Source organism: Mesocricetus auratus, unplaced genomic scaffold, assembly GCF_017639785.1.
Source record: "Mesocricetus auratus isolate SY011 unplaced genomic scaffold, BCM_Maur_2.0 Super-Scaffold_6730, whole genome shotgun sequence".
Classification (NCBI taxonomy): domain Eukaryota; kingdom Metazoa; phylum Chordata; class Mammalia; order Rodentia; family Cricetidae; genus Mesocricetus; species Mesocricetus auratus.
The window spans coordinates 96,684,784-96,756,872 of NW_024429184.1; positions in this window are offsets into that span (position 1 = coordinate 96,684,784).

A 72,089-nucleotide genomic window follows, 5' to 3' on the forward strand; every position below is an offset into this window, starting at 1 on the left:
TCCATATATTTTTTTCAATTGGTAGAGGAACCCAAAGAAGAACACATTGAAATTTTCTCTCTTGTTTTCCTATAATTATAAGTTTATAAACACTATCTAAGGCTTAAGGTCCTTAAGGATCAGCTAACATGTAATAAAATATCATTGAATTATCTAGAGTGGTAATGTACTGTGTTCACATATTGAAAATTCAACATTGATTAGACAATGTCAGATTCTGTCAAACTTCCCTATAGATGCAACAACATCCCAAATGAGAAAGCACAGCAAGACTTTTTGAAGATATTAACAATTTGATAATGTAAGTCATATAAATAGCATGTGGCTTGATTAACTGGAGTAACCAAAACAAATCTGAAAAAGATTTTTGATTCTTATCAAAATAATCTATAGATCAAAATAGATAATCATCTATTTATCTGTGCATTTATTTACTTTACATAGATAGATGTGCGTGTGTGACATCATTATATTTCAGTATATATCATAAACAATCAAGATGATATTATAAAATGACTGTAACAGAAAGGTGTACAGACATAAACCTCCTTTGGATTTAGACAATCAATCTGTGACTAAGGACAAAGCTAGTTCAACAGGAAAAAAACATTTTAACAGATTGTATTGGGAATTAAGCATTCACTTGTGGAAATAAACTTTTTCCCATGGATCACTGATGTACATTTCTCAATTGAAGTAAAAATTATTTTATGGATGTAATATACTCTTTTAAAAACAGTTTGTAAAATGACCATTCAAGCAACAGAATGTAAGAAGATGTTTTAAAATCATGTAATTGAAAACAAAGTAAACATAGAAGCATAAATGCAAACAATTATCAAATTCTCAGTAAGCAACTAACTGAAATTTAGGCAAGCTATGTGAACAGACAAAATAAGGGTGAAAAATAAGCTCTAGCAAGGAAGATGTGTAACATTAAACACTAAGGGAATACATACTAAATTCAGTGATGCACTCCGCTGTGCCGAAATTAGACTAAGTATGATATAACTAGCATAATATATTCCAAAATAAGCCAATTTGTGTAACTAGAATTGTCCAGCATCACTAATGTGATGGCAAATGGAGAGCAGCTTGACAACCTGCAAATTAGATATATATTCAACTCTCTATCCATGCCTCCAAGCATGTATTCATGTGAAAGGAAATTTATATTCACAGAAAAATATATGAGTTGGCTTATTCATAGCTATGGAAATTTGGAAATAATGCAAATGTCCTTTGGTTAATGGATTAATGAGCTAACTGGTTCCTCAACAATGGAAATATACCAACCACTGATTGGTGAAAGCATGTTCTGTTGAGAAAAGCTGAGTTCCGTATAACTCCTTTTTATACGTCATTCTAAGGACTTGAGGATCAAGGGAAAGTTTGGTTCCACAAAGGCACTGTTTTTGTAATTTAACAGACCTCAGCACATACACAGATGAAGTCACATATAATAGCATTTCAAGCAATAGCTAATGTCAGTTAAAGAGTCATCACTTGGCTTTGCTATAGACTTATTAAAAGGAATATATGACTATACCATCCAGCATGCATGAACCTGATCTCATCTGATATCAGAAAAATTGTTACATTGAAACCCATAATTATCATATTATGGGCTAGACTTCTATCTCTAAAGTAGCATTTTCAATAAAGAGACATAAAAATACATGAGAAGAATTGTTCTTAATTTTAAGTGATTTATCATTGTTTGTAAACAAAATACTTGAAATTAGTAAGGAATAATCAACATTAAAAAGGAGGGAGGAAACTGGGAAGAGGAACAGGAGACAATATTATCTGTTTTGAGAAAGCACCAGCATACACATTTTGTTTCTCCATACAGAGGAAATAGTCATGTTGTTGAAGTTATACCAAAGTACACTTGATTCTTTATTTAGCAATTCTAAAGATTATGGAACTATTAAAAGAGGTGGTAAACAACTATATTGGAAAATATGTGTGCAAACTTAGGTACACTTCTAAAAGGATTATTTAGTATAGATTCTCTTGATGAGCAATTTAACTAAGTTCCTCCTCTTACTGTACCAGGAACACTCATGTGTCCATGACCAGACTATTGAGCACACATATAAACCAGGAATTGTATGAGATGCTGAAGACAGGAGTATATGTATCATTCTCTCTCCTCTGTGGATACTGTCTGAATCTAATGAAGGGGCATGAGCATAAGTTGCATTATGGTACTGTAACTACATATGCATTCATGTTCAGAGAACCCAGGACACTGAGAAAGTGAGATTGACTAACACTCTCCACTATTCTTTCTCAGGGAAAGAACATTTCATATCAGAGGACATATGAGCTAACCCTGTGGAGGAAGAATGGATATTTGCAAGATGAGGGCGAAGTGAATGGCTCCTAAAGCAGCAGGGAAAACAGCTTGTGTTTTTATACAGCCACAAAAAACAGATGGGCATCCTAAAATCCTCCAGCACTGTACTGGAGGTAGAACAGTGACTGAGAATCTGTTGTGTGGATTTCCTGCAGAGTATTTGTGCTTTGAGAGTATATGCACAGATGATAACCATCAATGGGTTTTTATCTTAATCTTCATATTTAAATTATACTTGTCTTCAGACCTGAAAGTGGGCAGAAAGTTGGGCTTTTCTCACCTTTGATGGGGTTATCTCAATTCCAGTATAAGGTGTAGTTGGGGAGATTGAATGGTAGCAATTTTCATGGGAAGACCTTACCATCTATCTTCAGATTTTCTGAATATTCATTACTTGTTGGGGAGTAATTAGTAAGACATATTAAAGGCAGGTGAGCTTTGCTTTTTTTCCTGGTGACATAGCCAGGACTTGGTTCCATATCTTTTTCATGTATCTTAAAATGAGATTTTCAAGACTTGTAAAACACCCATCCTCTGAGAGGCAGGCTTTCTCTTCAGTGTCAGTGTGCTTGCTCTCTGTTACTAAGATAAACATCAGCACCCAAAGCAAGCTGGGGAACAAGGGCTTATTTCATCTTACCTATTACAGTCATCAGTGAGGGCAGATAGGGGAAGAACATGAGGCAGAAATCATGGAGAAATGTTGATCACCAGCTTGCTCCCAGGCTTCTTTCAGCTACCATTCCTAGATAGTCAGGTCCCCCTACCTGTGGCTGGTATTGCCCATAGTGGACTGAGCTCTTCTGAACTAATTTGCAATTAAGAAAATGGGACACAGAAACCTCCATAGACCAATCCATGCGAGAAATTCTTCAATTGAAGCTTCCTCTTAGCAGTAAACTAACAAACAAGAGTAGGTGTCATATTTGCTATGAGAAAACAATTGTAAAAGCTGTGGATGTTGATACCTTGACATTTTTGAATTACATAAAGCCTAAAGTTACTGATTCTGCTTTTGGAGTTGAGTGTAGAGAAGTGAGAGAGGAGAAGAATGCTAAACCAAAAAGAAGGGAAGTGAAAACTATATGGAAATCTTCTAACCTGTATACAGTGGTTGGAATAAGAAAGCTTTCTATAGACTCATATGTGTATTTTGAGTTTCTAGATTCATGTCACCACCAAGAAGCACTCCACCAGCTACTCGTAAGCATCATTTAATTTTTTTTGGTAGCAGGGCCCCTTAAAAGAGCCATGCAGCTTTTTGCTACTAATGCTGAGTCAGGAAGCCTCTCTTACAGGAGCAGAGAGCCTCTGCTTGACTCTAGCAAACAGAGCCCACTGGCTGCTGGACCAGGTGGGAAATAAACTCCATCTTCACGTATGTTTGCAAGCTTAGTCTCCAGTTGGTAAACTGATTAAGAAGGGTTAGGACTTGTGGCCTTACTGGAATTGGTGTAGCCTAATTGGAGATGTGTCACTAGAGGTGGTCTTTGAGGTTTCAAAAGCCCCATGCCAGGCCTGCTCTCTCTTGCCTGCTGCCTGTGAATCTAGATGAAGCTATTAGCTCCTTCTCCAGCACCGTGCACACCAGCCTGCCACCAGGGTCCCTACCATGATGATAATGGACTAGCCCTCTTAAGCTATATGCAGTCTCCCAATTAAATGCTTTCTTCTGTTTGTTGCCTTTGCCATGGTGTCTATTCAAAGCAATAGCACAATAGCTTAGACATCAAGGGGAAAAATCTAGTTAAAGTTGATAGTAAAACACAGAGTAAGTAAAGAGAAAAGGGCGAGTTTGTTATTAAAGGATTAAGTGGGCATGGTGAGATTAGAGGTGGAGTGTAGATTAACAAAACTAGGAATATATGAGTAGATTTTATGGAAGTTCACTAGCTTTTAAGCCATTTTAAAAACAGAATTATTATTAAGTTGTGGAGGGTATCCAGTAGCATCAGCAATATCCTGTAATTTTCAGGGTATGGGTTTGTCTTTCTGGGTCAGGTTACCTCACTCATGATGATTGTTTCCAGTTACAGAGGCATTTTCTAATTGATGTTCCCTCCTTTCCAGTAATGCTAGCTTGTGTCAAGTTGACATAAAACTAACCAGCACAGATGGCAATACCCTATTGCTGAAACTACTTCTTATTTTGAATACAAACCATAGAGAAATAAATCTCAACCTGAAAACTGTCTCCCTGCTGCCTAGCTTTCATAGAGCCAGAAGAGCAATACAAGCTGCTGGAGGATAAAAGACATCAAGTGTCTTATTCAGCACTAGACTCTGCATGCCACTATAATGACCTACTGACAAGAGGTAGTCCCTGGCTCAGGAGTGGCATAATGGTTATACGGTAACCAACTGCATTCTAATTGGAGATGAGGCCTGCTACACAGGAGGGATTTCATAACTGGTACTATAAATATGGACAAACGCCCATGACTAGGGAGACAATAGGCCCTGTGGGGAACCTACTGTTGTTAATTTACTAAATGATCATGCTGTCAAATTGCCTTCTAAATATTCATGTTTACTCCCAGAGTTAATGCTGTTCTAAACCTTGGTCAGAGAAGCTCCCTTTTATAGTGTGAAGTGGTTAATGCAGAGAATCGTGTGTGGTCAAAGTACCAAGCAGAAGTCACTGTGAGTTCCCCATCAATTGTCAAAGCTCCTCTGCTGTAGGTGGAACTGCTGAGGGATGGGGTCATTTTCTTTGAAGACTTAGCCTCTGGTAAGTCACCTGTGCCCCACTGGATGGTCATACATCTATGCACATATGAGAGCACTAATTGGGCTTAAGGGGTTATTAATACTTGCTTTAAAAGTATACCTGAAGTTGGAAGGATAATGGGGGTAGGGACAATATAATGAGGTTGAGGGATGCAATGATGGATGAATATATTCAACATAAACTGTATAAAGGATAAATACTGAAATTATAATTTGAAGAAGAAAGTCCCTCTACCCTTAGTTCTTATGAAACAATATTATAGTTTCAAGGAAAACTGTATCAAGTAGGCTAGTTAACAATTGAATTTTTTTTCAAATTTATCCAGATTCACTAAAGGAATGGTTTTATTGTAAGGTTGCCAAGAGATGTATTTGTAGTTGTAAATAGATCCATTCTCGTTTTTCATTCAAATAAATTTTGTAGTCGGGCTGTGGTGGCGCACACCTTTAATCCCAGCACTCGGGAGGCAGAGGCAGGTGGATCTCTGTGAGTTCGAGGCCAGGCTGGACCGACAGCCTCCAAAACAATACAGAGGAACCCTGTCTCGTAAAACCAAAAAAAATTGTATCCACAGTGACATGTTAAGGATTTCTTGCCTATTTGCCTGTTCAAATCATTTGTACATGAGATGTAGCTTAGCTTTATTTAAATAGTATGAGTTTTACTTTAAGTTATACTCATGTTAAGGAGAGTAAGGGGGCACCTGAACTTCATGAATAAAGGGGGGTGCCCTCAGGGAAAGGATCCATTCAGCTAAGTTTCCAACTTGTGAAAGGAAAAGACCTAAGACATTTTATTCTCCCAGAAAGGATCAAACAGAAGTTGCTGCAAATGAGATTCAATAGAACCAGATTATACACCAAGCAGGCAGTCACACTTGGCACTGTCATCAAGTGGTTCTGACTGTGGAGTCATATAGTATATGTGAGTTAAGAGGTTGTGGGTCGTCCTTCATGGTAGAGGAGAGCTACTGAGGCCATGAATGTGGCAGGGGAGTCCCTGAGAGACCATTGGGTGACACTGTGAAACCTGGCTTATTTTGAAGATCTCAAGATTTTGGAGATGCCTGCGAGGTGAAATAATTGCCAAGGGAAGCTGAACACAGGGAGTGGACAAAGCCGAAGAAAGGGATATATCTTTCAGACCACAAAGCAGTAAGGATGGTGCCAACTCAGCCCTTTGTTGTCAGGCATGGAGATAGGGGATTTGGTGCTTGCCCTGCTCAGTTTCAGTCTTGCTTTGGTCCAGCATTTCCTCATTATACTCTGGTTCATCCAGTATGATAAGTTAATATATATTCTATGCCACTGTATAATTAAAGTATTCAATTTCTTTCTCATATCACAGAGATTATGATTAAAAGATTGCCCTGAGATTCAGAAGACACTAGAGTTTTAAACATTGTTGAGACTATGAATGACTGGATAATTTTGAAACCGAACCAAATGTTATCTGCATTGTGATATGACTTCAAGACTACAGGTAACAGATAGTAAAATGTGGTGGATTGAAGGAGATGCCTCCCATAAATCTCAGGCATTTCAACGCTTGGTACTTAATTGGTGGTTTGGGGAAGGATTAGGAAGTACAGAATTGCTGGAGGGAGTATGTCACTGGGGCAGGCTTTGATGTTTCAAAGGACTTAACCATTTCAAGGTAGCTCTCTGCCTCCTGCCTGTGTTTGAGATGTGAGCTCTCTGCTGCTGCACCTACCAACTACAACCTCCTCTTACTCCACTGTCATAAATTCTAACTCCCCGGAACTGTATGTCCCAAATAAAGTTTTTCTTTTAGAAATTGACTTTGTCATGGTGTTTCTACAGCAGTAGAAAAGCAACCAATACAGATTCCTTCTATTTCTTTTATAGAAGCTTACTAAACAGGATTGTTATTAAATTTTGTTAATTGTTTAGAGGAATACAAGCAAAAAGCCCTTAAGTGCCCAGACTTTCATTATAAATACTGGCTTATCATTTTTATTTATTATTGGTCTGTTCAGATTTTCTACTTCATTATGATTCTGTGATTCTGTCTCGGAAGGTTTTGGAAGGTTTCATGTGTCAACAATTTCTCTGGTTTTTCTAAGTTACCTAATATGTTGGTATGTTGTTGTCTGTAGCACTCTTTTATGCTATGCTAGGCTTCAATATTAGCAAGTGTACTGTCGCCTCTGTCATTTCTGAATTGATGTGAGTCTTCTCTCTGGTGTACTTAGCTAAGCTGGCTTACATTTTGTTCATCTTAGTTTCATTGCTCTATCCTGTTGTTCTGAGAGGTTATGCTCTGATCTTTATCAATAGTTCGTTTCTGCTATTTCCTGTCTTCTACTGTTAACAGATGTCACTCTCGCTGAATATTTAATACTCATAGCTGTAATGTTAGCTCAAGTCCAAGTAAATACTCTCTAAAACTATTGGTCAGATCACATTGAAAAATATGATCTTCAAAGTTTGGACGTACTTCCGTTGGAAGCAGACAAAACAATATGAAGTCTCCTTGGTCATACAGTGTGACAAAGAGGAGGAGGGTTGTAAGAACACTTATCTGGATATATGCTAAGAAACAGAACTATAAAGGGTAATGATGACAGAAACCTGAACACAAAACGGTAAATTCCAAATGACTGCTGTGGGTTTGAGCATTTTAGGAAAACCAAAACAAAAATATTACCATCATGTACTCATTTGAGTAACCAAAGAAAAGGACTGTGCCATTGTTTTATTTACTGGGTTTAGCAAGAAGGAAGTCATTGGTGATATTTTTCATTATTATTTTCTTATTTTATGTGCATGTGTGGTTTATTTGTCCTCATGTTTTCATAATGCATTCATGCAGTACCTATGTAGGCCAGGACAGGGTATCAGATCGCTGAGGCTGGAGTCACAGATGCTTGTGAGCTGATATGTGGGTGTTGGAATTGAACCTAGGCCCTCTGAAAGAGCAGCCAGTGCTTTTAAAAGCTGAGTCATCTCTGCAGCCCAGTCACTGGTGAGATTTAATTGCATTAAGTCTATCTTAAATCACTAAAAACAATTATAACTGTTGTCTTAAAGGACAGAATTAACATCTGTGTCTCAAGACCCAGAGAATTTAGCTTAATAGAAGCTGAATTAGGATTAATTTTTTGAAAGTAGTATAAATGTTTATTTTACTTGAAGTCCCTGTGACTTAAAATATTGATATAGCCCAAATAATTCGTGCAAATTTCCCTATTGTGTGCATGCTTTTACTAATCCTTAGTTAGAATTCTCAAATACAGTCTTCTATCTTTAGAGCACAGACACTGGGTGCTTCCAGCACTTAGAAGCAGAGAGTCCTGATTCATCATTGTAATGGTAGAAATGACTCCATAGTTTAGTTGGGGGAACTTCAGCAAGCAAGGCTTTCCTGTTTTACCTTACCTATTAATTTACCTAATTACTTACACTAACAAGAACTTGTCAATATTTATTTCATATTAGAAGCTATGTTATTTATTTTGTTATTTTACTAAACTGTTTCAGCTTTGGCTCTTAGGAGCTCTTGTGGCTGGTTCCTAAGTCACTGTTACAAACCCTGAGATTTGGAGGACCTTTTATTTTTTATTAACAGTTCCTGGCATGATCAGATGCACCAAGATAATTTTTTTAAATTTCTTTTCACAAATAAGATGTAACAAGTGACTGTCCAGGTACAGGGTGGAAGGCTCCTCCAAGTTTGTGGAATTTGCAGACGTATGTGCTGTGACTGTTCCACCGTGGTCATTTTCCAGTTCTTAACATGATGCCACTAGATGCAGATTTGGAGGTAGTCACACAGACGCTCTATAGTACAGGGAATTGCTACTTCATGCCTGTGATTCTTGCAAGCAATCTCAAGCTCAGATACTATAAAACATCCCAAGATCATTAGACAATGCTTCTTAGTACCTATTACACTTGTAGTTTATATAATTTATGAGTTTTTACATTTTAAGGTTTCATTATGGATTTGCTTAACAACTCTCCCACAACATTCTTAGAAATGTCACAAGTGTTTCTTGAAAGCCAGCTGTGCCACACCACTGAATAAGCTCTACAACAAATGAGGAGAATTCGTTATAGTTCTGATGGTCATAAAAAAGGAAGGGGAAAGGAGGAAGAAGCTATGTATACTGATGTGTTTAACTATAGCACTATCGAGGCTTAGGCAGGAGCATTGGGAATTTAAGGCCAGCCTGTGCTACACAGGAAAACTCTGATATGGGACAAAGAAAGATAAAGAATGTGTGTGGGGGGGGGTCTGTTCTTGATAGACTTGATAAATAGTGTATCATTTTGTTTATAAATCAGATATAATTTCTTTGGGTAAGTAATGGAAAATTGGGGACTATAAAATTCAAATAGTTAGTGGCATAAATTGTAAAAAAAATTGTAATAATCTGGAAGTCAGATGTGTTGTTTTTCTTTAAAATGACTAACCTGTCATGGGGTTAAATATTTTATATCCTCTTCAATAGTGGGAATATTATCTCTACATACATGTCTTTTAAAGTTTAAATCCTTACAAGCACAGGTTATTGGTTGCCAAGTAAACAAGGAGGACAAGGATATAGAACACCTGGCAGTTGGAGGTGACTGTGATGCAGTGATGACAGTCAATGCGATTCAGTTCTACTTGGTTCCAACCGGTCACACAGATCACACCACAGGCGTCTTTAATAACTTAGGATACACAATTCTCTGGAGCACTTCTCAAGCTTTCAGAGTTTGTTACAGCTGGTGTTTTGGATAGGGAAGGTTAATGAATGTTATATAACAGAAAGGATAAACTACGGATGGTGAAGCCATCTGGAGTTTCTGTATTAGAGGAAGATGTCTGTAACATTACTGACACATGGATTGTCAGATTGTTGATCTCCACATAAAAAAATTGAGAACAAATTTATTGCTTAATATTTGACATGCAATGCCTAATACTGTTCACTGCGGGTGAACAAAAAATGCCAGTTTGGAAGATATCCAAGTCATTGGTCTGTAAATGTTGAAAAGCCACTGGTGACATGAATGTGATGATAAGACTGTCTTGGCTACTCTTCGTGGGCAGGTTCTGGAGACAAAAATGAAATAAACACCACAAAATCCCTCAGGCTTCTGCCTTTGCATAGCCCAAAGACAATGGTTGTTAGGTGAACTGGATGATTCAGACTGCTGTGGTCATTGGCATGTGTAAACTGGACACATAAAGGCACTAGGCATCCAGTGATGATAAACACCTAGGAAGACAGAACATTATAAAGTGTATATAAAGCACTGTGAACACCTACCATATTCCAGGCACTGTTCTATACATGTAAAAAATACCATGTTTTCTTAAGAAGAGGAAATTCAATATCAGAAAGTGATACAGGCTCAAAGACACTCCTGGGATGTATATCTATGGATACATTAAGAAGCAACCCATCTTCAAACACTTTTAAAGTATGCAATCTAAATTTTTAAACTTTATAACCTATGACAAACAAGATAGTAAAGACTGTTGATTTTTTAAATTTCTTTTGCATTTTATCAACTATGAGAGTTTAGAGATAATTTACAAATCAAATATCACCTGTTTTCTTTATTTCAGTGATTAAGGTAACTGGAAGTTTCCATTAAAATTTCTTTGTAACCTAGCCAATTAGATAAGAAGGCAGATAGCTTTTTGTTTATCTTATTCCATAATACAATAAAAATAGTGTACAAAAGTGTACTTATGTCTTAACAATCACATTCTAGTAAAGCAAAATTGTAGTTCAACGAAAGATATGGAAACCAGATAATGCCTTGTATAGCAGATCAAAAAGTATAAAGGCATAGTTCAATTCCTGGAGTTGGAGTTATCCTTCTAATATCTTCTATAGTGCTGGGTTTCTGGATAGATATTGATTAAATTTGACTTTGTAATGAAATGTCTCATTTTCTCCATCTATGGTAAGTGACAGTTGGTGGGTATAGTAGTCTATGCTGGCATCCATGGTCTCTTAGAGTCTACAAGATATCTGTCAGTCCCAGTCCTTCTGGATTTTAGGGTCTCTGTTGAGAAGTATGGTATGATTCTGTTAGGTCTGCCTTTATATGTTACTTGGCCTTTTTCCCTTGCTATTTTTAAAACTATTTTTTTGTTTTGTATGCTTAGTGTTTTGATAATTATGTGGCGAGGAGATATTATTTTCTCATCCAGTCTATTTGGTGTTCTGTAAGCTTCTTGTGCCTTTATAGGCATGTCCTTATTTAGGTTCAGATTTTTTTTCTTCTGTGAGTTTGTTAAATATATTCTCTGGGTCTTTGAGCTGGATGTCTTCTCCTTCTTCTATCCCTAATATTCTATGTTTGGTCTTTTCATAGTGTCTCATATTTCTTTGATGGTTTGTGTTAGGGATTTTTTAGATTTAGTAACATTTTCTTTAACTGATGAATCTATTTCCTCTATCATGTTTTCAGTGCCTGAGATTCTCTCTTCCATCTCTTGCATTGTGTTGGTGATGCTTACACTTGTAGTTCCTATTTGCTTTCCCAGATTTTCCTTTTCCAGGATTCCCTCTATTTGTGTTTCCTTTATTGCTTCTATTTCCGTTCTTGGCTCTTGAACAATTTCCTTTATCTGCTTGTTTGTTTTGTCTTAGCTTTCTTTTAGGGATTTGTTAATTTCTTCCTTTTTTGTTTCTCTTTCCCCTAATTTCTTTAAGGGATTTGTTCATATCCTCTTTAAGGGCCTCTATCATCTTCAAAAACTATTTTAATGTCATTTTCTTGCTGCTTCAGCTGTGTTGTATTGTTCAGGTCTTGCTTCTATAGGATAGCTTGGCTCTGATGATGATGTGTTGCTGTTTCTGATGCTGACTGTGTTCTTACACCAGTGTTTAGGCATCTGGATTTGGGGTGATTACAGGACTAGGTATTGATTCCTGTGTTTGTCTTTGTTAGATGGTTGTTTTGTTGCTTGGTTTCTCTTTCCTCTCTGATCTTCTGGCCTAAATGGCCAATGTGTCTGGTGACTAGCATGTTTTTAGGTCCAATAAGGTGTCCCTTCTAGGGTTTTGGGGCTAGGGGTCACGAATAAAGCTGAAGTCTGCATTTGTGAACCTGAGATCCTAAATCCAGCCTAGCCTCTGGTAAAACTGAAGTCTTCTGAATTTGTAGACCAGGATTTGAAACTGGGGGGTTGAGTAGGCTTTAAATGTGTTTTGTGGGCTGTAGGCAGTGTCTTTCCTGGGGCCCTAGGACAACTCTGGCCTCCAGTACAGCTGCCTGGGTTGTGGGCCCTAATGTGGAGTCCCAAGACAGGGTCACTTAAAATTAATTTTTGTTAACAGTATATGAAAATGTCCTCAACACAGAAATGAAAGACAAATATATGATGGCCATGACAATTAGTTTGATTACAATGACCACTTTAAAATTTTTATATGTATCAAAGTATCACATTTGCATACTTTTACTGTATACAGTTATATTTTTTAACAATTATCTCAGAAAAACTCCGAAAATCTAGAAATTTAATTTTAAAAGGATATCAGTCTTTTTTCAATTGTCAATGAGACCCCATCCTGTGAGAAGATAAAACAATTTAATTTTCTTTTAAATGGAAAAGGGCATTTTCTTGCAGACCACTAATATAATTCAGGCAATTTTTCTTTCACTGTGACAAAGAGGTGAAAATAGATTGTGGGAATGTCAATAAATTCTCATTAGTGTTTAAGGTTTCAGGCTGATGCTAGTCAATTCCTTCCTGATGGAATGAAGATTAAGCCTTTTATCTTATAAAACATGTACTATCAGAAGTTTTTAAAATTTTAGGAAGATACTCGTCACCCAATCAAATTGTCTAATTGAAATCTGGCTGGAATAGAATGAAAGTAGGGTTCTTCATGGCCATGCTGATCAGTGGCTACTAAAATAAACACCAGTGGGAAGCGTATTTGTTTGGATACCATTAGAATTTCTCTGAATCTGGTGAAAATTTCTCTGAATCTGGTGAAAAATCACAATCTTCTTTAGGCAAAGCATTTTAAAATACGTAATTTTTAGACTACCCCTTGTAAGGTCCAAGTTCTGATGCCAGGAACAGAGAAGGGTCAAGTGTGCTCAGTATGTTGGGATAATTTTCAGAGTAATAAAGAGATAAATACTTTATTTACCATCACATGAGCTGCTAAGCAGTCAGATCCTGGCAAGCACATGGCACATGCTGGTATACATGGGCTGCATTCAATCAGGCACAGACACACAGGCTGCACACAGGCACACACTGACATGCACAGGCTCCCGGACAAAGGTAAGAGGCTAAGGCAAGGAATTTACTTCCAATCCAAGGATTCATCCAAAATCACACAAAGAAGCATTCTTCCAGGAATAGGTTTATAGCAGATTAGATTACTGTTTACTTTTAGGCTCCCTGATCATCTCATGTCAGCCATCTTGTGTTGACTCATAGCCTGTCTGATGCCCAGCATCAGCCATTTGGCCTAGGCTTGGTCTTCATGTCAGAGCCATGATGTCTTGACAAACTTATCCAGACAGCCTTTGTTTTTCTTCAGTATTCCTCTTAAAAATATTTTAAAGCTCATGAATGTCTAACATTATAAGTAATTGTATATGTACATATACAATTGTATATAGCACTCTAGATATGCTGCATGCAATATCTCACTTAATGTTCAGTTAGAGTTCAGGACAGGGGGACTATTGCTCTATGCAGTTTCCCAGTGAGAAGGCTGGGATATGAGAGGTAACATGGGTACAGGTTTATAGATGCCAGACTCATCCTTCCAAAACAAACACTCCTGAGCCTAGCTTGTGATCCAAACTCCTTACTATAAACAATCTTTCCTGGAGACCTGCTGATTCCCAGACTCCTGCCCAAGAAAATCGTCTCAGAGTCCTGGCATGCAACTTAGGAACAAGTCTTTTTAACAAATGTGGTAAAAGTTTTGTTTGTTTTGTGTTTTGTTCTTAATGTTGTTTTCACTTAAAAATGGGTCAATTCACCTTTTGAACGGCTGTAAGCATCTAGACTCAAAGCATTTACTTTATGAGTCCTATATACAAGTTTTAATCATCCCAAAAGGAGGCCTGTGTCCTGGACTGTATCATCATTCAAAATAGCCAGTCTATAAAGAGCCTACAGAATTCAAATACCCTTGCCATGTGTAGCCTCTCCCATAAGCCACTGCTCTTTGTTCAGAGTCAACCCCCATGGGTCCTGCCTAGAGGCCTCCTCTGGGTTGTAGTGTCATTGCATTGTAGTCCTCCACAGAAAGAGTATTTAATATTTATAAGACAATTGGCATTGCATGCAGGATGGTTGTCAGTCTGCTGACTGAGACAGTGTCTCAATATTTCCAAATCTTCCTCTAGAGACCTAACCTTGAACTCCAAGTGTCTGCCAGCAGAGCCTATGTCTGGAAGAATCCATTGCTACAGTTGCCTCCCCTTTAAGACCCTGAATGAAATGATAGACTCTAGATATCCCCTATGTGGAAGGAATTGGCAATAGGGTGGGAGGGTGGAGGGGATGATGGGGGGGTGCAGAGGGGGGGAGGGAGAAGGAACTGGGATTGATATGTAAAACAAGCTATTTAAAATTAAAATAAGAAAAAAAGATGGTGTTTTTTGTAAGTTAAAACAAAACCCTGATCTTTCTGTATTTTTTTTTCAGGTTTCTACTTCTTTTTTTTTTCCTATGGATTTTTTTTTATTTTATTTTCCAGTTTAAATTTAGATAAGAATCAAGGTTGCTTCACAAGTCAGTTCCAGGTCCCTCTCCCATTCCCTCCCTTCCTCCCGTGCCCTCCCCCCCGTTATCCCCTCATTTCTCCAGGGAGGGTGAGGCCCTCCATGGGGGTGTCCATAGTGTGTCATTTCATATAGGGCAGGGCCTAGACCCTTTCCCAAGAGTTCAGGGTGAGAGTGCACCTCACATTGTTCTATTGGAGTCCAAAGTCCATGTGTATACTTGGGATGGGTACTGATCTGCTGCCCAAGGCTCAATAGAATCCCTAGGCCTCTTCACTGACACCCAGATTCAGGGGGTCTTGATCAGTCCCATACTGGATTCCCAGGCTAATGCCTGGGATTCAAGAGTTAACCTTTGTCTGGTCAGCTGTTTCTGGGGGTTAGACCAGCCCAGTCTTAATCCCTTTGATCATCAGTCCTCCCTCTCTGTTACTGGCTTTCTTGAGTTCAGCTCAGTACTTAACCAAGGGAGTCTGCCTCTTCTTCGATCAGCCACTAAATAAAGTTTCTGTTTCCCAGATTCTCTGGCCATAGGATTGTAGGCTGGCACTCCCCAGATCTATGTCTAAAATCCATATATGAGAGAGTACATGCCATGTTTCTCTTTTTGTGACTGGGTTACCTCACTCAGGATGGTTTCTTCTAGTGTCATCCATTTGCCTGCGAATCTCATGATTCCATTATTTTTTTCTGCTGAATAGTACTCCATTGTGTAGATGTACCACATTTTCTCTATCCACTCTTCAGGTGAGGGACATCTAGGTTGCTTCCACGTTCTGGCGATTACAAATAAAGCTGCTATGAACATAGTGGAACAGACCTCTTTGTTGTATGAATGGGCATCTTTTGGATATATGCCTAAGAGTGGAGTTGCTGGGTCTTGTGGTAGGTTTATTCCCATTTTTCTGAGGAATCTGCACACTGATTTCCAAAGTGGCTGAACCAGTTGGCACTCCCACCAGCAATGGAGGAGTGTCCCCCTTTCACCACATCCTCTCCAGCATAAATTGTCATTGGTGTTTTTGATTTTAGCCATTCTGACAGGGGTGAGATGGTATCTCAGAGTTGCTTTGATTTGCATTTCCCGGATGGCTAAGGATGTTGAGCACTTTCTCAAGTGCCTCTCAGCCATTTTAGACTCCTCTATTGAAAACTCTCTATTTAGTTCTGCAGCCCACTTTTTAATAGGGTCCTTTGGTGTTTTGGAGACTTGCTTCTTGAGTTCTTTGTAAATTTTGGAGATCAACCCTCTGTCAGATGTGGGATTAGTGAATATTTTTTCCCATTCTGTGGGCTGCCTTTTTGTCTTGCTGACTGTGTCCTTTGCCTTACAGAAGCTTCTCCGTTTCAGTAGGTCCCATTTATTAATTGTTGATCTTACTGCCTGTGCTACTGGTGTTATGTTCAGGAAGCTGTCTCCTGTACCAATTCGTTCAAGGGTACCACCCACTTTCTCTTCTAAGAGGTTCAGTGTGGCTGGATTTATGTTGAGGTCTTTGATCCATTTGGACTTAAGTTTTGTGCATGGCGATAGACATGGATCGATCTGCATTCTTCTACATGCCAGTCTCCAATTATGCCAGCACCATTGATTTCCCCATAGAGAAGTAGCTCCTAGGAGGGTCACCTTGCTACTCAGATTAATCAATGCCACTCCTTACCTTACTGACATGTAAAGGGGCTGTCTCAATTAGGGTTTCGATTGCTGTGAAGAGACACCATGACCATGGCAACTCTTATGAAGGAAAACATTGAATTGGGGTGGCCTACAGTTCAGAGGTTTAGTCCATTATCATCTTAGTGGAATGGGGAAGCACACAGGCAGGCATGGTGCTAGAGAAGGAACTGGGAGGTCTGCACAACTTGATATACAGGCAACAGGAAGTGAACTCTTTCACTGGGTGACCCTTAAGCACATGAGACTTCAAAGCCCATCCCTACAGTGACATAACTTCCTTCAACAAGGCTACATCTCCCATTAGCGCCACTCCTTTTGGGAGCCATTCTCTTTCAAATCACCACATTTAATCCACCAGGACATGGAGCTTTCCATACAATCCACCCCAAATATTTTCTATCACTCTCTTAAATACAGAACTTTAGTCCTAGGAGTGGACTGGAAAGTCTTAGAATTGTAGCCTTCTACCAATAAGGCAGGACTCTCTCTCACCCTTCAGAGCCTGTCGTTTTCCTGTGACCACCAAGCATATCTGTACTATGAATATCAGACAGATTGAAAAATTAAGAAATACATAAACAAACATCCATCTCTATATTTCTATCACATTTATAATTATGACTATGAACAGTTAAGGTACATAATTTGACCCAACTAAAAATACAGAATCATCCCCCACCCAAATTATTTAACAAAAAAATGATTAGCTTCTGTCCCTGTACAATATATATTCTATTAGATTATTTTTGACATTTTCACACATGTATATAATAGATGTAATAAATTTAGGACATTTCACTTCTATTGTCCTCTCTCACCATCTCACCTCTCCTGCTAAAACCATCCCTTTCCTATTGTCCTACTGCCCTCCTTTTTTCTTATGACCACTGACGTTAATTAGATTTGATTGTGTGAACATGGGAGAGGGACTGATTATACATTGAAGTAGTAACTTATCAGTTGCTACACAACTGAAATAAATGTCATACGCCCCACCCCCACAATCATTAGTCTCTCAGAAAGGGGCAGTGCCTCATGAACCTCTCCCCAATTCATGATGAAACATTGGCTACACCAATCTGTGCAGGTCTTGCACAACACACTTTCGTAAATTTTATATTTTCAAAGAATCATAGTATCAGAGAGATATTCTTGTCTTTATGTATTACCTGTTGGTGTGATAAAATACTATGATAAAAACAAGTTAGATGTCCCTCAACTGAAGAGTGGATAGAGAAAATGTGGTACATTTACACAATGGAGTACTAATCAGCAGATAAAAAAATGGAATATTGAAATTTGCAGGCAAACGGATGGCACTAGAAGAAACCATACTGGGTGAGGTAACCCAGTCACAAAAAGACAAGTATGGTATGTACTCATTCATACATGGATTTTAGACATGGAGCAGGGCACTGTCAGCCCACAATCCCACTGCCAGAGAGTCTGGGGTGCAGGGAAGGCCCTAAGAGAGATATGTATGGTACCGCAGAGAAGGGTTATGGGATGAGATCTCCTAATTGGATTGGGTGGGGGAGAAGGGGAGGGCAGAAGGAGATGGGAGAAAGAGAAGAAGAAAAGAGGAGAGAAGAGGAGGACATTCGAGAGCAGGAAGGTTGAGCCAGGGTAAGAATAGAGGAGAAAAGGATGGGAGATACCATAAAAGAGGGAAACATTATAAGTCAGAGGAGAGATCTGGCACTAGTGAGAGCTTCGCAGTTCTACAAGAATGGCACTAACTAGCATTAAGGCTACCTTAAATGCCCTCCCATGATAATTAGAAAGATGACTACCTTATATGCCATCCTAGAACTCTCATCCAGTGGCTGATGGGGGCAGAGGCAGACACCCACATCTATGAACCGAATTGAACTCCTGGAACCCAGTTGCAAAGAGGAGTGATGACCAAAGGAATCAAGATCAGGCTGGCGAAACCCAAAGAAGCAGCTGACCTAAACAAGGGGCAATGCATGAACCCCTGACTGAAGACTGAAGGGCCAGCATGGGACTGATCCAGACATCCCTCCCATTGAACCTGGGGGACAGAGAGGAGGCCTTGGCAATCTGTGGGACCTTGGAGAGTAGAGCAGCAATTATTCCTGGCATATAGATGGACGCTGGGAACCTGTACCACATGGAGGGATGCTCTCTCACCCTGGACACATGGTGAAGAACCTAGGCCCTTCCCAGGATGATGGGGCAGACTTTGAAAATCCCTCATGGAAGCCCTTGCCCTCCCTGGGGAGCAGAGGGGGGATGGAGTGGGGGTGAGGGGTTGGGAGGATGGGAGGGTGGGGAAGGAGTGGAGGGAGAGGGAACTGAGAGTGACATGTGTAAAAAGTTAAATTTTAAAAAAATATGAAAAAAAGCAAGTTAGGGGAAAGAAGATTTACTTTCCAAGTTCATAGTTTCAGGTTATAGACTGTCATTGCAAAGTAATCACATTGGCAGGAGCAATTAAGAAACAGAGAAACAAAGGCATGAATGACTGTTCTCAGCTCATTTTCAAATTTAAAAAAGCAGTCTGAAGCCCAGATCAAAGGAATGGAGGAGTCCATTTTTAGTTTATCTATGTCAACTAACATAATCAAGAAAACCCCTCAATGACATGCCCATAGGCCAACCTGACAATCCCCCATTGAGGAATATTTTTCAGGTGACTCTAGATTTTTTTCAAGTTGACTATTTAATTAATCACATAGTTCCTGATTCATTAAAGGGCAAACTTAATATTGAATGTCACTAAAACTACTATTCCCACCTAATCTACAAGCACTAAGTACTTTGCTATTATAGATTCCATTAACTTAGTGGGCATAAAGTGGTTGTGCACACAGATAGCCACTGGAGAAGCCAGGAAAGATAAACTTACAGGCATTCTTCAAAGGAAAGAGATGTTTATCCCGTCCTCCTGCTGGAATGCTGGGAATAGTTGCAGTTTACAACTTAGTTTTCCTTTACTGTCTGTTGAGTGAGACTCCCCTCATATCTTCCAGAATTTACTTATCCCAGACCCTCTTTCCCTAAAATCTTGAGCATTATATTAGATCATAAAACTTATCCTTGTGAGAAATGTCATTTTTACTTTATAACATCCTAAGAAACTTCTATGTTATCTGAGGCCCAGGCATTATGCTTACCTTATCTTGAACATTGTTTCTAAATCAATAAGAACCTATCTTATGGAAGAAGTCATATGTCCTTTGCAAAGTGCATCAATGTAAGCATGCCTTCAGATTTGTTTTACTCACAGTGTTGAGTTAGTTGTTATCTAAATATTTTTCCCAAAACATTGTTATGCTTACGTATGACAAATAGATATAGATACAGATACAGAAACAGAAACAGATACAGATAACGACACAGATATATAAATGTAGATAGATATAGATATAGATATAAATGTAGATATAGATGAGCTGATGTCAGATTCCACGTAGTCCTGGCCCCAGCACTGGTTACCTAAATTAGGCTGATCTGATTCTTACATCATCCTGATCATTGTCCTTGTTGAATGTAAAACCTTTGGGGACAAGGCACAGGTTAATATGTTGTCTTCAACTCTGAAGGGACACACACTCATCTATGTAGATACCTTACACCTCAGCACGTTTGACCCCACACAATATATTTACATAGTCTTGGTGCATCTACCCTACTCTGAGAATGTAGACATGTTTGGAGATTTGAATGAGAATATTACTCAAAGGCTCATATCTTTGAATGCGTGGTCCCCAGTTGGTAGAAAATTTGGAAAAGGGTGGGAGGTGTGAACTTTTTGAGGAGGTGGGGCTTGAGGTTTAAAAGGCCCACATTAGGCCCAATCTCTTTAGCTCTCTGCCTCATTCTTGTGGGTCAGATATAAGCTCTCAGCTACTGCTCCAGCACCATGTCTGCCTTCTTGCTGCCTTGCTCCCTGCCATGATACTCATGGACTTGCCCTCTGAAATGGTAAGGTCCCAATTTAATGCTGTGTTTTATAAGTATTCACAGTGACAGAAAATAACTAAGACAATGTGATATTCAATTGAGGACATCCACTGCAAGGGTTTTATTTGATGAATTCACAAAGGACACACAAATCCAACACCTTTCAGTCCTTTTAGAGGCTGAAAAGGATGTGTTCCTAATTTATACATTTTCTTAAGTACACTAATGCTGCTACTTGAGAATCAGTCCATCACTAATGGGCCCTCTCTGAAAACAGGCCCTCAGACCTGCCAGGGGTTTAACAGGCATTTTGTTTAGTGTCATCATAAATGCCTTTAGATCACAGGGTTTAGAAAGGTCCTCTGCCTCCCAGAGTTTGTGCACCTCCTGGGGTGTTTAAGATCTCATGCTTCTGCTATCTTCTATAAAAGAACACACTAGTCTGTTGATTCTAACTTATTGTACATGTGAGATAAGATAAAGGTCAGAAAGGGTCAAATGAATTCTGAAGTAGAAGCAAAAGGTGGAGGAACTATTAATTTTTTTAAATTATAGAGTATTTGAGGATAAGGATAAGTTCATACATTTGTTTTTAAAGTATAACTGCATTAAAAAGAACACAGGTCAGGCATAATAGGTAAAAATAGAATATAAAACTTTTTAATAGTCTAGGTAAGAGAACAGTATAGATATAAAGTACAGGAGTTCCTGAGGTAAATTCTTATGAACTGAATATAAAAATTGAAATTGAAACACTGTGTGGTATTAAGTATCAAGTATTAAAATTTGTAGATGGTGGCAATCGTCAATTATAGTCAAGGAACAAAGTCTCTTTCCTAAGGGTCCTGAGTTATTTAAGTTTCTACCATGTTCCAAAAAGACAGAGAATCCCTTTAGCAAATGGCAATTGGTTGTTCAAAACTTGGCATGTAGAGGCAACTGTAACATAATTTTATTAGAAAAGAAAAACAAAGTGATGATTCAGAGTCATCTACCACCTCTGGCTCCTACATTGTTTTCATAATTACTTCCACATAGATCCATGAGCCTTGACAGGTGGTAGTGATGCAGATATACCATTTAGGGTTGAGTATTACAAAGTGTCTTTTTTATTCACATTGACTAGGGAGTTACTGGTCTATCGTTATGACAATAACTCATTAGGATTAGTTTTGTTGCTGTGTCTATTTAGTAGTGGGTTTTCTGCAAGGACCCATAACTTAACTGGAGATGGGTCATTGGCCTCACTGACAGTATCAGATAGATACCCACTCTTGGAGTGAGCATTATCAAATAATTTAAAAAGTGGTTGGTTGTTCCCCCAACATTGATGCCACTATTATACACATGAGCATGTCTTGCAGCAGAGATCATTATTGTAGTTCTCAGGGTTCACAGCTGGGAGACTGATGATTACTTTACTCATCCAATAGCATGCATGACACTTTCCCACACTATGAAATCTATCCAGTGGGGATGAAGCTTCCAGTTGAGTACAAGCTTGGTATCTCCATGTTCTAAGACTCGAACATGTAGAGTCTTCAGCAATAGGGCCTCACCATGAAGTTTTTGAGAGCAACCAGTAGCACTGTCAATATCCTGTAATGTTTGGAGATTGTGGGGGTCTTCTATGGAACCCCACTGGAAAACTCAAAAGACGAAATCCATTTCCGGTACTAGAGGTTTTTATTTGGTTGCGTAGAATATCTAGTTGAGATACTGTCCCGTTATTTCAGCAGAACACCATTTAAACATTTAAAATGTATATGTATATATTTTAGGAGCTTGTCTACTAGTATTTTTAATGTGGTTTATTCAAAAGCCCTGTGGTGTTAGTTATACCTCTTTATATCACTTAAGAAGAGTTGATGGGGAAACCATTTGTATCTGTCAATGAAGAGGTTTTTGTCATCTTTTGCAAAATTAATTTCATGTAAGATATTCCCTAGTGGTGGATGGAGAATTATTTTTGACTTATTTTTGTGTCAGTGAAAAATATTTCAGTAAATAGATAACAGAAGTATCCAATGAAGTTTAATGATACAAAGTAGTAAGAGGATGAAGAATAAGAAAAATAAATGTTTTCATGTTTTAATTTTTCTTTGCTTGTTTGTTTTGGAGATGGTCAAGAGAGAGTCATATGAGAAGTAATCAATTTAATTTCAAAGTAATATTGGTAGATTGAAGAAGAAAGGATATGGTATTCATGGATTTTATTAATTTATCAAAATTTAGGCTTCAGCTCAGATCCCAATTGTAATTATATGAAGTAATTTTAGAAAACACATCAGACAGTTGCATCAGTATTTTTTTTGGTTTTCTTTACAAGACAGGGTTTCTCTGCATTGTTTTGGAGGCTGTCGTCCAGCCTGGCCTTGAACTCACAGAGATCCGCCTGCCTCTGCCTCCCGAGTGCTGGGATTAAAGGCGTGCGCCACCACCGCCCGGCTAGTTGCATTAGTACCTTAAGTAAAATTAAAAAGAATATAAATAGGATACTATATGAAGGAAGAGAAACGCTCACATGGATAATCATTTTATTACTCTGAAATAAATCTGTGGTGCTGTATTGTGTGGTGATATATTGTTTATGATTTATTAAAGCCACTGGAGACCAAAGTAGCAAAGCAGCCACACTAGTTAGCTATAGAAGCCAGACATTGGTGGTGCACAATTTAATCACAGGGCCCAGGATTTAGAGGTGGACAGATTTCTGTTATTTCAAGGCGATACTGGCCTACACAAAATGTATCCAGTCCTAAAGAGAAACAGCTCCCACAAAGATGATCTCATCACTTGTGATCACATGCCTTTAATCCCAGGACTCATGAGAGGTTTTTAAGACAGGAACAGGGTCTCAGAGCTGGCATTCATTTCCCAGCTACATTAAGGATAGGAAGGCATTGGATTCTCCAGCCACACTGAGGATAGGCAAACATTTCAGGCTTGGCGAGAGTTCCTAGAGACAGGATCAGCCCTTTCAGCTTGAGTTAGTGGTAAGAGCTAGTGGCTTGGTTACTTTGCTTTTCTAATCCTCCGCTTGAAGCTTAAACCCCAATATCAGTCTCTGGGTCATTTATTTATTGTGTTACATAAATCAGGATAAAAAATAAAAATGCATCAGTGACACATTTGAGAATCACTGGCTAAAACCATTTAGTATTTAAAAAAAACAACTATACTGAGAGCAATTTGAACATCAGCTCAAATTTCTAACTGAAAAGGCAAGATTATTGAAGTTTTGAAGTTGGTGAAGCAAAGGGAACTAATTTAAAAGGTATTAACCAACTGCTGCTGATGGAAACTGCATTTGCAAGTACTATGATATATCTGATGATATTATTCCTATCACATTAGTGGAAGGAAATAAAAGATGAATAGCATGTACGCATGTGTGAAAGGAAGACATGAGTCTCAGGTGGAATTCCCAGATATGAAACAAGGAAGAAACATAGCAATAACATAGGAAAGCAAAGATCGTAGGAGGTGAGGTGTTGAGCTTCACAAACAGGGTAGGTCCAGACCAATAGTGCCTAACTTGCTACATAGTGTATTTCAATAAATATTACCCAGTACCTGGAGATGTTTTAGGTGTCAAATGGAAGGCTAATACTAGGGAAATGTTAAGAAGATTCATAACCTCTTTGTAGGAAGCCATTCCCACAAAGAATTTTCCAGCTCAAAATGTAATTTCTGATGCGGTTGAGAAACTCTAGTGAGAGTGGTCAGAGAAGTCCTTTCCTGCTTCTGAAAACGAAAGAACCACCAGAGCCATTTACCTGGTGGATGACACAATGATACCAGGTTAAGAATGACTGGGTTAGCTGGGTGGTGGTGGCACATGCCTTTACTCCCAGCACTCAGGAGGCAGAGGAAGGTGGGTCTCTGTTATTTGAGGCCAGCCTCTTCTACACACAGTTCCAGGACAGACTCCTAAGCTACACAGAGAAACCCTATCTCAGAAAAAATGTATAACTGGGCTAGAAGTGATGTACAGAGAAGCAGGGATTGGGGAAAACAGATGTAGGGGAATAAAAAATCATCTGGAAATTGGCAGCAAAAAAGAATGAAGGGGGAACCTTGATAGAAGCCAAATGCTGGAGAAGAACAAAGACAAACATGGGATGTCAAACTAACCTGGATAAAAAGAAAATTCTTTCTAATATAGGTGTCCAGAGACCTCATTGAAGCCATTGCTTATATGTGAGTGTCTGATTAGATTAGCTCCAACACCAACAGGTATTGACATTTTGGACTCAATATCCTTAATCTAGTTATTTAATTAGGGCATTTAAAGAGCTGAGACAAAGATAGCTAAATGATTACACTTTTCAAGATCCATTTTAAATAATGAAGGTGTTAAATTTCACACAGATTCACAAAACAGACATTCACACAAAGAGCTAACCATTTTCTGCTTCTCACTTTCCTCCCTTTATCCTGTTTTTGGGGTGTTATGGAATGAAGAAAAACCATTTGAAGGGCACAGAAGACACAGGAAAACATGTAATCCTTTCCTATTGGTTCAACCCAAAGATTTTATTTTTGAATCACCAAGAAATTAATCTTTCTAAGTGATGAAATAGAGGAAATCATTTACAAATATGAACATATTTTAAAGAATACAAAACTATACTAAAAGAATTGACTTGAATAAAAGATGACTTATCCTTGTTTCTGTATTTCAGAAATGGGTACAGCAGGAGGAACTGTTGAATTTGCACAGTGACACTGAAGATTGTTTTTATAAGTGGTCTAAATAACTGGCATAAACCTTATACCTGTTATACTGTACTATACTTGACTCACAAAAATTTGTCAGAGAAAAAGTACAGCAAGGTGGACTATTACATTGTATTGAAACAAAATCTCTGGTGAATGTTTTAAGGACATATAGTAATATGAGAACCTTAAAACAAGGGTAAGTGGCTCATTCTGTTATGGTTTTGTTAGTTTAATGTTAATTTTTTATTTTCTTTTCTCTGGATTATTTTGGATGTTGATTTTTTTCTTGAAACCATGGAACTTTATTGTATTGTGGCTCTGGATGATAGACATTTGAAATTAAAGTATCATTACAGCCTTGCTCCTTTTATAACACTAGTTTTAGTAGTCAAAACACAGAATCAATGGGTGAACTGATACTTAAATGGTAGTATTTATAGAAAATGCAGTATTATTCAGCTGTATCATCATATGCATCAATTTGAGTAACTGGAAGACATTACATTGGGTGAAATATGTCATACAAGGAAGAACAGCTAGCATGTTTCATTTACAGCAGTAGAAAATAGAATGGTGATGACCAGAGGCTTATGGGGCTGAACAGGAAAGAAAGTATGGGTGGGCGGGCTGTGAATACAGAAATGAAGTTAGAAATTAAGTTCTAGCATTCTGCAGGAAAATCAGGTTGTTATAGAATTATTGTGCATTTTAGAATAACACAAGAAACGGGTAAGTATGGACATGCTGATTACCTTGGTTTGAGCATTACACACTCTATACATGTGGTGAAATGCTACCCTGTGCTTAATCAATATGTAAATTCTCACCAGTTGAGGTTATTAAAAAAAAACTAAGCAGACTGGCTTTAAAACTTTTTAGAAGTGGATACATTATCACCAAACACTTCAGAGTTTTATGGTGGGTAAGGAATCCAAATCAATGAAAACACTAATTGCTTTATCTCAATTTATCAAAGCACTTGTTAAAACAAAACACTTCTGGAGACACCGGGACAAAAACAGAAAAATATGGCTTATTGACGTCCTTAAGTGACACATAACCACAGTGACAAAATAAAATGAAGAAAACAAAAGTCAATAGAAATTATGTGTTAAAACAAGGTTATCAGATACATATACCAGAGAAATAAGGCAATGAGGACACAAATCCAATAGTCCTTTGGTGCCTGATATAAAGCAGTGACCAAGTCCATGAAATTCCTAAAGGAAGTTCATATTACCCCCTATGATATGGTCTTGGAAAACAAAGCAGAAAGCAAAGACAAGCAGAGCTTTCTAGTTTTTATTAAAATCCATACTAATCTTCAAGAAAATACTACATCAATTGTTTTAATGAGCTTCTGTAATAATGTTTACAAATGGTATTAGAGCCCAGATAAGGACAGTAAATGATCAACCTTTTGACTATACCCTGCCCCACCCCGCACCCCCAGGACCATGTGTGTTAGTCATCCAGAAAATCTGCAAAACAGCAGGTGCAGCTGGAAAGAAAGCTGACTTCTAGAAATAAAACTAGTCGGTGATGCTTGTGGTGAAGAATTGTCTTTATGGACCTGTAAGTTGGCTCTGCAGGTAAAGGTGCCACCCACCAAGTCTCATGACCTAAGTTCAGCTCTCCATCACCTGTGCTAAAGTCAGTCTTGATAACATGTTTGGAAGCTCAGTGCTGGGCATGAGAGATAGTCCAGTGCAGCCCCCCTCCCCGCCCAATCTAGCAGAAACAATGGAGTACAGGTTCAGGGAGATCCCGTCTCAAAGAATTAAGGTGGAAACCAGTAGACAACAGCTGCATTGACCTCTGATCTCCACACAGACACACATGAGCCAGAACACCCTACCTCCCGAGAGAGAGGGGGAGGAGGAGGAGGAGGAGGAGGAGGAGGAGGAGGAGGAGGAGGAGGAGGAGGAGGAGGAGGAGGAGGAGGAGGAGGAGGAGGAGGAAGCCAAGGCAAGAAAGAAGACATTTATATTCCCTCACATTTTTGTCTCAGCTGGGGCTTTCTCTTGAAATTCCATGGGAGTGCTCAGATCCACCTCAAACTGACCTCTGTCAGTGCTTGCCCTGACCTGCTTCTTTCAGCCATGCATTGGCCCATTTGGTCCCTGAACCTCTCTGAAATGCTTTCTTTGCCTACAATCTTCATCTCCTCTATGCCTGCCCTCACCCCTTACCTTTATAACTTCCTTTCATGCCTCCTATCTCACAGGCTACTTGAACTCAATGTTATTTATGGACGTTTTTTCTAAGGACTAGAATATTTTATAGCTCACCTTTCTGCCTTCTTTATTCTCTGACCCTCATAAAATTGTGGACATCGCTGCCCTAAATCTCTGACTCCACCTAACCATTTCTGCTTCTGTAGTATTTACTTTTCGCTCCCATAGTGTCTTATCTTTTCCATTGTACAAGACTCCAGATAAGTCTTTCTGTCTTCGACAATATTCCTTAGACACCTACTTTTAAGAGAGAGCAAAGACACTTCATTTTGTCCAATAATTGATGTTAAAGTTGTCAACTAAATTTGTGCCTTGGATAAAATGCAGAAACCTGAACTGGGCTTGGATTGTTCTCTTTCCTAATTCCACATCTCCTCCAATTCCACCCAACTTCCAGCTTCTGTACTATATTATAAATGAACTTGGATATCTCCAAACCCCAGATTTTTCCTTTTTTCCCGTAGTGAATCCCTTCTGAAAAATCCTCAACTCACATCACTCTCATTGCCTCCACACTTCTGGCTTCCTTACTGTATTCTATATGAACCTGAATCTCTCTTAAAATGCATTCAGGTAAGTGAATATGTGTACATATACAGTTTAAACAATATCTTCCTGTTTGAGTTCACAACACTTCCCTCAAGAACCAAACAAAAACCCTAACACCAGTTATAAGAAGCCATTTTTGCAGTTGGGACCTATTTCTTCAGGATTCCAGTGTAGACCTAAGAGCAGCAGCTCTCTGGGAATTTCCCCAAGACTCCAGTACCAGTTTGGGACTTCTGAGAAAGCCAAGTACTAAACAAATACCTGATTACTCTGTTTTGTAGATCTATATTTTGAATTGGGTCTTCTAATCAAAGATAGTTTGTGCAGTGGTGTAGCTGGAAGACATGAGAAAGAAAATCTGAAGAAGTTCAATTATTTTCTTAAGCTGCATCTGACTCCAGAACCAAACTTAATGTCATTTTCCTTATGCAGTCGTAGTTCTAGTGTGCTAGCATGAAGCATATTGAATATAGTTGATGAAAATTCACTACATGTTTCAAATATAGAGGAGAAAACTTGGAAGAGATCTATACACATACCTTAACTTGAATATTACATGACATATGCATATATTGAAACATCAGAAACATCACATAGCACTATATAAATTCATACGTTTTCATGTTTATATCAGCTAAAATAAACTAAAAAATGTTTTAAAATGTATAACAATCAGAACAAAATGTTTTTGACTGTCTGAATTCTAATATAGATCAAAACATCTATACAGATAGCTCGAAACATTTTCTTAGACGGTATGACAGTTATTCTGGTGATATCTGCATTATATACTATTATTTGATGACAATAGAAGGTTCTTAAAAGAAAAAGCCAAAGATGAGATTTTGTGTTCAAGTGTCACGATACAGTTCTGGAAACAGTGACGACAAAAGTGATCATCGGTATGTATCAACGCTCAGTAGAAGGTCAAATGGTGACAGCCCTGCGACTGTCAAACTCCTTACAAGGCAGTCACACCTCGGCAGCTAACAACTTGCCAGGAGCTTGGAGTTTAATGCTACTCTCCAGCATTAGCCAACAGCTTGTATTTTAATAACAGTCCCTAAGCTTGAAAAGAAATATTCTGAGACGTCACATGTAAATACTTGGACTCATTAAAGTAGAAAAAACAGGGAAGTAATATCTGTATCTATCTATCTATCAATCAATCTATCTAATCTATGTGTGGTGCTATCTATCTATCTAACCTGTGTGTGTGTGTGTGTGTGTGTGTGTGTGCATCATGTATTATAAATATATTGATAAGCATAAGTTTATTTTAAAACTGAATTCCAGCATATTGATGTGTGTTCTGGAGAAGAACCCATAAGATGTGTTTGCATTGTCTGTGTGTGTGTCCATGTTTATGTCACTCTTTCTGTTTCTCTGTCTCTCTGACTCTCTCTCTCTCTCTCTCTCTCTCTCTCGTATGTGTGTGTGTGTGTGTATATATATATAAAAAGAGAAGGATTTTTGTTGGTAAGAGTCATAAAAGCTTACAAAACCCCTGTGCTGTCAGCAAACAAAGGACCCAGGGGTGCTGACAGTGTAGTTCTTTTCTAACAGTTGGTAACCCTGAGACCCAGGGAGAGCAGCAGTGTTTCAATAGATCTGAAGGCATTAACAACCTGTGTCCCATCTCAAGGAATCCAGGCAAGAGAAATATCCTGTTTACCCAGTGGTATTTTTTTTTAGTCAGCTCTTCAAGGGTGTCACTGGTTTGGATAAGACCCATTCTGGAGAAGGAAATATGTTCTACTTAATCTAACTTCAAATGACCATTTCATCTAGAAATATCCTCACAGACTAATGTGCAATATCTGGGGTTGGTTTCATAAGTCAAATTACCATATGAAATCATTACCATATTCACTAACTGAAGGAAGAGCCTTGACACACACAAATGAGGATTAAGAAAGGAATCCTTGGGGCTGGAGAGTTTGCTGAGATGATTACGGTGTGTAACATGCTTGCAGAGGAGTCACATTCAGCTCCCATATCCCATAATGGATAGATCAAAGCTGCATGTAACTCCAACTAAATGGTATCTAATGCCCTCTCTGCCTTCTATCGATACCAGCAATGGCACACACGTGGTCACACACGGAGACACACATATGCATATTAAATACAACATAAATATCTAATGAAAGCAACTATTTTATAGTCCACAGAATTTTAAATAGTTTTAAGAGAAAATTATTCATTTAGTTCTGATACACATTAAAATAACACTGGCAAAATACTCAAATGAAAAAAAATAGAGTATTTGTTTAAAAAAATCCAGCTTCCACACATACAATCTCAATATAAATAATATTGGGTATTGTGGATGAAATTGTAAATCTTAAATTTTCTTGAAAAAGTTGCCACTCATTTGCAGCCTGAGTTCTAACATGTTTCCATAATAGTAGATACAAATTAGAAATTATTTCATTTTGCATCTTTTAATTTTTTCTTCTACATTCATTTATGAGCATTTTGCTTGCATATATGCCTGGGCACCGTGTGTGTTCCTATTGCCTAGAGAGGTCACAAGGGAGCATTGGATCTCCTGGAACTGGATTTATAGAAAGCTTTAAGTCACCATGTGGGAACTGGGAGTGGAACCCAGGTCTTCTCTGACAACAAGTGCTCTCATCCACTGAGCTATCACCCTAACCCCATCATTTTGTATCTTTGGTCTTGGAGAAACATTTTTAAATTGATTTATGAGTTCTGGGATTACCAATTCAATGTACTCAGAAAGATAGATAAAATCTTGCTGAATTGATTTTATTTTTAAGGAAACAATAGCTAATGCATATATGGAATTCTAATTTCTAATATTGTTTTGCTCAGTAGTTCGACAATATTCAATATTAAGCTTTATTTATCTGTCATATTTTAGAAAATACATGAACTGGAAGTTGCAGTTTATCACCATTAAATCTGCAAGCAAAGCAAAAAAATGTAAGATCCAGAGCCAGTGGAGGCCAGCAGGAGAACTAGACCCTCTAAGTCAGCCAAGCAAACTTCATATGAACTCACAGCCACTGAAGCAGCAATCACAGGGCCTGCACAGGTCTCCACCAGGTCCTGTGTGCATATATATTGAGGCTTTCAGTTTACTGTTTTTGTGGAAATCCTGAACCAGTGGGTCTCTGGTCATTAAGCCCTCTCTTTGGCTCTTTTCCCTCAGTTGGTTTCCCTTATCCAACTTCAATGTGATGGTTGTTGTTTTATCTTATTATAGTTTATTTTGTTATGTTTTATTGTTACTTCTAAGAAACCTATTCTTTTCTAAGGAGGGACAGAAAGGATCTGGATTGGGTGGGTGTGCAGGGAGGAACTTGGAGGAGTAGAGGAAGGGAAAACTGTAAGAAAGGAGGATCTAATTTCAATAAAAGGAGTGGGGAGGTGCTTGGAAAAATGAAAGAAAGTAAAAAGCTGGTCTTTAATTCTTAAATTTTGAGTTGGATTAAAGACATTGCTTTCTTGTTGAAAACAACTTCAATTCAGGAGAACACACAGGCATATTTATGCCCTGCCAAATGGATTCATTAGTTACAACATTGCCAAGCTTCTGAAAAATAAAGCATGCATTGCTATAATGTATTTTGAAGATCTTGAGAAGAAATACTCAAGAATTTCAAAACATTGCAATGTTCAACCAAACTTACTTGCTTTTCCAAGATAGCTTCATCAGTACCTCAAAATGGGAGCATCTACTCAGCTCTACTGTTCTAACCACCATGATGTGTTTGCAGTTCATCGACCTAGACATAGCAACTAGAAAGCTCTGTCTTTATAATGGAAACTTGTTAGACTTTGTCTAGCACAGCCAGAAACCTGCTCCATAATGATTATATAATGCAGAAACAAAAGAGAACGAAATCATAATTTCTCTAAAACTTTCCTTAGGGAAACTTCTGCTTGCTAGCGCTAGTCCGAGTTTATCTGAAAGCTTATTAAGAGAAAATGAAAGATCTGTAACTCATTCTGTTTGTTTTAAGTAGAAATAAGAATGTGTTGCTTTTATTCCCTGGAGGAAAAATATGCAGCGACTCGATCCTGCCCTTTCCATGGTAGACGCCAGAAGCAATTTCCTCATAAACATTTCCATTATTTTCCTCCAAACCTTCCATAGAGTGTTTTACCAGCAGAATGTTCCAGAATAGAAAAGCCGAGAAAAGATAAATTATGAGGAAAGATACATATTTATAATATTTATATTGGAAAGCAAATCAATGTGAACTCCATGTTGAACTTTTCTCAAACTAACAGAGATATATTAATGGTCTGATTTATTTGTAGTTATAAGAGGTTAATGTGAATAAGAAGGAAACCATGTTGTCTCTTGTCAGTGTTGTGTTTGAGATATATTGATTAGACTGACTTCGTGATATATTGTAACACACACTTGTACATACTTTTATCTACCTCATCAATCATGAACTGATGAGGGTTTATTTATATTCACCTACTGCTCTTTGACACACCACTAGATTTTTTTGATTTATGTATTTTTGTGGTTGTGGTAGTTGGAGAACAAAGCCACTTGAAAGTACTATTTTTGTCTGAGTTGCAGGTTTTTGAATTCACAGATGGGATTTTAAAAGAAATAAAACATTTAATACTTGCTCCCTGAAAAGAAGATTCATTCATCCTTTCTACCTTTTTGTTCAGCATTCAAATACATTCGTCATCCATTGGTAACTCCATCTACAGCTAAATATTTTCCATGCTTTGCAATTTAATCATAACCCAACTCTAATATGTAGACAACTAATGACTAAATCAGCACTACTAACACATTTGGGTAAAATAGTAAATGAAAGAAAATGTAGAACTTAATATAAATATGCAAATAACAAAAATATTGCTTCAGTTGCTTCTATAATTGGTCATGAGACTGGAGTTGGCATTTACAATCACTATGCTTCTCAACTATTTAAATTGAGTGACACAAGCTTTTCCTCATAATAAGACAGAACATTAGTAGTTTTTCTTAACTGATATTCTTTGGAACATCATTAATATATCCAGCTGGATGTAGAGGTTGGATAAAAGAGCTCTGGGCTTCAGAGATGTTTGCTGTCCTTTCTGTGCTATAGTATCAGTCATAGTCACAATGTGAGATCTGTCACCGAAGTCTGTCAAGCCCAGCACATTGGTTCAGGGACATGAAGAATGCCAATGGCTAAACAATTGGCTGCTATTTTAGATCTTGAAAAAGCATTCTTACTTTGGAAAGCAAGAATTTTAATCTGTCCAAAATCAATAAAAATTGATGAAAGCAAAATCTTATGTAGAAGGCTCCTCAGGGACATAATAGAAAGCACCAGTTTTGTATTCTACCTAAGGAAAGAAGAAATTCAGATGCAGTACATTGTGGGAGAGCATCCAGAAGGATAACAACTCATTTGCAAATCAAATTGTTATCACATGGTTGGCACAAATTATTTTAATTGCACACTTTATGACAAATTTCTTTTCTTTTGTTGGTCATGTTGACACAGGATTTTCTATAGAGCCCCAGTCATCCTGTAACTTACTTTATTGACCAGGTTAGCCTTGAACTCACAGAGATCTGCCTGACTGCCTCCCAAGTGATGGGATTAAAGGTTTGTTCTACTACTCCTAGTCAACTGTAATTAATTTCTAAGTGATTGTTGTTTGTTTTTTAATTTTAACAGTAAATCTTCATTTTCAAAGTTACATATACAGGGTCTAATAATGGAAAATGAGGCATTCAGGATTTTCTCAGGTACTGTGTAATTTTTTCCAATGTATGATAACATACTAGGCTTTTGTAACTAATGATCTAGCTAAATTTCTATCTATGCTAGTAATAGACTAAGAACTTAGGAGTGTGACTAATGGGATCATCTTTTGTAGAGGAAATCAAGATTGTTGAACCTACATGTAACTCCAAGCCTTGCTGCTGAGGACGCTTTTCGCATCTACACATCAAGAGAATGATATTCTGTTGCTGCCTGATTATTGACAAACTTGTCTTTAGTAAGTTTCATTGCTAGTATTTGCATAGGGTTCATATTTCTTACACTATGGGCCAATTCTGAGAGCAACATATATAAATGAAGTAAAGTCTTGTTTCTAATATTTAAACTTTGTTTCTTCCATTTATATGAGCTTAACAACTTTATATGAATCAGTATGCATTCATACTTATTATTATCTCATTTAATATGTCTTAATATGATCTGGAGATATATAACATAGTATTATCACTTATTTGCTCATTGTTAGCGAGGTGTACCACTGAAATAGCAATATACAACACTTCCTATTTTGCCAGCACAGCATATAATATATACCTACCAGCATAGTACGTGAACTATGCCTTTCATTAGTCAATTAAGTGTTAAATGTCTTAAAATAGATCCTTAGATGTAGTAAGGAGATACAGGAAAAAACATACAGAGCATCATCAGTCACTTACTCAAGCAATTTCCTGCAGGAGCATCTTGAGGCCAGCCTTAACTCTAATACCTACTACCATTGCCGCCAGATGGAAATCTGACATGTGTGCCAAAACTCATAGCTTAATGGAAAAGATAAAGCCAAGCTCATGAATAACAGCTCATGGACGATTATTATATTGAATATGCTATCTGATAAATCACACATCAAAACGTTCCACTAAGCATTGTGTTTCTAGGTACCTTAGATCACTGGTTCTCAACCTTCCTAATGCCATCACATTTTAGGATGGTTCCTCATGTAGTGGTGACCCACAACCATAAAATCATTGTTACTGCTGTTTCATAACTATAATTTGCTACTGTTATGAATTGTAATGTAAGTATCTGTGTTTATCAATGGTCTTAGGTGACCCCTGTGAAAGGGTCATTTGGCCCTTAAAGGGGTCATGACCCACACATTAAGAACTGCTGCTTTAAGAGGTTTAGATACCCTATGTACTAATTTATACTAAAGAAAATTTTAACATCTAGAAATTATAGCTTTCATATATTTTGAAAGAAAATATGTTATAATTAGATATAATAATGAAAACACTATTATTGAAATTCTTTTAAAACCTTCACTATTTGCTGTCTCTTTTTTTTATAAAGTAAATTTTTGAAGATTTATATTTATTTTTTAGTTTTATGTGAATGTTTATGTTTGAGTATAAGTATGTGTACCACATGTACAGGTTCCCACAGAGACCAGAAGGGGGCATTGGGACTGGAGTTAGAGGTACTTGCAAGTTACTTGAAATGGGTGCTGGAAATTAACCCCATGTCTCTGTAAGAAGAGTAATTACTCTTTTTTTTTTAATTTTATTTTCCAGTTTAAATTTAGATAAGAATCAAGGTTGCTTCACAAGTCAGTTCCAGGTCCCTCTCCCATTCCCTCCCTTCCTCCCGTGCCCTCAACCCCCCCTCCATGGGGGTGTCCATAGTCTGTCATTTCATATAGGGCAGGGCCTAGACCCTTTCCCAAGAGTTCTGGGTGAGAGTGCACCTCACATTGTTCTATTGGAGTCGAAAGTCCGTGTGTATACTTGGGATGGGTACTGATCTGCTGCCCAAGGCTCAATAGATTCCCTAGGCCTCTTCACTGACACCCAGATTCAGGGGGTCTTGATCAGTCCCATGCTGGCTTCCCAGGCTAATGCCTGGGATTCAAGAGTTAACCTTTGTCTGGTCAGCTGTTTCTGGGGGTTAAACCAGCCCAGTCTTAATCCCTTTGATCATCAGTCCTCCCTCTCTGTTACTGGCTTTCTTGAGTTCAGCTCAGTACTTAACCAAGGGAGTCTGCCTCTTCTTCGATCAGCCAATAAATAAAGTTTCTGTTTCCCAGACTCTCTGGCCATAGGATTGTAGGCTGGCACTCCCCAGATCTATGTCTAAAATCCATATATGAGAGAGTACATGCCATGTTTCTCTTTTTGTGACTGGGTTACCTCACTCAGGATGGTTTCTTCTAGTGTCATCCATTTGCCTGCGAATCTCATGATTCCATTATTTTTTTCTGCTGAATAGTACTCCATTGTGTAGATGTACCACATTTTCTCTATCCACTCTTCAGGTGAGGGACATCTAGGTTGCTTCCATGTTCTGGCAATTACAAATAAAGCTGCTATGAACATAGTGGAGCAGACCTCTTTGTTGTATGAATGGGCATCTTTTGGATATATGCCTAAGAGTGGAGTTGCTGGGTCTTGTGGTAGGTTTATTCCCATTTTTCTGAGGAATCTGCACACTGATTTCCAAAGTGGCTGAACCAGTTGGCACTCCCACCAGCAATGGAGGAGTGTCCCCCTTTCACCACATCCTCTCCAGCATAAATTGTCATTGGTGTTTTTGATTTTAGCCATTCTGACAGGGGTGAGATGGTATCTGAGAGTTGTTTTGATTTGCATTTCCCGGATGGCTAAGGATGTTGAGCACTTTCTCAAGTGCCTCTCAGCCATTTTAGACTCCTCTATTGAAAACTCTCTATTTAGTTCTGCAGCCCACTTTTTAATAGGGTCCTTTGGTGTTTTGGAGACTTGCTTCTTGAGTTCTTTGTAAATTTTGGAGATCAACCCTCTGTCAGATGTGGGATTAGTGAATATTTTTTCCCATTCTGTGGGCTGCCTTTTTGTCTTGCTGACTGTGTCCTTTGCCTTACAGAAGCTTCTCCGTTTCAGTAGGTCCCATTTATTAATTGTTGATCTTACTGCCTGTGCTACTGGTGTTATGATCAGGAAGCTGTCTCCTGTACCAATTCATTCAAGGGTACCACCCACTTTCTCTTCTAAGAGGTTCAGTGTGGCTGGATTTATGTTGAGGTCTTTGATCCATTTGGACTTAAGTTTTGTGCATGGCGATAGACATGGATCGATCTGCATTCTTCTACATGCCAGTCTCCAATTATGCCAGCACCATTTGTTGAAGATGCTTTCTTTATTCCATTGTATATTTTTAGCTTCTTTGTCAAAGATCAGATGTTCGTACGTGTGTGGGTTAATACCTGGGTTTTCAATTCGATTCCATTGGTCTACCTGTCTATTTTTGTGCCAATACCAAGCTGTTTTCAGGACTATAGCTCTATAATAGAGCTTGAGGTCAGGGATGGTGATGCCTCCGGACGTTGCCTTGTTGAACAGGGTTGTTTTGGCTATCCTGGGTCTTTTGTTTTTCCATACAATATTGATTATTGTTCTTTCAAGGTCTGTGAAGAACTGTGCTGGGATTTTAATGGGGATTGCATTGAATCTGTAGATTGCTTTTGGCAGGATTGCCATTTTTACTACATTGATCCTACCTATCCAAGAGCATGGGAGATCTTTCCATTTTCTGAGGGCTTCTTTAATTTCTTTCTTTAAAGATTCAAAGTTCTTACGATACAGGTCTTTCACTTGTTTGGTTAGCGTTACCCCAAGGTATTTTATGTTGTTTGTGGCAATTGTAAAGAGTGATGTTTCTCTGATTTCTCTTTCAGCCCTTTTATCATCTGTATATAGTAGGGCTACTGATTTTCTTGAGTTGATCTTGTAGCCTGCCACTTTGCTGAAGGTGTTAATCAGCTGTAAGAGTTCCCTGGTAGAGTTCTTTGGGTCATTGATGTAAACTATCATATCGTCTGCAAACAGTGAAAGTTTGACCTCTTCTTTCCCAATTTGTATCCCCTTGATCCCCCTTTGTTGTCGTATGGCAATAGCTAGGACTTCAAGTACCATGTTGAAAAAGTATGGAGAGAGTGGACAGCCTTGTTTTGTTCCTGATTTTAGAGGAATTGCATTGAGTTTCTGTCCATTTAGTTTGATGTTGGCTGTTGGTTTACTGTATATAGCTTTTTTTTTTTCTTTAAAATTTTATTTTAAGTCAGTACGAGGTCCCTCTCCCTTTCCCTCCCCTCCTCCCGTGCCTTCCCCCCATCCCCCCCCCGTTATCCCCTCATTCCCCCAGGGAGGGTGAGGCCCTCCATGGGGGTGTCCATAGTGTGTCATTTCATATAGGGCAGGGCCTAGACCCTTCCCCAAGAGTTCAGGGTGAGAGTGCACCTCACATTGTTCTATGGGAGTCCAGGGACCGTGTGTATACTTGGGATGGGTACTGATCTGCTGTCCAAGGCTCAATAGATTACCTAGGCTTCCTCACTGACACCCAGATTCAGGGGGTCTTGATCAGTCCCATGCTGGATTCCCAGGCTGATGCCTGGGATTCAAGAGTTAACCTTTTTCTGGTCAGCTGTTTCTGGGGGTTCAACCAGCCCAGTCTTAATCCCTTTAGTCATCAGTCCTCCCTCTCTGATACTGGCTTTCTTGAGTTCAGCTCAGTACTTAACCAGCCAGTAAATGAAGTTTCTGTTTCCCAGACTCTCTGGCAATAGGATTGTAGGCTGGCACTCCCCAGATCTATGTCTAAAATCCATATATGAGAGAGTACATGCCATGTTTCTCTTTTTGTGACTGGGTTACCTCACTCAGGATGGTTTCTTCTAGTGTCATCCATTTGCCTGCGAATCTCATGATTCCATTATTTTTTTCTGCTGAATAGTACTCCATTGTGTAGATGTACCACATTTTCTCTATCCACTCTTCAGGTGAGGGACATCTAGGTTGCTTCCACGTTCTGGCGATTACAAATAAAGCTGCTATGAACATAGTGGAACAGACCTCTTTGTTGTATGAATGGGCATCTTTTGGATATATGCCTAAGAGTGGAGTTGCTGGGTCTTGTGGTAGGTTTATTCCCATTTTTCTGAGGAATCTGCACACTGCTTTCCAAAGTGGCTGAACCAGTTGGCACTCCCACCAGCAATGGAGGAGTGTCCCCCTTTCACCACATCCTCTCCAGCATAAATTGTCATTGGTGTTTTTGATTTTAGCCATTCTGACAGGAGTGAGATGGTATCTCAGAGTTGCTTTGATTTGCATTTCCCTGATGGCTAAGGATGTTGAGCACTTTCTCAAGTGCCTCTCAGCCATTTTAGACTCCTCTATTGAAAACTCTCTATTTAGTTCTGCAGCCCACTTCTTAATTGGGTCCTTTGCTGTTTTGGAGACTTGCTTCTTGAGTTCTTTGTAAATTTTGGAGATCAACCCTCTGTCAGATGTGGGATTAGTGAATATTTTTTCCCATTCTGTGGGCTGCCTTTTTGTCTTGCTGACTGTGTCCTTTGCCTTACAGAAGCTTCTCCGTTTCAGTAGGTCCCATTTATTAATTGTTGATCTCACTGTCTGTGCTACTGGTGTTATGTTCAGGAAGCTGTCTCCTGTACCAATTCTTTCAAGGGTACCACCCACTTTCTCTTCCAAGAGCTTCAGTGTGGCTGGATTTATGTTGAGGTCTTTGATCCATTTGGACTTAAGTTTTGTGCATGGCGATACACATGGATCGATCTGCATTTTTCTACATGCCAGTCTCCAATTATGCCAGCACCATTTGTTGAAGATGCTTTCTTTATTCCATTGTATATTTTTAGCTTCTTTGTCAAAGATCAGATGTTCGTACGTGTGTGGGTTAATACCCGGATTTTCAATTCGATTCCATTGGTCTGCCTGTCTATTTTTGTGCCAATACCAAGCTGTTTTCAGGACTATAGCTCTATAATAGAGCTTGAGGTCAGGGATAGTGATGCCTCCGGACGTTGCCTTGTTGAACAGGGTTGTTTTGGCTATCCTGGGTCTTTTGTTTTTCCATACAAAATTGATTATTGTTCTTTCAAGGTCTGTGAAGAATTGTGCTGGGATTTTAATGGGGATAGCATTGAATCTGTAGATTGCTTTTGGCAGGATTGCCATTTTTACTACATTGATCCTACCTATCCAAGAGCATGGGAGATCTTTCCATTTTCTGAGGGCTTCTTTAATTTCTTTCTTTAAAGATTCAAAGTTCTTACAATACAGGTCTTTCACTTGTTTGGTTAGCGTTACCCCAAGGTATTTTATATTGTTTGTGGCAATTGTAAAGGGTGATGTTTCTCTGATTTCTCTTTCAGCCCTTTTATCATCTGTATATAGTAGGGCTACTGACTTTCTTGAGTTGATCTTGTAACCTTCCACTTTGCTGAAGGTGTTAATCAGCTGTAAGAGTTCCCTGGTAGAGTTCTTTGGGTCATTGATGTAAACTATCATATCGTCTGCAAACAGTGAAAGTTTGACTTCTTCCTTCCCAAATTGTATCCCCTTGATCCCCCTTTGTTGTCGTATGGCTATAGCTAGAACTTCAAGTACCATGTTGAAAAAGTATGGAGAGAGTGGACAGCCTTGTTTTGTTCCTGATTTTAGAGGAATTGCGTTGAGTTTCTGTCCATTTAGTTTGATGTTGGCTGTTGGTTTACTGTATATGGCTTTTATTATGTTTAAGTATGTCCCTGTTATCCCAGATCTCTCCAAGACCTTTATCATGAAGGGGTGTTGGATTTTGTCAAAGGCTTTTTCAGCATCTAGTGAGATGATCATGTGATTTTTGTTTTTCAGCTTGTTTATATGGTGGATTACGTTGATGGATTTTAGTATGTTGAACCATCCCTGCATCCCTGGGATGAAACCTACTTGATCATGGTGAATGACTGTTTTGATGTGTTCTTGGATCCGATTTGCCAGTATTTTATTGAGTATTTTTGCATCAATGTTCATGAGGGATATTGGTCTGAAGTTCTCTTTCTTGGTTGTATCTTTGTGTGGCTTGGGGATCAAGGTTATTGAAGCCTCATAGAAAGAGTTTGGCAAAGACCCTTCTGCTTCTATTGTGTGGAACACTTTGAGAAGAATTGGTATAAGCTGTTCTTTGAATATGTGGTAGAATTCTGCACTGAGGCCATCTGGACCTGGACTTTTTTTGGTTGGGAGACTTTTGATGACAGCTTCTATTTCCATAGGGGTTATAGGTCTATTTAAATTGCTTATCTGTTCTTGATTTAGTTTTAGCAAATGATAGCTGTCCAGGAAGTCATCCATTTCCTTTAAATTTTCGAATTTTGTGGAGTACAGGTTTTCAAAGTATGACCTAATGATTCTCTGGATTTCCTCAGAGTCTGTTGTTATGTCCCCCTTTTCATTTCTGATTTTGTTAATTTGCGTGTTCACTCTCTGCTGTTTGGTAAGTTTGGACAAAGGTTTGTCTATCTTGTTGATTTTCTCAAAGAACCAACTCTTCGTTGCATTGATTCTTTGTATTATTTTCCTGGTTTCTACTTTGTTGATTTCAGCCCTCAATTTGATTATTTCCTGGCGTCTACTCCTCCTGGGGGAGTTTGCTTCTTTGTGTTCTAGAGCTTTTAGCTGTGATGTTAATTCTCTGGTATAACTGTTTTCCTGTTTCCTCATGTGAGCACTTAGTGCTATGAACTTCCCCCGTAGCACTGCTTTCAAAGTGTCCCATAGGTTTGGGTATGTTGTGTCTTCATTCTCATTGAATTCAAGGAAGTCTTTAATTTCTTTTTTTATTTCCTCTTTGACCCAGGGATGGTGCAGTTGAGCATTATTCAATTTCCATGAGTTTGTAGGTTTTCTGCAATTTGTGTTGTTGTTGAATTCTAATTTTAAGGCATGGTGGTCTGATAAGATGCATGGAGTTATTCCAATTTTTTTGTAGCTGCTGAGGTTTGATATGTTGCCAAGTATGTAGTCGATTTTTGAGAAGGTTCCATGTGGTGGTGAGAAGAAGGTATATTCTTTTTTATGTGGATGAAATGTTCTATAGATATCTGTTAATCCCAGTTGGGTCATTACTTCTATTAGACCCTTAGCTTCTTTGTTGAGTTCCTGTCTGGTATTCTTGTCTAGTGGTGAGAGTGGTGTGTTGAAATCTCCCACTATAACTGTGTGGGGCTTTAGATGAGATTTAAGTTCTAATAATGTTTCTTTAACGAATGTGGATGCCTTTGTATTGGGGGCATAGATGTTCAGGATAGACACTTCGTCTTGGTGGGTTTCACCTGTGATGAGTATGTAATGACCTCCTTCATCTCTTTTGATTGATTTTATTTTAAAGTCTAGTTTGTTAGATATTAGGATTGCTACCCCTGCTTGTTTCTTGGGTCCATTTGATTGAAAAATTTTTTCCCAACCTTTAACTCTCAAGTAATGTCTGTCTTTGAGGGTGACGTGTGTTTCTTGTATGCAGCAGAAGGAAGGGTTCTGTCTTCGAATCCATTCTGCTAGTCTGTGTCTTTTTATGGGTGAGTTAAGGCCGTTAATATTGAGGGATATTAATGACCAATGATTGCTCATCCTTCTTCGATTTGCGATGGTTGTTGTTGGTGGAATTATGGGTGGAATTTCGCCCCTTTGTTCTTTTGGCTGTTGGTAGAGAGGGATTCTCTAATGCTTATGTTTTTCTGGTTGTAGTTAGCTTCCTTGGGTTGGAGTTTTCCTTCCAAAATTTTCTGTAGGGCTGGGTTAGTGGACACATATTGCTTGAATCTAGTTTTGTCATGGAATATCTTGTTTTCTCCGTCTATAGTGATTGAGAGCTTTGCCGGGTATAGTAGTCTGGGCTGGCATCCGTGGTCTCTTAGTGTAGGTAGAATATCTATCCAGGACCTTCTGGCTTTCAGCGTTTCCATGGAGAAATCAGGTGTAATTCTGATAGGTCTGCCTTTATATGTTACTTGACCTTTTTCCTTAGCTGCTCTTAATATTCTTTCTTTATTCTGTATGTTTGGGGTCTTGATTATTATGTGGCGAGGGATTTTTTTTGTGGTCCACTCTATTTGGTGTTCTGTAGGCTTCTTGTACCTTCATTGGCATGTCTTTCTTAAGGTTGGGAAAGTTTTCTTCTATGATTTTGTTGAATATGCCTTCTGCCCCTTTGAGCTGGATTTCTTCTCCTTCTTCTATACCTATTATTCTTAGGTTTGGTCTTTTCATGGTGTCCCATAATTCCTGGATGTTTTGTGTTAAGGATTTGTTGGATTTAAGGTTTTCTTTGGTTGATAAATCCATTTCTCCTAATGTATCTTCAACACTTGAGATTCTCTCTTCCATCTCTTCTATTCTGTTGGTAATGCTTGTATTGGTAGTGCCTGTCTGTTTGTCCAGCTTTTCTATTTTCTGCCTTTCTTCAGATTGTGTTTTTTTTAGTGTCTCTATTTCAGTTTTCAACCCTTGCAGCGTTTGCATTGCTTCTTGCAATTTTCTGTTTATCTGTTCGTCCGTTTGGTGCCTTTTATGAATTTTTTGGTTTGTTCTTTCTTCCATTTCTTGCAATTTTTGGTTTGCTTTTTGTTCCATTTCTTGGATTTTGTGCTTTGTTTCTTCTTCCATTTCCTGCCTTTTTTGGTTTGTTTCTTCCTCCATTTTTTTCATTTTTTGCTTTGTTTTTTCTACCATTTCTTGCATTTTTTGCTTTGTTTCTTCTTCCATTTCCTGCCCTATTTGGTATGTTTCTTCTTCTAATTCTTGCATTTTTTGCTTTGCTTTTTCTTCCATTTCTTGCATTTTTTGCTTCATTTCTTCTTCCATTTCGTGCCTTTTTTGGTTTGTTTTTTTCTTCCAATTCTTGCATTTTTTGGTTTGTTTTTTCTTCCATTTCTTGCATTTTTTGGTTTGTTTTTTCTTCCATTTCTTTGAGGGATTTTCCAATATCCTCTTTTAGGGCCTCTATCATTTTCATGAAAGTGCTTTTAAGGTCGTTCTCTTCTGCTTCCTTCGCGTTGGAATATTGGGGTCTTGCTGGTGTGGAGTCTCTAGAATCTGGCGGTGTCATATTTGTTTTTCTGTTGCTGACTGTGCTTTTGTATTGTCTCTTTCCCATCTCTTCTTTTAGTGGGTGCAGAAAGAGCCCCTTCCTGGTCTGGGGACCAGAGTTCCCTTTTGGTGGGTGCTAGTAAGTCCAGTAATCTGGTGGTTCTTCTATGCCTTGTCCAAATGCTGGTCCGTGGGTTGAGAAGAAGAACAGGAATCTGGGGCGCTTAGCCTCCTACCTGGTCCCCTGGACCCTATGCTGGGTCCTGTTGTACCTGATCCGGAAGAGCTACTCCCCTGGTCTCCCTGGCTCCTGTAGTTTCCTGGTCTCTTTGGTGGGAGAGAAGATCTGGAGTCTGGGGTGCTTGGCTCCCGCCGGGATTGGGAGCTCTGTGCAATTCCCAGGCGATCTGCAGGCTCTGGAACACAGGCCGGGAAGCTGGCCTGTTTACCTGATGATGCCAGAGGGACAGCTACTTCCCTGTACTCCCAGCCTCCTCTCCTTTCCTGGAATCGTTGGTGGGAGAGAAGATCTGGAGTCTGGGGTGCTTGGCTCCCGCCGGGATTGGGGGCTCTGTGCAGTTCCCAGGAGATCTGCAGGCTCTGGAACACAGGCCGGGAAGCTGGCCTGTTTACCTGATGCTCCCGCCGGGATTGGGAGCTCTGTGCAGTTCCCAGGCGATCTGCAGGCTCTGGAACACAGGCCAGGAAGCTGGCCTGTTCACCTGATGATGCCAGAGGGACAGCCTGTATATAGCTTTTATTATGTTTAAGTATGTCCCTGTTATCCCAGATCTCTCCAAGACCTTTATCATGAAGGGGTGTTGGATTTTGTCAAAGGCTTTTTCAGCATCTAGTGAGATGATCATGTGATTTTTGTTTTTCAGCTTGTTTATATGGTGGATTACGTTGATGGATTTTCGTATGTTGAACCATCCCTGCATCCCTGGGATGAAACCTACTTGATCGTGGTGAATGATTGTTTTGATGTGTTATTGGATCCGATTTGCCAGTATTTTATTGAGTATTTTTGCATCAATGTTCATGAGGGATATTGGTCTGAAGTTCTCTTTCTTAGTTGTATCTTTGTGTGGCTTGGGGATCAAGGTTATTGATGCCTCATAGAAAGAGTTTGGCAAAGACCCTTCTGCTTCTATTGTGTGGAACACTTTGAGAAGAATTGGTATAAGCTGTTCTTTGAATTTCTGGTAGAATTCTGCACTGAGGCCATCTGGACCTGGGCTTTTTTTGGTTGGGAGACTTTTGATGACAACTTCTATTTCCATAGGGGTTATAGGTCTATTTAAATTGCTTATCTGTTCTTGATTTAGTTTTGGCAATTGATAGCTGTCCAGGAAGTCATCCATTTCCTTTAAATTTTCGAATTTTGTGGAGTACAGGTTTTCAAAGTATGACCTAATGATTCTCTGGATTTCCTCAGAGTCTGTTGTTATGTCCCCCTTTTCATTTCTAATTTTGTTAATTTGCGTGTTCACTCTCTGCTGTTTGGTAAGTTTGGACAAAGGTTTGTCTATCTTGTTGATTTTCTCAAAGAACCAACTCTTCGTTGCGTTGATTCTTTGTATTGTTTTCCTGGTTTCTACTTTATTGATTTCAGCCCTCAATTTGATTATTTCCTGGCGTCTACTCCTCCTGGGGGAGTGTGCTTCTTTGTGTTCTAGAGCTTTCAGCTGTGATGTTAATTCTCTGGTATAACTGTTCTCCTGTTTCTTCATGTGAGCATTTAGCGCTATGATCTTCCCCCGTAGCACTGCTTTCAAAGTGTCCCATAGGTTTGGGTATGTTGTGTCTTCATTCTCATTGAATTCGAGGAAGTCTTTAATTTCTTTTTTTATTTCCTCTTTGACCCAGGGATGGTGCAGTTGAGCATTATTCAATTTCCATGAGTTTGTAGGTTTTCTGCAATTTGTGTTGTTGTTGAATTCTAATTTTAAAGCATGGTGGTCTGATAAGATGCATGGAGTTATTCCAATTTTTTTGTACCTGCTGAGGTTTGATATGTTGCCAAGTATGTGGTCGATTTTTGAGAAGGTTCCATGTGGTGGTGAGAAGAAGGTATATTCTTTTTTATGTGGATGAAATGTTCTATAGATATCTGTTAATCCCAGTTGGGTCATTACTTCTATTAGCCCTTTTGCTTCTTTGTTGAGTTTCTGTTTGGTATTCCTGTCTAGTGGTGAGAGTGGTGTGTTGAAATCTCCCACTATAACTGTGTGGGGCTTTAGATGAGATTTAAGTTCTAATAATGTTTTTTTAACGAATGTGGATGCCTTTGTATTTGGGGCATAGATGTTCAGAATAGACACTTCGTCTTGGTGGGTTTCACCTGTGATGAGTATGTAATGACCTCCTTCATCTCTTTTGATTGATTTTATTTTAATGTCTAGTTTGTTAGATATTAGGATTGCTACCCCGGCTTGTTTCTTGGGTCCATTCGATTGAAAAATGTTTTCCCAACCTTTAATTCTCAGGTAATGTCTGTCTTTAAGGGTGAGGTGTGTTTCCTGTATGCAGCAGAAGGAAGGGTTCTGTCTTCGAATCCAATCTGCTAATCTGTGTCTTTTTATGGGTGAGTTAAGGCCATTAATATTGAGGGATATTAATGACCAATGATTGCTCATCCTTCTTCGATTTGCGATGGTTGTTGTTGGTGGAATTATGTGTGGAATTTCACCCCTTTGTTCTTTTGGCTGTTGGTAGAGAGAGATTCTCTAATGCTTATGTTTTTCTGGTTGTAGTTAGCTTCCTTGGGTTGGAGTTTTCCTTCCAAAATTTTCTGTAGGGCTGGGTTAGTGGACACATATTGCTTGAATCTAGTTTTGTCATGGAATATCTTGTTTTCTCCGTCTATAGTGATTGAGAGCTTTGCCGGGTATAGTAGTCTGGGCTGGCATCCGTGGTCTCTTAGTGTAGGTAGAATATCTATCCAGGACCTTCTGGCTTTCAGCGTTTCCATGGAGAAATCAGGTGTAATTCTGATAGGTCTGCCTTTATATGTTACTTGACCTTTTTCCTTAGCTGCTCTTAATATTCTTTCTTTATTCTGTATGTTTGGGGTCTTGATTATTATGTGGCGAGGGGATTTTTTTTGTGGTCCACTCTATTTGGTGTTCTGTAGGCTTCTTGTACCTTCATTGGCATGTCTTTCTTAAGGTTGGGAAAGTTTTCTTCTATGATTTTGTTGAATATGCCTTCTGCCCCTTTGAGCTGGATTTCTTCTCCTTCTTCTATACCTATTATTCTTAGGTTTGGTCTTTTCATGGTGTCCCATATTTCCTGGATATTTTGTGTTAAGGATTTGTTGGATTTAAGGTTTTCTTTGGTTGATAAATCCATTTCTCCTAGCGTATCTTCAACACTTGAGATTCTCTCTTCCATCTCTTCTATTCTGTTGGTAATGCTTGTATTGGTAGTGCCTGTCTGTTTGTCCAGCTTTTCTATTTTCTGCCTTTCTTCAGATTGTGTTTTTTTTAATGACTCTATTTCAGTTTTCAATCCTTGCAGTGTTTGCATTGCTTCTTGCAATTTTCTGTTTATCTGTTCGTCCGTTTGGTGCCTTTTATGAATTTTTTGGTTTGTTCTTTCTTCCATTTCTTGCAATTTTTGGTTTGTTTTTTGTTCCATTTCTCGCATTTTGTGCTTTGTTTCTTCTTCCATTTCCTGCCTTTTTTGGTTTGTTTCTTCCTCCATTTTTTTCATTTTTTGCTTTGTTTTTTCTACCATTTCTTGCATTTTTTGCTTTGTTTCTTCTTCCATTTCCTGCCTTTTTTGGTATGATTCTTCTTCCAATTCTTGCATTTTTTGCTTTGTTTTTTCTTCCATTTCTTGCATTTTTTGCTTCATTTCTTCTTCCATTTTCTGCCTTTTTTGGTTTGTTTTTTCTTCCTATTCTTGCATTTTTTGTTTTGTTTTTTCTTCCATTTCTTTGAGGGATTTTCCAATATCCTCTTTTAGGGCCTCTATCATTTTCATGAAAGTGCTTTTAAGGTCGTTCTCTTCTGCTTCATCCGCATTGGAATGTTGGGGTCTTGCTGATGTGGAGTCTCTAGAATCTGGCGGTGTCATATTTGTTTTTCTGTTGCTGACTGTGTTTTTGTATTGTCTCTTTCCCATCTCTTCTTCTAGTGGGTACAGAAAGAGCCCCTTACTGGTCTGGGGACCTGCGTTCCCTTTTGGTGGGTGCTAGCAAGTCCAATAATCTGGTGGTTCTTCTATTCCTTGTCCGAATGCTGGTCCCGTGGGTGGAGAAGAACAGGAATCTGGGGCGCTTATCCTCTTACCTGGTCCCCTAGACCCTATGCTGGGTCCTGTTGTACTTGATCCAGAACAGCTACTCCCCTGGTCTCCCTGGGTCCTCTGGTTTCCTGGTCTCGTTGGTGGGAGAAAAGACCTGGGGTCTGGGTGCTTGGCTCCCGCCGGGATTGGGAGCTCTGTGCAGTTCCCAGGGGATCTGCAGGCACTGGAGCACAGGCCGGGAAGCTGGCCTGTTTACCTGATGCTGCTGGAAGAACCGCCACTTCGCTGGTCTCCCAGCCTCCTCTCCTTTCCTGGTCTCGTTGGTGTGAGCGAAGATCCAGAGTCTGGGGTGCTTGGCTCCCGCCGGGATTGGGAGCTCTGTGCAGGTCCCAGGGGATCTGCCGGCACTGGAGCACAGGCCAGGAAGCTGGCCTGTTTACCTGATGCTGCTGGAAGAACCGCCACTTCCCTGGACTCCCCTATTTGCTGTCTCTTAATGGCAGTAGAACACAATAATGAAGAGCCATTTTATTATGTGTATGTCTGGTAAAAGCACTTTTAATAACATGAAACAGATAGAATGCAGAAATTGAATGTTTTGTTCAACATAGTCAACAATAATATTATTTAATTAAACTGTTGGATATAGTGGTTTGTATTTAAAGCAAACACATAAACATTCTATTGCCTTTCCAATGACACTCACTTGTTCCCTCTATATTTGAATTTCAGTTCTAATAAATTGTGAGTGTACTTGTCCATTGTAATATTCCTACATCCTCATTTCTTGACCAATTACTGTGTGTTTGTGTGTGCCAATTTTTCAATCCCTGCTATTTGTGTCTGACTTAAATTATTTTCACGTTCTTCATTGAGCTACATTCCCAGACACACTGTTTTGACCTTTCTAAGTAGCAGAATCTGTTCTACTTGTCTAGAGATCATAGCTAAATATTACATCCTTCATGTGTCTACATTCTTTTCCTTTTAATGTCCAATTCTCCTTTATGTCTCAAAAATTATTAACAATGAGAACTTCGTCTCCAAATCATTCCTGGGGAGTAAATGGAAAATGAAACAGAAGCTCCAATGGACTGGAGAGTCTCAGGGCAGTTAGTGTACTTGCCACTAACATAGCTAAAATGGGAGCCAAACGTGTTTTGTTGAGATAAATATTTGCAAAGATTGCTTGCAGTATGGACCAAATTTTTTTCCTCAATATTAGAAACAGGAATGCTTCACAGGTCAATCCCATCTCCCTCTCCCACCCCCTCCCTTATCCCTCCACCAGGCCTCCCAGCCTCCCACCCAATCCCCACATCACTCCCCAGGGAGGGTGAGACCCTCCTTGGGGTTATCTCCAAAGTCTGTCATTTCATCCAGTGCAGGACCTAGGCCCTTCCCCATGTATCCAGGCTGAGAGAGCATCCCTCTATTTGGAATGGGCTCCCAAAGATCATCCATACACCATGGTAAACACTGATCTACTACCCAAGGCCCCAGTGATTTCTGTGGCCTCCTCACTGACACTACATACATGGAGTCTGGATCAGTCCCCTGTTGGCCTCTCAGCCATTAGTCTGGGATTCAAGAGCTCCCCCTTATCTGGTCAGCTGTTTTTGTGGGTTTCATTGGCACTGGGATTGTAGGCTGACACTCCCCTGATCCATATCTAAAAATGGACCAAAATTTTAAAAAATATTTTTAACATGGGGGTGATATTTTTATTTTATTCATTGTACTCTCTCACTCTCTCTCTCTCTCTCTCTCTCTCTCTCTCTCTGTTTCTCTCTCTATGTTTGTGTGTGTGTGTGTGTGTGTGTCTGTCTGTGATGTATACATGTGTATTAGTGTACATGTAGAAGATGAGTGTTTGTGCCTCTGGATGCCAGAGAACTTCATGTGTATTGCTTTATCGATTGTGACAGTTTACATACTGATCCTGGATTTCACTCCTTCTGGTAGGCTAGCAAACTACGAAACTCCTGGGATCTACCTTTCTCCACTCTTTTACCCTGAATTACGGACACATGCAGCTGGATTTAAAAATAATCTAGGACTTAGCGATTCAAATTCATGTATTGCATCAAAAAAGAAAAGCCCATGGCCAGATGGTTTTAGTACAGAATTCTAATTTTGCAATATATTCATATATGGAAAAATTCTCAATAAAATACTTACAAAGCAGATTTAAGAACACATTTAAAAGATCATCCATAATGACTAAGTAGGCTTCATCAAAGAGATGCAGAGATGGTTCAACATATGTAAGTCAATAAACCAACCCACCATATAAACAGACAAAAGTCCAAAAAGCACATGGTCATCTCGTTAGATAGAGATAATGATTCTTGACAAAATCTGAGAACCCTTCATGTTAAAATTTCCAGAGATATTAGAAATACAAGGAACATGAGACAACATAATAAAACAAAGCCAGTTAAGAACAATTCCATAGCTTACATCAGCTTAAATGAAAAGATACTCAAAATGTTTCCACTAAAATCAAGAATAAGACAAGATCACACACTCTCTTTATCTCCATTCAATATAATACTTGAAGTCTTAGAGCAATGAGACAACTGAAAGATACCAAGGGAGAGCTATTCAATGTATATTGATTTTCAGATGATATGATAATACACATAAATTACCAGAAAAATACCACCAAGAAATTCCTACACTGATATTTACTTGCAGAAAAATAGTAAGATAGAAAATTAACACACAAAACTTAATAGCCTTCCCTTGTACAAATGACAAATGGACCAAGGATGAAACCATAAAAACCATATCTTATATAATAACCTCAAAAATATGAAACATCCTGGGCTAACCAAACAAGTGGAAGACTTGTATAGTAAAAACTTTTAAAAATCTAGGAAGAAATTGAATGAGATATCAGAAGATGGAAAGATCTCCCATGCTTACAGATCAGTAGGATTAATGTGGTAAAAATTGCCATCCTACCAAAAGCAATCTTCAGATTCAATGCAATCCCCATCAAAATTTCAACAATATTTTTTATAGAACTTGAAAGGACAATTTCCAGTTTCATAATGAAACACAAAAAGATCATATGATAGTTAAAACACAATCATAAATAATAAAAGCACTACTGGAGGTATTACCAAACCTAATCTCAAATTATACTTCAGAGCTACAGTAATAAAAACATTATGAATTTAGCACAAAAAAGAGACATGTTGATCAATGGAATCAAATTGAAACCCAGGAATAAGTACACACACCTACAGACACACACACCTATGGACACCTGTTTTTTTTTTGTTGTTGTTGTTGTTGTTTGTTTTTATAAATAATCCACAAGTACCCGCTGGGATAAAAGCAGTATCTTCAATAAATTGTGACAGCCAAACTGGATGGCTCCAGGTTGAAGAATGAAATAGATTCATATCTATCACTGTGGGCAAAACTCAAATCCAAATGGAACAAAAACATCAACGTAAGACCAGATACACTGAACCTGATAGAAGAGAAAGCGGGGAACAGTCTTGAGCTCACTGGCACAGACAAAAAAAAATGACTTTCTGAACAGAACACTGAAAGCACAGGCAGTAAGTACAATTAATAAACGGGAACTCATGAACTGCAAAGCTTTTGTATGGTTAAGAACACTGTCATTCTGACAAAGCAGCAGGCTTTAAAATGGGATAAGAAACACCACATTGAGGTTTCATCTTACAATGAATGATGCTTCATGCTGGTGAGGTTGTTGAGTAAGAATCTCATTCATTGCTAGTGATGGAACTTCAAACTCTTACAGTCAGTGTGAAATCAGTTTGGTAGCTCTTCGGAAGGCTGGGAGTAGTTCTACTTTGATATCTTATTCTTGGGCATATACTCAAAAGACTCTCCATCCTACTACAGAGATACTTGCTACACCATGTTCACTGCAGCTCTATTCACAATATCCAGGAGGGACAGCTAAAAGTTAGGACCATTTCAGGGGTTGCATGGAAGCCTAACACAATAGAAGCTTCCTAAGATATTTACATATATGAAGTTAATCTAAATGATATTGCCTAATAATGGGAGAAACAGAACACCAACTGGATATCTCTTGTCACCAAGTGAAGCTTCCAGTACTGGGAGTGGGTCACAGCTAATCACGAAAATGGCCAAAATGGTCCCATGGGAACCATCAAACAACCCAGGCTACTGTCAAAGCTATTGGTGCTCTCTACAAACCAATGGCAAGTAAGATACCACCTACATATTCATTGCCCTTCAACTATGACTTGCCTGCAATATATGGGATTAACAAACCAATATTTGTGGTGGCTCACGCCTTTAATCCCAGCACTCAGGAGGCAGAGGCAGGCAGATCTCTGTGAGTTCGAGGCCAGCCTGGTCTACAAGAGCAAGTTCAGGACAGCCTCCAAAACAATACAGAGAAAACCTGTCTCAAAAAACCAAAACAAAACAAAAAACCAATATTTGATTTTATTTAAGGCCTATTCCATTCCATTATATAGACCCCATACCCAACACTGCTTGGGTGACTATGAACCTTTGATTATATAGGCCAAGGACCTAAGGGAAAACCAAATACTACTGTTCTGCTAAAGAAATGGAGTGATAAAATGACTCATAGGATAGTGCCATGCTCAGTCATCATCAGAGAAGCTTCCTCCTACAGCATATGGAAACATAAAGAGCCACAGCCTGACATTACACAAAGAGTAACAGATCTTAGAATATTCAGTCATAAATGAATTGTCTGCAGAAAATCCCCCCTCAGGTCTCAGAAAACCCTATAGAGGAGAAGAAAGAGTGTAAGAGCCAGAGGGGATGGAGGACACCAAAAGAAGCCTTCTAAACACATTACTACAGACACACATATGAAGTCCCAGAGACTGAGACAGAATGCACTGGGCCTGCATAGGTCTGTACCACATAGAGTCCTTGAGCTGTGAGAAGCGGACACATGATCCCATCCCTAATCCCATAAACTATCCCAAATTGATAATCTCTTGCAAATGAAAAATTAGTTTTCTCCAAGGGAGTCTCACTGGGAGAAACAAACTACTTTTCAGGTTAGGCACCATGATCAGCAATAGAAGGCCAACACCAAACAAAGGCATCTTTGGAGGATTTTGTATTATAATGTTGTATCAGGGCATTTTAACCTTTCAGGAGGTCCTTTGTACACACTCACATACACACACACACACACACGCACACACACACACACACACACACACATATATATATGTATATATATATATGCTTACATGTTTTTATTTCTGTATGCAAACGCATAATGTGTGTTTCTGTATGAGTATCTTATGCTTTTCTTTGGCTCTTTATCTTCTGTTGTTTCATTTTGTTCTAGTCCAGTTTATTTACTTTGTTTATTTAATTTTACTTTATTTTATTATTATTACTTAGATACCTATTTCTTTAAATGAGAGACAGAAAATGTTGGTTATGGGTGGAAGGGGCAGGAGGAAGAATTGGAGGAGTCGGGGAAGAAAACTGTAATAAGAATATATTATATAAATAAGAACATATTTTCAATAAAAGAAAATAATGAACCACGTTGTGTTTACCCCTTGTAGAGAACTGTTCAAACCGTGGCAAAGGTGCTCAAAAGCTACAGGTAAATTTCTTGGAAAAGATCTCTGAAGTTCTTTAGTTAAGATTGTTTTCCTCTGATGAACAACACAAAGGAATTGAACTCAGGCCATGATAGTACAGTGATTCTCCATTCACCTTGAGAACTTGGAGAAGCTATTTTCTCAGGAGCATCTGAAGGCAGGGTTGTAATGAGTCCCAAATGATAAATGGGTGTATTACTGGGTAACAACTTACATTGATAATAATCACCGCCACAGCCTTTCTCTGTCATTCCCATCTGTGCACAACCCGAGAGAGAGAGAGAGAGAGAGAGAGAGAGAGAGAGAGAGAGAGAGAGAGAGAGAGAGAGAGAGAGAGAGAGAGAGAGAGAGAGAGAGAGAGCTCCCGAGAGACCACTGGCTTCTACTTCTTCTTCTTCTGGTCATGTCTGCACTTGAAGTCATGCATAAAGGGGTGTGGCCACTAACACCACCAATTCACTGGCAAGGCCAGATGCCTCTACAGAGTCTCAGCTTCATTGAAGAGTGTTTATAGAGAGAGGGGAAGAAGAAGGAGAGAGGGAGAGAGAGAGGGAGACTCTGATTTCATGGTCTTGAATTAGGTCTTTTAATGTTTCCCTATGTTTAAGTTCTTTCACGGCCAACTGTGATGCCAATCATTTACAAATCCCATTTGAGATGTCCTTATAGCAATTTGGAAAATTTTGTGGTTTATATATTTATTAAAATGTATAGATCGTCTTTTGCTTTGAAAAAGTTAGGTTGTTATTTTTCTAGAAGAGACAATTTCTCCTTGTTGTATCACCTTTAAAGGTTTTCCTCAACTAGGTCTATGGTTAACAAGGAGTTTCTTTTGTGTGTGTGTGTGTGTGTGTGTGTGTGTGTGTGTGGTGCTGGAGATAAAAGCTAGAGATTGATAATAACTAACCAAGTGCTTTATAAGTGAGCCAAATCCCTAACTTAGAACTTTATTTTGCATTTTTAATATGCTCTCTTTTTCTGACAGAATCCTGGCCAGTAGGACTAACCCATAGAGATTTTATTAATCATATTCTCCAATGTAATTGCACCAAAAACTACCCTGATTTTCATGTAATGAAAAATAATTATAGCCAGAACAAAGATGTTAACTAGCACTTAGCAGAAATGACAACCGTTACAGGTACAATTCTTAATTTCAAAGCCAGAAAAAAGAGGGTTTTATGAATTGTAAATGAACTTCTCTTATCAAATGCCAAAGAGAAGAGAACTAAAAATACAGGGTCAATAACATAACACATAAGGTTGGAAAACATTCCAGATGATAATCTCAGCACAGGCCTTCTGCCAACATGGAAGAAGGAAACGGATGCTGAATCCCTGGAGGAGGAGATGGTATTTTGGAGACAGACATCTGCTAGAGGCAAAAAGAGAGAAATGCACACATGAAATTCCTGTCTTCTGTACCCTGTGAGTCTGAGTTTCTGGTGCAATGGTTGAAAGAAACTTTACATAGGTCTTTTGAGGACAGAAAACATCTACATCTTGTACAGTCTGAGATTCTTATCCTCAAAGGCTGGTACTATATTAGTACCCAGGTGATAACTGAGGGAGCGGTCTAGGCAGAGAGCTTATAGGGCAGATTCCCAGGTCCTTCATTCTCCATATGACTGTAGGAAGTGGAAGAAATGCTGAGTGAATGAGATCCTGAGTGGGTATGTATTATTAACATGGACACAGCCATGATAATGACCTAGGCCTTGTAATTCTGGGGAATTTACAAAGCCTTTACCCATATGGGCTAGGCTGGAAACTGAAAAATAAATGTAACAGTTACTCTCTTCATGCCTTTAGTTTCCTAGAAACACATTAGAGTTTGCTGAGAAGAAAAGAATTCTGTCATGTATTATCATAGTGATTGAACACTCTAGCCCAACTACCACTATTTTTAAAGTGAAAAAATATGGGCAATTTCCTTTAATCGAATTCTGATTCAAATAATGGAGTTTTCAAAGTGATGTCACCTTGTTGTGATGAAGTTTGAGTTAATCACAGTTGAAATCAATCCATTTCAGCACCATGTTAGTTCTGGGCACAGCTCTGAAGAGGAATCTACATGACTAGTCTTTAATCAAGCTACTTGATATGGGAAATGTGTTGTACTTTGGAAATAGAGTGTAAGTGTTTTTGTTTCCCAGTATTCTGTTGTACACAAGTCACAGAACATACAATTTTTTTCTTAATTTTAGAAACACTTTTATTTACGTATCCACCCCCTCATTCCCTCACAATCTCATCCTCCCAAACTTCCCACAGACCCCCCAGCCCACCCACCACCCACTCCCCAGGGATAGTAAGACTCTCCACAAGGGATCATCAAAGTCCACCACATCACTTGGGGGGAGGGCCCAGACCCTCCTTTCTATATCTGGGCTGCAATAGCATTCCTCCAAAGGGAATGGGCACCCAAAGACCATTTGTGACATAGAAATAAACCCTGGCTCCACTGTTAGAGGTTCCATAGACTGCCTTGTCCTCCTATCTGACACCCATATTTGGAGGACTTGGCTTGGTCCAATGCTGGTTCCCGGCTTTACAACTAGGGTCTGCATGCACTTATTAGGTCACGCAAACTGTTTCTGAGGGTATCTCCAGTTCTGTCTTGGTTCATTTGGTCATCTCTCCTCCATCTCAGCAACTGGATTCTGCGAGTATGGCTCAGTGCTCAGCTGTGGGTGTGTGTTTCTGCTTCTATCAGCTACTGGGCCAAGGTTCTAGGAATTGTATCCAAGGTAGTCATCAATCTCATTATAAAGGAAAGGCATCGGAGGCAGCCTCTCCAACACTGCCTAGATTCTTAGATGGGGTTAGTGCTGTGGATCCTCTATAATAACCTCTGTGCCAGACCTCTATCCAAACCTGTACTAGTTCCCTTTATCAAGGCATCTCCTTTCTTGTCCTCTTTATTCGTCCCCTGTCTCAGTCCACCTGTACTCCTCCCCCCTTCTCCCCTTTCCATCTCCCTCCTCTCTCCACCCTGCCTCCCATACTCCCAATGTTCTCAGGGGTTCCTGTCCCGGTCCCTTTGTTCAGGGGACCATGAGTTTTTCTCTTGGGGTCCTCCTTGTTTCCTAGCTCTACTGGTGGTGTGGATTGTAAGTTGGTAATCCTTTTCTCTATGCCTAAAACCTATATATGAGTGAGTAAATACCATGTTTGTCTTTTGTGATTGGGTTACCTCACTCAGGATGGTTTCTTCTAGTTCCATCCATTTGCCTGCTAATTTTAAGATTCCATTTTTTTTCTTCTGAGTAGTACTCCATTGTGTAAATGTACATTTTCTCTATCCATTCTTCAGTTGAAGGGCATCTAGGTTGCTTCCAGGTTCTGGCTATTACAAGCAGTGCTGCTATGAACATAGTTGAACACATGTCCTTGTATGAATGTGCATTCTTAGGGATATGCCCAGGAGAGGAATTGCTGGATCTTGAGGTATACTTATTCCCATTTTCCTGAGAAACTGCCATACTGATTTCCAAAGTGGTCTTACAAGTTTGCACTCACACCAGCAATGGAGCAGTGTTCCTCATTCTCCACATCCTCTCCAGTGTAGGTTGTCATTGGTATTTTTCATTTTAGCCATTCTGGCCGGTGTAAGATGGTATCTTAGAGTTGTTCTGAGTTGCATCTCTCTGATGGCTAAGGATGTTGACCACTTTCTTAAGTGTCTTTTAGCCATTTTAGATTCCTCTATTGAGAATTCTTTATTTAGTTCTGCACTCAAATTTTTAATTGGGTTTATTGCATATTTTGGAAATTAGCTCTTTGACAGATGTGGGGTTGGCGAAGATATATTACCATTTTGTTGGCTGTCGTTTTGTCTTGCTGACTGTCTCCTTTGCCTTACAGAAGCTTCTCAGTTTCAGGAGCTTCCATTTATTAATTGTCCATCTCAGTGTTATGTTCAGGAAGCGTTCACCTGTACCAATTCATTCAAGACCACCTCCCACTTTCTCTTCTAAGAAGTGCAAAGTAGCTGGATTTATGTTGAGGTCTTTGATCCATTTGGATTTAAGTTTTGTGCATGGCGATAGATATGGATCTATCTGCAATCTTCTACATGTCTGAATCCAGTTATGCCAGCACCAGTTGTTAAAGATGCTTTCTTTTTCCATTGTATAACTTTAGCTTCTTTGCCAAAAATCAAGTGTTCATGGGTGTGTGGGCTAATATCAGTGTTTTCAATTCTATTCCATTGGTCTACCTGTCTATTTTTGTGCCAATACCAAGCTGTTTTCAGGATTATGGCTCTATAATAGAGTTTGAAATCAGGGATGGTGATGCCTGTGGAAGTTCCTTGTTGTACAGGATTATTGTGGCTGTCCTGGGTTTTTCATTTTTCCATATAAATTTGAATATAGTTCTTTCAAGATCTGTGAAGAATTGTGTTGGGATTTTAATGGGGATTGCAGTGAATCTGTAGATTGCTTTTTGGCAAGATTGCCATTTTTAATGTGTTGATATTCAAGAGCATGGGGGATCTTTCCATTTTCTGGTATCTTCTTTAATTTCTTTCTTTAAGTACTCAAAGTTATTACTATACAGGTCTTTCACTTTGTTGGTTAGTGTTACTGCAAGATATTTTGTGCTCTTTGTGTCTATTGTAAAGGGTGATGTTTCTCTAATTTCTTTCTCAGCCAATTTATAATCTGTGTATAGTAGGGCTACTGATTTTTTTAGTTAATTTTGTATCCTGACACTTTGCTGAAGGTATTTATCAGCTGTAGGAGTTCTCTGGTAGAGTTTTTTTTTGGGGTCACTTATGTAAACTATCATATCATGTGCAAATTATGAAGCATTGGCTTCTTCCATTTCAATTTATATCCCCTTGATTTTTTTTGTCTGATTGCTCTAGCTAGAACTGCAAGTACAATACAGAAGAGATATGGAGAGAGTGAACAGCTTTATCTTGCTCCAGATTGTAGAGTAATCGGGATGAGTTTCTCTCCATTTAGTTTGATGTTGGCCATTGGTTTGCTATATATTGCTTTTATCATGTTTAAGTATGGTACTGTTATTCCTGACTCTCCAAGACTTTTATCATGAAGGGGTGTTAGATTTTGTCAAAGGCTTTTTCAGCATCTAGTGAGATATCATGTGTTTTTTTTTCTTTTTCAGATTGTTTATATGTTGGATTACATTGATGGATTTTTTTTATGTTGAACTATACCTGCATCCCTGGGATGAAGCCTACTTGATCATGGTGGATGATTTTTCTGAAGTGTTCCTGGATTCGATTTGCCAGTATTTTGGGTATTTACCTAAGAGTGGAATTGCTGGATCTTGTGGTAGACTGATTACTGGGAATTTATCTTAAACAAGCAAATCACATATCTATGAGTGAAAGTAAATTTTCATATATTATAATATTTGAAAAAGTGGGAATACTTTATATGTATATACACATGTAAAGGTAGACACTTTTATAAACAATACATTTAAAAATCACAAACAGAAGATAAAGACCATGAATGTTAACAAATAGAACATTCTATAGAATGCATGCATGGAAATTCTAACTGGTATTTCCTTATTGCTCCTCACCTGGTCCTTACTTACTGAACACATTTCAAAATCTTTATAATGGCTTACCAGGTCTTAACCACACATGAAGAAAACAGTTACTGTATATTATTATTATTTTTTTTTGTCTTGAAGAAAACCCTATTCTTCAAGGCTGGTTTAACCCCCAGAAACAGCTGACCTGACAAGGGTTAACTCTTGAATCTCAGCTGATGCCTGGGAATCCAGCATGGGACTGATCAAGACCCCCTGACTGGGGGTGTCAGAGAGGAGGCCTAGGGAATCTATTGAGCCTTGGGCAGTAGATCCAGTACTCATCCCAAGTATACACATGGACTTTGGACTCCCATCCAACAATGTGAGGTGCACTCTCACCCTGAACTCTTGGGGAGGGTCTGGGCCTGCCCTGGATAAAATGACAGACAGTGGACACCCCCATGGAGGGCCTCACCCTCCCTGGGGAAATGAGGGGCTATTGGGGGGGGTTGGGGGAAAGGGACGGGAGGAGGGGAGGGAAATGGAGAGGGACCTGGAACTGACTTGTGAAGCAACCTTGTTTCTAATCTAAATTTAAACTTAAAAATAAATGATAAAAAAAATAGTGCATTGATTTAGGGACTACAGTAGGCATCCTGAAGCCATTCACAGAGCGACATGCCATTTAATAGTATAGAATGAACAGAACACAGGACAATCAGACTGCTGGCTGAAATAATTAAAATCCGCATATATTGGACAATCCAGTATATACTATGAAGGGAAGGAGAGTGAAGCTTTTCTTGAGGACTGACATGGACAGCAGTAGGCACAGCAGCAGATTTCGGTATTCATTTGGAAAGTGCTAACAACTCTTTCGAGCCACTCACCAGAGGGTACTTAAGGGAGGGAAGATGACTGTGATGAGCTTTCATGGACTCCTGATTGAACAAAAACAGTATTTTACTATTATGGAAAGAAAATGAATTATTATTTTTAAATTTTCATTACAGAAATTAAAATTTGTGGTGGCAGCAATATTGAAAATATACATAAATTAATACTGTCCTGAGTTATTAAAATTTTTAAAAATATGGAAAGAAGTTGAAATAGTTTTAAAAAACCCTTCAGAAGTATTCACTGAGACAACATTTTTATCCATTATAGAAAGAGTCTTATGGATTTGTTATAACTAAACTTTAATATAAACTGAAGTCTTCTTTTTTGGGTTATTTTATGGATCTGTGTTTTTTTTTAATATGCTGGTTTTCCTATGTGAAACTGTTAATGTTTTTCAGTTTCCCTAGACAATTGCTAGAAATACAATGCATCTAGTTAAATATGCTGTTTAGATTTAGATGTCCTGTAAATTTAAAACTTTTGTCTAATCAGACCTATTGGCAATACACAGAGCCTACTACCACCACACCTGCAGCCTGCCAGGAATCCTTTGTTCCTATGAGGAGTTGACAGGTGACATTATAAAGAGTTTTGGAAGGACTGTTTCAAATCCCTTTCATTGAGTACATCAGCACTGTGCTTGAAAATGAATGAATAAATAAATAGGCAACACAGTACTTTCTTTCCCCAGTTCAATATCTCATTTTGTTTCAGTATTGTTTGATATTGGCATTGTAGCTCAACCTTTGGGGAGAGACAGCTTTTATTACATTTATTCATTTGTATGTGTGCACATGTGCATATTATGGTATTCGTGTAGACATCAGAGGACAATTTTAGGAATAAGTTCTCTCCTTGTATGTTGTGAGTGTGAACATAGGTTGTCACTCATGGCAGTAAGGGCCTTTACCTGCTTAGCCATTTCCTGAGATGGAGGTTTCTTGTTCCCCAGAAACATTCTAAGAAGAAAATCAATCAGACCATTGGGGTAGGTATGTAAATAGGATAAACAATGGAAGAGGAAGGACCCGAGGGCCATATACAGTACTAAAGTCAATGTCCTTTCAGTGGACTTCCAGTTTCAGGCCTCTCTTATCCCAGAGGGGAAAGGTGTTACCATCCCTTTCTCTGAAGCTTGGTCTTCTGTCTTCCCTGGCCATTCGTATGTCAGTGCCACAGAATGGAATCAGCAATCCCCCAGTTGATCACCAGCTCTCTTGTTAAAAAAATCCATCCATAATTTCTGTCCAAGTAATAAGAAAGAGTCATCATTTAATGATACCTTAAAATCTATGCAGAACAGTTTGTGCATTCTTCACCTGGTTGAGAAATGATGAGAGCAAATACCAAAGTCATAAAACACGACAGATGACTTGTTGCTGGGGATGTACTCATCTCTCTGTTAGTAGAAAAAAAAACATTTTTGTTTAAAGGAAGGTCAAAGACAATATTAATGCTGAAATTCTCCTAAAACTAAAAGAAAGCTTTATCAAGTCAACTTTCATTTGGAATAGAATAATTGATTCAATTTGCAAATGTAGATATTTAATAAAAATTGACATTTTTCCTAAACAAACAAAAGTATAATAAATGGTTGTGTACTGAAAAGCAAGGCAAATAAAAACACATGCACCCATATTTACATACACACACATTTTTTTTTCGTTTTACGAGACAGGGTTTCTCTGTATTGTTTTGGAGGCTGTCGGTCCAGCCTGGCCTCGAACTCACAGAGACCTGCCTGCCTCTGCCTCCCGAGTGCTGGGATTAAAGGCGTGCGACACCACTGCCCCGCCACACACACATTTTTTAAGAGAAACGTTCCAATAGCTTTTAAAGAAAATGCTAAAGCATATGTAATTTCTTCTTTTATTTTTTAAAGTATATACTACATCACTTCTTTCTGTTTTCTGAATCATCATAAAGTTATATCTTCAAAAATTGAATTCCCAGACTTGACAAGATGGGGCATTGTAAGAAGAGACAAAACCAACTGGTAACTCAGGATTGAGAGAAAAGAAAGCAACAGAAACTGAGAGAGGGTATAGTTGATCCCTACCTGATGGTGAGTTGGCTCTGTCTCTGGAGGTTGCCTAATGTACCACACACTGTTGAGTCACTAAGCATTGTCCTTGGGGAGGCAACTGGGGTGTTAGCAGAGAATGTGTCATGGAGAGGTCACATTTTCCATGCATTGAGCTTTTTAACAGAAAGAACTAGCACTCTCACTCAAAGAGGAATAAGCAGTAGACATACTGGAAGTTAAACTCAGATATTCCAAAACCGTAGTGAGAGTTTCCTATCCTGGTATTATTTGGGTTACCAAGATTAACCATTTTGGAGACTTCATCACAACATAAAAACAAACAAATAACAAACAAGCACCCTTTGTATAAGAGAAACACGTTCTGTCTCTTGAAGGGCAGATGAGCCATGATACACTGCCTGCGCAAAGTGAGAGATTCATAGTGTATGACTCTCTGTGGTATAGATCTTCCAACTGTCTTGAACATATTGGATACATCACATTTCCCAGTAGGGCCATACTGCAAGAAATCAACATGAAAGGTAAGGAAGTAACCAGTTTGTGTTCTTTACCAGGAGCTACAAACTTTCCCACAAAACAGATACATACACATATAAAGAAAGCATGAGAATGGTTTATATAGCAGAACCCTCATCCTCCTGGGAAATATGAGGCAGATTTGGCTTTTGGTGCTCTTCAAGTCTACTGAATCGCATTTTTTATCTTTATTCACTTTAATAAGAATATGTTAATAAAAAGAACATGTTGATGAAGTTAATGCAATATGCTTGACCTCTGAGACAAAAATCAATATCTTTTAATATCACAAAGGCATGTTGTCATGATAGAGGAACAAGGATCTGGTGCCTGGAACCTGAATTAAAGCAAAAAGAGAAGGAGCTTCATCACCTCTCATGAGACCAGCCAGAAAGACTTACTCATGCAGCCTTGGGAATAGCCCAAGACTGAACAGAAGATCTTCAAAACCTTGAAAAAGGTCTCAGTGTCTGCCCCAGCCCTGACGCTCCCAGACATTACTAATCCATTCCACTTGGACTTGGGTGAGTACCAAGGCATTGAGTAAGGAGTCCTCATGCAAACTATAGGACCCAGGAAAAGATTGGTGTATATCTTGACCTGGTTTCTGCCACTGCCCTGCTGGTAAAAGAATCTGACAAATTAACTTTAGGACACAAACCATTTCTGACAGCCCCACACTCTGTTGCTATCCTTTGGGTGGGGGTACATGAGAGATGGATGTCTAACACCCAGCCTACCCAATATCATGTCAACTCTGCATTTGTTCTGCAAGATTCCAGCCCTCAGCTCTGCCAGTCTCCTGCCAGATGAGACTCTGTGGATCCCCTGTATAGCTGTTTTGAAATGACTGACCTGATCCAGTCTATCAGGCTCATGATCTGACAGGGCCTGATAGATGTACCAGAGGAGGCTTTGCTCACAGATGGGAGGGGTTTTACCCCAAACAGGATCAGGTGTGCAGAAGCAGTGGTGGCAAACAAAGACATCAGGGCACAATCTTTAAGCATGAGAACCTCAGCTCACGGATTTGAGCTTTTATTGCTCAAAATGTGCAATAAAACTATAAAGTTTCCTAATGTCTCAGTTTCTGAAGATTCTGAAGAAATCAAGTTGAATGAGAGTTTACCTGAACTACTCTGTCTATCGTAGTCAGACATTTGGTCCAGGACAGGAGAAAGAAAAGAGCTACAGGTAACAGTTCCTGGTTTTGGGATATTTTGCCTCCTAAAGAAAGAGATAACTAATATCAAAAGCCATTAAGGAAAAAAGAAAACACTAATATTCTATCTATCTATCTATCCACATGCACATATAAAGAAGAGAGAGACTTAGATTCTTATGAAATTCCCCCTAACAAAATTTAATTTACATGCTGTTATTACTGGTTTTTGTATGATGGGATTTGTTGCAGGGAAACTTTCTGTGCAGTGTGCCATTGAAGCATCCTTGAATCAAAGGGCAGAATGAGCAATTTGCTGACTGGAATTAGCCATAAAGTTCTTGGAGGACAGAGGAGAATGGCTAGGGAGGACAGGGAGAGGAGAGGAAGTTGTTACAGGGAATTTCTGAGGCTGGTGGTTTGGGAAAACAAACGCGGAGATTGGGTCAGCCAACCGCTCTGCTTTTCTTGGATTTATCAGGGCTTAATCTCAATTTCTGACTCCCAAGATTTTAATTAAACTGGAACAAAGTAAGTAATCATTACATCTGACAGCTTCATCTGGCATCCAATGCATGGCATCACTAAGCCATCCAAGTCAGTGAACCCGCCACACTGCCACAGTCACTGCTTTATCTCCCTTCCCACAGGACCTCCGCTCTTGTTTTCCCACATCTAGGGTCTTTCTGTTGCAGTCTTTCCCTGCTACCTGGTCCTGGCCCTAAAACACCTCTGAGGTTAGTTGCCATACCATCAGCCCATGCTCTCACTTCCCACAACTTCCTCTCTGGACTACCAATTCAGTCTAACTCAGCTGCCTGGAGGCCTGCTTGGGGCTCAGGCTCTGACTGTCACCACTGCCTCAAGCTGCTGAGGGGCCCAGCCGTGCCCAGTCTTGCAGCACAGTGGTAGCCAGGGGAGTACACTCCTGGTCAGCCACCCTACTGCCTGTAGCAGGAGGCGAGCAGTCCTGTCCCTCACTGCATTCCATCCATGCAGATTTCTTCCACTGGCTTCCTAACATTAGCTCTTCAGACAGCTGGTATGGGACAGAAGAAAAACCAATATTAGGAACTATTCTTTTGCAACTAATTTCATAATCCTTTGGTTTTATTTTGACTCTTTAAAACTTTTCTTAAAGTATAAATATCATCTCAAAATGAAATGTATGTATCTATGTATGTATGTGTTTAAACCTTCTATTATGATACTAATGGTCACAGAGTAATAACTGATTCTAGAGATAGTCTTCATCTAGCTTCCCTTATGTGATTTCAGACTTGAATCTGAAACAAGTAACTAGGAACTGTTTGTGTACACTGGATATATTTAATATATTTTGGTCCTTCAACCTCTCCAATATCTGCTTCATAATGACATTTAAAATGTCTAAGTTTCCTGCAGTAAACTGTGGCCATTTGGAACAGAGACCTATGTAGTCTCTGAAAGGATGTTGGAGCACCACAACAATGAATCCCCCTGGATTGTGGTAATGCCACTAAGCTGACAAACACCAGCCAAATAATTAGCTTTGGACTACCATCTGCTCAAGACAACTTCAAAGCAGCTAGCTAAGATGCTCCAGCCACATACATACACTACTGCAGTCAGGACTTCAGACAAGTCTTGCACCCTCCCATCACACTGAGACTGGACAACAGCTACCTCTCCCATGACTTGATCTTTATCTCAATTTTCAGGGTCACCTAAAGATGCTGTCATTCCCAGACAGCAGGAATTAATATTAAGAACAGGATGCCCACATTCCTAAGAGATATGGTGGGAAGTTATTGATCATTCTATAGACGTTTTTCATCATTTAGCAGCATTGGCCACTAGCTGTTATTGGTCATGGTCAGGGAGGGTACTAAGCAATGGAAATTAGATTCAGGGATCTTGTTCTGAAAAGAAAAAGGAAAATATAGAAATGATAGAATAAACAGGTAGATTATTGAATCTAGTTTCAAACTACAACAGCAACTACTAGTCTCAAATATTTTACATTGGTGTGAAATTGTGTATATTGACACAAATGTAAGGTTGTTTTGTTAGATTGTATGGTTCTATTCTTGTTTAAGATATTTTTGTATATTGATATAAATTTAGTGTTATTTTGTTATACTGTATATATGTTTCTAGTCTGGTTTAAGATATTTTCTATATTGATACAAATTTGAGGTTATTTTTGTTATACTGCACTATATGTTTCTATTTCTTATACAGCTCATTTAAAATATAAAGTTGTAGTGCTTGAAAGCTATTTAGGATATTAAAAAATACAGGTTAGTAGTTAGTCATCTATAACAATCAAATTTACAGTCTAGTTAAGTATGTCTTCAAGATCAATCAGAGACATGTTTTAAATAGATAATCTTCAATCACTTCAGAGACCTATAAATATGGAATTTTAATATTTTAATAGCATAAGGCTTTTCTTAACAGTGAGACATATCTGTAGCAGCACCAATTTACTTCAAAAGATGATGATAGCCGGGCGGTGGTGGCACACGCCTTTAATCCCAGCACTCGGGAGGCAGAGCAGGTGGATCTCTGTGAGTTCAAGGCCAGGCTGGACCAACAGCCTCCAAAACAATACAGAGAAACCCTGTCTCATAAAACCAAAAAAAGAAAAAAAAAAGATGATGATAGACATCAAAATAACCTCCATATAGAGTTTGCTTTCATTTGTGGCAAAGTTAACTACTAAGCAAAGAAACTGCCCTTACCTTGACTGTTGACAGCATGCTGTCCAAATTGGACATGCAGGACACAAAAAGGCAACTACAAACCTTTCTGAGACAAGGTAGGACAGTCCTTTAAAATTCCTGTTTCATATAAAAGTCTGTAATTATTCTACACCCATAGGCTGAATATGGATGTCACTATGTTACAGAGGAGCCTTGGGGTGACTGTCAAGCCAGCCAAATATTGCAATTATATCTTAGTTTTGGAAATTCCTTGCTCTGCACTTTCTGTGTGCTGAGGTTATATTATAGCTTATATCCTTCTCTGATGGGGTAGAAGATTAGATAGTTACATTATAGTTTTTCTTAGTTATGATAGAAAGTAAATTAGATACAAAACTTTGGACTCGATGGGCATTGCCGGTGCATGCCTTTAATCCCAGCACTCGGGAGGCATAGGCATGAGGATTTCTGTGAGTTCAAGGACAACCTGGTCTACAGAGTGAGTTCCAGGACAGACTCAAAAGCAATACAAAGAAACCCTGTCTCAAAAAATTAAAATAAAAAAGTAAAAAACAAAAAACAAAAATCCCCTTTGAACTCACCAAGGTAAGCTAGATAATAAAGTAATTTCTCTGAATTTGTCAAATACTAATGGATTGAACATTGTGAATTCATTTTTTACTTGATAATTTTTCTTATTGTACATAGTTTTGCACTGTTAGAGCTAAAATCTTTCCTTTTTATTTAGACAAAAAAGGGGAAATGCTGCAGGAGAACTGTCTGTACAACCAATCTATTGTGCCAATAAAGTAACCTTGAATCAAAAGATGGAGTCAGGGATTGGCTGACCAGGATTAGGCATAAAGTTTTTGGAGGACTGAGGAGAGTTGGCTAGATAGGACAGGAAGCGAAGAGGGAAATTCAGGGGAATTTCCAGGGCTGGTAGTTCAGGGAAAAACAAGAAGAGAGGGTCAGTCAATTGCTCCACTTTCCTTAAATTTATCAGGTCTTAATCTCAATTTCTGTCTCTTGAGTTTTATTATACTGAAACAAATTAGGTAATCATTACATCTGGCAGCTGCAGGGATTTGAAGCTAAAGTACCTCTTTTTTTTTTGAGAGGAGAATGATCAGAGAAACTGCTTCACAAAGAAACTTCATCTACTTAAAGTGTGATGTTGCATATTGTTTAAAAATATTTGTTGTTTCTAAAACAATTTGATATCTTTCCACATGACTCAGTAAAGTAAAACTTCATTAGACATAATAATGAAAAAAATTTCAGAAATATCCAGGAGACTGGGAAACTGGAAGCAATGAATCACACATCTTAGATAAAATTATTTATATTTAATAAGTAAACACTGCATATTTTGAGTCTTGGAAGCATATGAACAAATGATTTCATTGCAGAACACAGGCATTCTCTCCTTTGAAGTCTTATAGGCATTTGTTTCTGAGTCTCTTTTTCTTATTCACTGTTTCTCTCTTTAGTGCTGTGTGTTGACTAATCATTAATTGATGAATTACAGACTACATTAAATAGCTATGAGAAGAATTTCAAAATGTAGTGTAAAAACATAAGACTTTTCTAATGTCTTCAGTTTCTCTGGATTCTGATGAAATCAGAGAGCACTCTACTGAAGGTTGATGCTAACCACTATCCACACAGTGGTTTGAACAAAATGAGCACACAGTCCCAAGTAAGATATTAGTGTATGCTCAAGGAAAGAAATGAGGAGAAAAGAACTGAGTAGAAGAAGAAACAATGGCATGCTACCAGCACCAGCGTATCTCCATCCTGCCTGGAGTCCCTACAGGTAGCAGGGCAGGTAGACACTCCTACCACCTGAATTGTTCTAAATTGAAGAAAGATGTGCTTTGTGTATATTGTTGGAAGATGAATGAAATTCATTTAGAACAATTGTGGTCCCAAGTCCAACCTGGGCATTTATATTTTGGATAACACAACAAATTTTATGCTTCGGATTAACTTTGTTTGTCTGTAAGGTGGGAAGAGTAGTGCCTATTTTATATATGATGAGGCTGAATGGAGACAATGTTTTAGAAGTAAAAATGTGAAGTAAAATGCACGAAACATCAGTTGCTGTTACATAATTTTAAAAATTTCTTGGTTTTCCCTGATTATTAAAATGACATTTCAGAAAATAAGGATGGGAAAAGTGTGGAGACAACATAACTTTGTCAGATTAACTCCATATTATCTAGGGGACTAGATGTGGAAAATATCAATGCTTTATGAACAATAATACTGTCCTTCCTTTTTAATAAGCTTTAAGCTTATTTAAAGAAGTCTGATTGTCTTGCATGTATATGACAATATAAGCATATTAATATCAAGTAATCTGTAACTATATAAAAAGCAAGTTTACTCTCTTGTTCCCAATATCATAGTACCTTACCAGAAAAAATATTGTACATATGATTATATACATATATAACATATGATTATGTTGCAAAGGGAAAATAGCTTCTGAAAATACACATTAAGATTTATTCATGAAATTCATTCCTAATGAAAAATTAATTCAGTAAATATTTTGATGCAATGCTTTTTCCATTAAATTCAGGATCTCATGTTGAACAGACTAATTAAGGAATGATAAGCATTTGAGGGGGATCAAAGCATTATAGCCATCTCTGCCTTCAGTCTGTAGTCTAAGTGCTTAGCAGGGCATGTAAAAGTTCCTGGGGCGATTCCAGTCAACTACCCAGGGAAAGAAGTGCATTCCTGCATGCTTTCAGCAGACTAGGATGATAGTGAAGAAACTTGAACATTTCTTATGAATATCATCATTCAAGCTTATGAGTTACGCAGTACTATCTCCTCAGACTCAGCGTGAGAAACTTGTTGTCTAAATTGTATAATGGTTATACCAAGTCATTCCTGTGTGTGAAAGACAAAAGTGTAAGTAAAATACTGAGAGGTAGAGGCAGTTGTGAGCATGCTTAAATACCATGGGAAATATGAGGGAAGTGAAAATGATGAAAACAACCCACCTCATTAGCACTATATCTTTAACGTTTTATTTTCCTACTGTTAGACTTTGCTTTAGAAAAAGATGCTGGAGCAATTTAGAGGAGTGAGATAAATTTTAGGGTGGTTGTGGGTATGGGATGTTTGCTAGAGCAGGTATGAAATGTTCTTGGAGGTAGGAGCAAACCTGAAGGTTGGGGGTATTTATTTTCATTTTTATATGAACTTTTGGCAGTCAGTATATTTGATAAGTTTTTAGTGTTGCATGTCTTCACAGTTTTAGTTTTGACTTTAGAATATTCTTACCAAATAATTTCTCAATAAATATTTGCTGATTGGTTAATGTGATGGGTAGCATGTGTGCCTGTATGTTTGCTAGTACTGCTATGTGTGTTCATTTTGGAAGTGTCTATTTTTCGTAACGGAACCACTTCATATAACATTTTATCAGTTCAATTTCATGTGGACCAAGTTCTCTAAAATGTGAAGGTAGAATTCCAAAATTGTGCAAGTATACATAATGTATCAACAAACTCTATGAGCAGGTTTTGTCAACCTATAGAATTAAAATAGTGGTTGAGTTTCATGGATATAAAACCTAGCATGGAATAGAAACCCACACTTTGCTCAGATGCTGGTGATTATGCAGACTGGGACAGAAGAGGGAAATTGACCATTGAAGTGAAATTGAAGCTGACACTAAAATGTTCTGGCAGGCAGGGTGGTTTCTGGCTCGATCCAGATGCGGCTTCATTGCCATCTGTGGAAATGAATCATTGCTAGTGTCTCACATCATCCTCACCATCTGTCATGGTGAACTTGGCAACACAGCTGGCATCTGAGTGAGGCTATGGGACTGAAAGAAGCTGGACCACACTGGCTGCAGAGGCTACTCCATGCCCTATTGCTCCCTGAAAGATGCAGGGACTGTTAGTCAGCACAGACACAACCCTCTACTATCTCCTGATAAAAAGTGATTAACATATTAAACGGTAGGAGGCAGGGAAAGTAGGAAGCCAGCAGCAGCTAAACATCCCTTTATTGTCCTTCAGAACATTATCTTGTCATTTTATCCTGTACCAGTCCTCAAGCCCAGATACTTTCTGAAAAGGATATGTGTCTAGTAATTAGGCGTAAATTGGAAAGAATCAGAAGTCGTCTTAGGACAGTAGAGATGCCGCTTAGAGTAAGGCATATTAGCTTCCTATAGTGTGAGGGACCACAGGTGAGTGTCAGAAAGCAAGAGACAGCAGGAAGCCACCAGCAGCTTGGCCAAATAAGCAGAATGTGCAGGAAGCTTTGTTTCCACATTCAAATCATATCATCAAAGCCAATACATGCTACAGATATTTCATGGGCCACTAGAGATTTGCTGTTGGGTAGGAGAGAAGAGAAGCAGAAACCACCATATCAAGGTCTACCTATAGTATTCTCCCAGGGCACTATAATGAGCCCTAGCTGAAGGAACTTCTGAAAACTCAAACTGATAGAAAGTAATCTGATACCATGAGTCATGTTCTAAGGAGAAGGAAGTATTCGGGGTTAGCCTGGTCACTAATCAGTTGCTCCAGCCATCCCGCTGCTGCCTTGGGCCTTCTTATGTTAAAATATCACTTTTATTATTTAAGTTTCTGGTTAACATTTGTTTACTTGTTTGTGGCATGAGCACACATTTGAATATTTCTTTCCTGCACTTAGCTCTCAAATTATTAATGATTTATAATGAGCTCAACTCTTAGATCCAGGAACATTTTGTTAATGACAGTGTGCCTGTCTCAAGTCTGAGTGATCACATGCTGACTTTCATCAGTGTGGGACACTTCTGCACCTAGTTGGCCAAGATGAAACAGAAAGACAGTTAGTGACATCATAAATTTTGAGATCCTTCTTTCCTGAAGTAGACAAGCATAATGATTCCCTTCACCAGCATAGATCCAACAAAGTGGGAGAGAATTATGAAGAAAATTGGAAGATACAGCAAGCTTAGCTCTCACATGTTAATCAACTGAACTTTGCCCTCTATTAATTTGTATATCCTGTTCAATACCTGAGAAGCCATGCTTGGCAGAGACCCAAAGCAGATGCTTCCCATTTGGAAATGTCCATTTCTTCATCTGTTGAATATATAAATCATTTTGAATAATTTTGAGAGCCATTATGAGGATTGTACTTAAGAGGACAATTCAAGTAAAATGCATTGCATGTTGTTGAGTGAGTAATCACATACCCAGAGTGATGCTGAAGGACAATGGAACACTTTAGGGTGATGTTTGTAAAAAACGTTCACAGATGTCCAAATAACAGAATGCTATGTTTATATTATTGAGACTACATATCTTTTACTTCTGACTACATTCATGTTGTACTTTCCTTTAACCTTAGAGCACTGAGAAGACAGATACAATGTAGACCAACAAACCCAATTTCACTAACATCCTGACTCTTAAATCTTCAGGCAGGGAATACTACATTTCCTAAAAGGAAGTCGCCAGAAACTCATGTTAGATGTACTGATACAAGTTGCTCACTGTGGTATGCTGGTTTACAGTTATGTTTAGATGAGATCTCTGAAGTCCTTCATCTCTTCCATAAATTAACACAGCTTCAACCATCCACAAAGACCTATGTGCATCTACTGAATGCTGAGGGCAGCAGAAATAGTCTTCCCCAGAGAAGAGCACACCAATTGGTTCCCCAATACCAAATGCTCAGCCCTGAAAACATGCATGCAAGTAATGTTACACAGACTGAGCAGGTTATATTTAGCAATACATGAATATAAGACATATGAATGTAACAACA